A 51891-nucleotide genomic window follows, 5' to 3' on the forward strand; every position below is an offset into this window, starting at 1 on the left:
CAGAGTCTGAGACAGAGGAAGGTGCACCAGATCCGGCAGAAGAAGAAGAAGAGACGGTTCAGCTGACAGATGGCTCAGTAGACTCCTCGCCTTTCCTTGCCCCACTTGTCTACGAGAACCAGAAGGGGCTTGAAGCGGGAAGAGCAGTGGTGCCTTCCGTGCAGGAGGTCTCAGGTTATGGGTGCACAACCCCTCAGGGTCTCTCTGTTGCTGCAACTGCTCCGCACAGCCTAGACCTGTGGACAGCTGACCAGAGGCTGGAAGATATTAGAAGATAGCTACCAAATCTCCTCTCAGTCTCCTCTTATCCAGGCTAAACATACCTAACTTCCTCAGCCGTTCATCATACGGCTTGGTTTCCAGACCCTTGATCATCCTGATCCTCCTCGGCACACGTCCCAGCTTCCTTCTCAAATTGTGGCTCCCAGAACCGGACACAATAGTCCAGGTGGGGTCTGACCAAGGCAGAGGTACTATTACTCCAGGTGGGGTAATACTCCCTTGATCTAGACACTAGGGACCTGCTGATGCAACCTAGAATCACATGACCTTTTTTTTTTACTGCTGCATCCCACTGTAGATCCTTTCCCCATGTACTACTGGCAAGCCAGGTTTTCCCCATCTTATATTTGTGCAGCTGGTTCTTGCTGCCTAATTGCAGAACCTGACATTTGTCCCTATTGAAATTCATTTTCTTTGTTTGGGCCCAGTTCTCCAATCTGTTAAGGTCATCTTGACTCCCGATTCTGTCTTCGGTGTAACAGTTCCCATGGTGAGAAAGTTTCAGCCTCTCTTGTTGCGGAGCCTATTGTAAAAGAACAGAATCATAGAACTGTAGAGTTGGCATGGACCATGAGGGTCATCTACTCTCATCCTCTGCAGTGCAAGAATCTCAGTCTCCCATCCAATTGGAAACCATACTGGACCCTGCTTAAACTGTGCAAATGGGTCGCAGTTTTACTGCTGCACCACTAGGAGAACTCTTGCAATGATTGTTATTATGCTTTGTTGAGGTTTCGTTATATGGAGGAAGCTGAGGTTACCTGGGAGCTCCTTAGGGGCGTCTTACCCATAGAGGCTAGTGGCGCCAAGTTCTGGAGGGAGCCAGGGAAGAGGCGGAGGCTGGACGTGGCGCCTCCTGGCTCACCTCCCTCGCCCGCCTCCGCCATGCCGTGTTGAAGCGGCGTCGCGCCCAGAGCCTCCGTCTGCTGTGGCCACCGCGGCATGAAGCGGCCAGCTGAACCGGAAGGCACCAAGTCCAGCCTCCACCTCTTCCCCACCAGAGGAGCCGCTGCCGGCAGCGCCATCCTCCCTAAAAAAAGGTTGACAACTCTGGGAAACGGGGGGGTGGGGTGCCGGAGGGATGGCCCTGGAGCTCCTAACAGGTCCAGATGAATTGACCAGTCAGTTCAGCTTTCACTAGAGGAATATGTAGAAAACCTCTTGCTTGGGATAAAGCATCTCCAGCTTGATACGGAGGGGGGGGCATGTTTTTCTTCACCCTTCCGCCGGTCACCAGAGGGTCCGAGGTGATGACCTCAAGGGCACCCAGCCCCACATGGACCCCTCAGCCCCCACACCATTGCACAAGCACCACATTCTACCCCAAACCCCATAAATAAAGTGCCTTTCCCCTTTCCTACACCGCTATTACGGGCGAAATAAGCCCAAAATCTTATGCCTTCCATCCCGCTCTATCTTTACTATGGGTGGACCGTATGAAGTTATATTCCCTATTCTTTCAATGGGTGCGTTCTACCCAATCAGAACCATGCATTCGCCTTGCAGAGCTAGCTCAGCGAACTCCTGCACGCCTCATTTAACCTCTTGACAAGCTGCTGACGGCTCCCCACTGGGAGAACAATGGAATCGAATCTTGTGAACCCATAAAAGTGTCAAATCTTGCTACAATGTATCTATTTTGTTTCTGATCTCAATTATCAATATAAAATGGACTAAAATCTTTAGAAATTCGTATAAAATCAACCACAACTCCGATTTTCTTGCTCCTGGTGCCAATCGGCTCAGTTTCTCTAGGACTCCATGACGCCTCCCCTGCCTTCCATAATCCCTCAAGCGAGCTGTCACGTACTCAGGAAGACCCTAATCCTGTCAAATCACTCTGCCAAGCCTTTCCTCCGGGCAATGCCAGGTGGCAGACTATGCATACATGGACCATTGTCTTCTCATCACCGGTACTCAGGATGTGCTTATCTGCGCATATCTCCAGCTCTGCATATTCCCCCCTCCCTCCTCCATATGTTAATCCGGTGTAACCCAACCTCTTCCTAATGTATTCATGATGTAACTGTGATGTATCTTGCACTGTATTCTGGGACATGGAGGGAAGTTTTAAAAGTTCATGTCACCCCTTTCTCGCTGTTCAATCTTGCCTTGAACCTGTTGCGCAATAAACTTGGATCTTCTGCAGCTTGCTCCTGTCTCCGGCTGAGCTCATTTTTCCTCCGCAGGGACCCGCGGACTTAGTCCGACGAGCTGGGTGGCAGAGCAGCCTCGCACCCAGATTTTACCGTAACAAGCTGCATTTCTTATGGAAACAACCAGGGCTTTATCTTATAAAAGGTAAAGAATTCAAAAGCTTGCTTACAATTTTGTGACATTTTAGTTGGGCAAATAAAGGCCTTGCTTGCTCTAATGTGGATTTTGGAAATTTTCTTGTTGATTTTGCTTTTTGATAATAAATTTATCATTAGTGTTTAATGTGCCAGAGGAAAAGTAATTTTTGCTGCAAAATACTAACACGCTACCGCTCTGAAAGTTGTCACAAACTACCTTGTTATTTGGCTTGTTGAGAATGTCTTTTTCTTTTTAAGGAGAATTCCAAAACTATGTTTCCGCCCAGTTTATTTATATCAGCATACTTTGTAATGAAGGTTTGCATTCAATTTAAACATATTGGCAGACCGCCTTGCAAAAAGATGAGAATTAGGAAGAAAAGAATAACAACTGTTTAATAGCTGGAAGCAGTGCTTTTTTCTGGGGGGATGCAGGGGTACGCATACCCCAGTGCCGGATTTACATATAAGCTAAGCAAGCTATAGCTTAGGGCCCCCCAAAAAAATTAAAGGGGAAAAAACTGGATGTACATTTCCAAAATATAAGATAAAAAGCAAATAAAATAAAACCTACAAACAGCAACAGTGTTTTGTGTTGTGTAGGCTCCTATTTGTTATGTGCCAATGAATTTAGATACCTATTAGGTCCATAAATTACCATATGGCATATATTCAACACATGAAACAGCAGCAATTTGTTGTTGACAAAGGACAGCTGGACATATAAAGGGCCCCATTACCTTCAGTAGCTTAGGGCCTCATCAAACCTAAATCCGGCCCTGTGCATACTCCTAAACAGTTTGTGAATCATTGCACTTTTGTCCATTTACTGTATTTATTTTTCCTGATTTGAACTATAAAATGGTGATTTTCTTGAGTCAAAATGAGAGTACCCCTAAGCATTACAGTGGTATCTCGGGTTATGAACTTAATTCGTTCTGGAGGTCCATTCTTAGCCTGAAACTGTTCTTTACCTGAGGTGCGCTTTTGCTAATGGGGCCTCCTTCTGCCACCATGCCACCACCGCACGATTTCCGTTTTCATCCTGGGACAAAGTTCGCAACCCGGAGCAACTACTTCCAGGTACCTTGGGTTACAGTGGTACCTCGGGTTACAGACGCTTCAGGTTACAGACTCTGCTAACCCAGAAATAGTACCTCGGGTTAAGAACTTTGCTTCAGGATGAGAACGGAAATAGTGCAGCGGCAGCGGGAGGCCCCATTAGCTAAAGTGGTGCCTCAGGTTAAGAACAGTTTCAGGTTAAGAATGGACCTCCAGAGCGAATTAAGTTCGTAACCCGAGTTACCACTGTATTTTATTTTTTTTAGAAAAGAAAACACTGGCTGGAAGGGATTCCTTTCTCTCTGTTTCAGAGAGCCCTTGATTTGCTTTGCAAAATCTTCCCTCTGCAGTTTTTGACAAGGGTGGGACATGAGTACCCTCCTTGTGAGAAGCAGATTACAAAGACTGCGTAGCAGACCTAAATACAGACAATGTATTTAAGAACAGGAATGTCTGGTCACTATATCAAATTTGCAGGGTGCTGCAGAGATCTGCCCTGCTTCGGGTGCAGCCTTTTTATCTAAACCAATAGAAATGCAACTCATGCTCCTCTGCTCATTGGTCTTTACATGGGGGGGGGGGAGAGAAACAGAAAGGGAGAAAGGAGGAGGAGGAGGAGGAGGAGATATAAGAAAGTGACTTTTCTGCCAAGGATGAATGAAACAGAAGCAGCAGCTGTTGCTGCTTTTCAGAAACTTGCAGCGAGATGCCCTTTCCAAACAGCTCTTCCAGGACCCAGCGGCACAAACTGATATTGGCAGGGACCATGGTTGTTTTAGTTGTCTTAGTGAGCGCTGTGTTGCTTGCTGTGTTCATACCTGGAAGGAAAGGAACCCCTGGCTCAGAAGTATTGCAGTGGAAAGGCCAAGGGACCACTAAACAGCTGCAGGAAATCGTCTTGGGGAGATGTCACAACTACATTGCCATAGTGAATCCTGAGCTCAGGTGAGTGCTAAGAATACACTTTTGAAGAATAAAAGCAGCAGTGCGCAGTGTAGACAAAGAAGGAGCAGCAGGGAAACTGGACGGCAGCTATTCTAGAGAAAAATGTATAGGCTGAGATCTGAAGCTGTTCATTTCCTCCCCAAAGTGCTAAAAAGCTGGACTGAAATTGGAGTGCATTGGAATTGTTCAGGGCTTTTATATCTCTCTTATATGCATGATAATAAGGAGCTTGGCTTTCTCCAGCATGCAGTGATTTGGGAAAGTTCCACCTTTTGAATTCTGGCCTGTTACACAGCTGCTAAAAGTGTAAGAATTGCACAAGCAAAGATGGTATTTAGAAGTGGGTATTTTAAATGAAAGCAGGGGAGGGTTTCCTGTATGTATGAGTAAGTAGATTGGACGGGTCAGAAATGTATTTTTTTTTAGCAATACTTACAATGTTTACAGTTTTTGAAGTGCTTAATGTACATCAGCTCAGAAATCCATACAATGGCATTGTGAGGTAGGTTAATGTTATTGGAGATGGCATGTCTAAAGAATACTGACTTGATCAAAGCCATTTAGTGATGTTACGACAGAAATGACATTTTAACTTGGGGGCTTCTTGTTCCTGGTTTGAGGCTCCCAGTACAGTTCTACCCATATTTCTCCAGAACTTAATCCAACTCCATTTAGTTGAAATAGCTGCCAAGTAAGTATGAACCGAATTACGGCCTGGTAGTACGAGTCTATGTGTGGTTTACTCAGAAACAAGGGCTACTAAATTCAATGAAATCAGTACATTGGGTTTAGGGCTGCAGTCTTTGACTTTTAAATAAGAGCCAGGGGGGAAGTGTTGAAATCACCAAATACATGAGAAAAGATGTGGTTGATTGGGACTCAAATCACAATATTTTCATTATCTTACTAGTTTTGGTGCTCAGAGGCATGTTGTAAAAACTTGTCAACAGAAGAACTTATTGAACCTTATCAGTACAGTATCTTGTAATAGCATTTGTTGAACCTTATCACAATGTTGCAATGAGGAAATAATACTGTCTCTGACTAGAGGGAGAGGTTGGTGCGAAGCAGACTTTGGCCATATGAGGAACGTTTGGCATCTGCTACCGAAAGACCTGTTCGAGATATTCACCAGAAGGCTCACTTTTCATCTGCTCAGCCTTTATCTGGGTAAATGATGGGAGCCAGGCAGAGGGCCTTCTCGGTAGTGGCGCCCACCTTGTGGAACGCTCTCCCATCAGATGTCAAGAAAATAAGCAACTACCTGACTTTTAGAATACATCTGAAAGCAGCCCTGTTTAGGGAAGTTTTTAATGTTTGATCTTTTATCGTGTTTTTAATATTCTGTTGGGAGCTGCCCATAGTAGCTGGGGAAACCCAGCCAGATGGGCAGGGTAAAAACAATAAATTGTTGTTGTTGTTGTTGTTGTTGTTGTAGCGGCTTCAAATTTGATAAAATTCCTACATATAATATGTGCAGTGCACTTACATTTGTACATAAAATATAATGGTTGCTGCGTGTAAATTATGGATTACATTTACACATATACCTATATACATCAGAAAATTGCCCAAGACCATATGCAAAGTAGACTTGTATATTGTTGTTGTTTGAAGCAACCCATGTTCAAGTTGCATTCATGTGCATTCAGCCCATGATCATCCACATATAGGATGCACTCTTTCTACATGGAAATGGTTTGCAAAATGTGTCTCCCCTCCTCCTTTCCTGTGTGGCATCATGTAGACCTCCTTCTCCCCAATTTTAGTATATGTGCTGCCAAAGCGAGCACCCTTCTCCCCAATTTTGAAAAAAACAGCGATTAGCTTTTATTTGTTCAGAAACCAAAACTGCCTAGTCATCATAATTTAAGTTGAGTAGGTTGGCAAGCTGCCATCTCCTGTGGTATTTTGGCTTTAGCGGTAATTGGCTTCTGTGGTATTTTGACTTCTTTGACCTCTTTCGCGGATAGTCAGCTATCTGGGTTATGTACCTACTCACTGCTTCTGATATGTTGTGATCTGATCTGAACTGGTCCTTGAATAGGTTCTCTGTGGAGCTCTGTAAGCTTTGAGTAGAGCGTTACAGAAGACGTGTCCGCCTGCTCTTTGAGTGGGTAGTCATTTCTCAGAAAAGCATTGTGATACCTCAAAGCATTTCCTCTGATCCCGTAAACTCCCCTCTCTTCTTTTACCACAGGAAGTGGGTCAGATTATTTTAATACAGTTAATCTAGTCTCTGTAGAGATTATGTGTGAGGGTCACAAACAATCCCCTTGTCACTATCTTAAAGACACAAATCTTTAGTTGCCTTGTGATTTTAGGCTGCTACGAAACCTCTAATCCCTATTTTTTGAGTGGTGGGGAGAATGGGTCTAAAACATCTTACAAAATAACTCCCTTTTATCTTCCTTGGGAGCATACACTCCACTGAAGTGTGAGAAGGGCTGAGGAATTTATCCTGTAGGATTGAAAAGTGAAATCAAATGTACCGTATTTTTCACCCCATAGGGCGCACTGGCCTCTAGGGCGCACCTAGGGTTTTTTTGGGGGCGGGAATTATTATTTTTTCCCCTGGGGCGGGGGAAGCCCGAGCTTCCCCCGACCCCAGCCCCCAGAACAGGCTGCTATCCGCAAGCCTAGGGAGCCATGCGGGAACTCCTGTGGGCTCCCCAGGCTTGCGGATATCTGCCCAAAGCCCAGGGTGCGCTGCTTCAGCGCTCCCCTGGCTTCGGGCAGCAGGCTGCTATCCGCAAGCCTAGGGAGCCGTGCGGGAACTCCCGCGGGCTCCCCAGGCTTGCGGATAGCTTCCTGAAGCCTGGAGCGCGAGATTTCCCCTTCATTTTTGGAGGGGGGAAAGTGCGTCCTATGGGGCGAAAAATACGGTATTTAAGGAAATTGGAGTTTGCAGACAATTAAAGTGAAAGTTAATGAAAAGAAAGAAAGAAAATACAACCTATTATTCTGCTTTCTAACCAGGAGGGAGAAAAATGTAAAAAGAAAAATAGTTCCAAGTTCGTTCTGCTTTCTGGCAGGGAGGAAGTTTGTCTGTGACTTCCTGGGCACTGTAGTCCTTCAACCCCTCTAGCTCCACCTGAAGTTGTCTCTCTGGTGCATAGAGAAGAATTCTATGTCTTCATCACTTCTGTGACTTTATGTAATAACATTTCAATAGGATTTTTTCTTCTTTCTTGTCAAGTGAACCTTTTGTGATGTAGAGAGACCTCTACAGTATATTGTGCATTTCAAACATTCAACTGTACTAAGGTCAAGCAAGCTTATCTTATCTCGAGAGCTATCACATGGAAGATGGAGCAAGATTGTTTTTTCCTGCTCTGGAGACTAGGACCCGAACCAGTGGATTAAAATCACAAGTCAGGAGATTCCGACTAAGCATCGGGGAAAACTTTCTGACAGTGGAACGGTCTCAGGAGGTTGTGGACTCTCCTTTGCTGGAGGTTTTTAAGCAGAGATTGGGTGCATCTGTAACGGATTCTTTAGCTGAGATTCTGCATTGTAGGGGTTGGACTAGATGACCCTTGGGATCCCTTCTTACTCTACAATATGGTTCTAGGAAAGAAGTCTCCCTATTGTAGAGCCCTCCAGATGCTGTTGGATTCCAACTCCAGCAGCTCCCTCATCCATCACTACTGATTAGGCTGTCTGGGACAACAACACTGAAAGGGCTAAAGCTCTATCATCCTTTTCTGAAGGAAGATAATGATGAAAACCTGTCTGCCAGAAACGATAGTTTGCCATTTACCTCTTCTCTTCTCATCAAGGAACCTGATAAGCTTCCACAGCGCCACCCGCGTCTTCCAGGTATTACCTTACTCATATAGATAGGATTTGCACCCCACCTTGTATCTTGCACCCGAACCTCCCTTTTGCACTATGTCCCTCCCCCTTACCTTGTAAATTGACAAACCTGTGACAAATAAGACCCCCCACAACTGCGACTCTATAAAATTCTGAACTTACCTTTGGGCAGGGTTCCTCATACCTTTTGTCACCTTTGTGTAGGGAACCCGGTTGCAACTGAATAAAGGATTTGTGCTTTTAAAAAGCCACATGATGCTTTCTCTCCGTGATTGGACATCACCCGTCTTCTCCTCCAACCGTAGCGGAGCCCTTTGGGTCCCCAAACCCAAATTCTGAGTGTTTTACATCAGAATCAAGAACTAGGACTCTTGCCTCTGCTTTGAATTCAGTAGAGGAATTCTTAAGCTCGCCACCCATCACTGCCTCAGCCTTTTCATATGGTGTTGATGACAATGCTGACTTATTTCACAGGATTGTTTTCAAGGATTTAAAGAAGTGAATGCATGTGAATCGCTTTGAAAATTTGAAAATAAATGCTAAATTCTGCACACTAACAAGATGCCTATTTTTGGAAATTCTTCAATCTTGCATGATAACTCCTAAAAACTGTCCAGCTTATTCATGTTGGCAGGAAATGGTTTTCTCTAAAGAGCTCTGATCACAAAGTAGGTGCTTCTGAACATCAGTATCATGATTTTGTTCTATTTTTAATGTTTCATCTCGTGCAATCTTCTTCTTTGGTAATCACTCATAGCCAAGTAAGATTGTCTTCCATGAACACGGTCTTAACAGTGAGTCCGTAAGTCACGGTGGAGGCCAATTCTGGATCCACAAGTCCTTCCACAGTGGGGACAGATTTCTGGGCTGGAGTTGATCACGGTGAGGTTTTGCCAAATGTGCCTTCTTCTTAGCTCCTTTCTCCTTTTCGCCCTGAGTTTGTGCGTTCCTGACACCTTTGGTAATGGCTGTTCTCCAGCTGGAGCACTCGCAGGCCAGTGTTTCCCAGTTATCGGTGCTTATACTACATTTCTAAAGATTTGCCTTGAGAGTATCTTTTTTCTTTTCTTGAGAGTGTCTTTAAACCCCTTTTGTTGTCCATCGGTATTTCGCTTTCCATTCTTAAGTTCGGAATAGAGTAGTTGCTTTGGAAGATGATCATCAGGCATCCGCACAACATGACCAGTCCAACGAAGTTGACGTTGAAGAATCATTGCTTCCACACTGGTGATCTTTGCTTCTTCCAGTACACTGGCATTAGTTCGCTTATCTTCCTCATCCCCCAATCCATGGCCTTCATTTCTCATTTTAGGCCTATTATTAATACTTCTAGTCACCAACATTATTTCAGAAGGAATGTCACAGAGCCCATGGCATCTGTCTTGATCTTTCTTCCATTTGCTTGATAAGTTCCTGAGAAGGGCAATACCTCCTACCCCTTCAGTGTTCAAAGCCTGTGCTTGTGAAGGGGGAAAAAGACTTCTTTGTTCCAAGTTTCTGGCTTTGCTTCAACGACTAAACATTTTAGTGCCACAAATTCTTGCCCAGACTTCCTTTAGTCCTCCATCATGTCTGCATCACCGTTTAATTAAAAACCTTTCTGGGCACTGCAACTGACCCAGTTGTGCTGAAAAATCCTCTGGGAGGTGCTCATCTCCAAAGCTAAATTTATATGTTTGTCATTCTACTTATAATTATTTATTGCAAAATTCAGGTTAAAGAAGTGTAAGTGCACTTGAAAAATGCATGGTTCCTGCTAGAACCATGTGAATCACTTAGGGGCGTTTCAAGTAAGAGCCAGTTCATACAGAATCAGTTCATGAAACATATCCGCACAATACCATTTCAGACTGCAATTTAGCAGAGGGACTTGATGGCTCATGTTCATTTGGATCAATAGTGGTCACTAGCTTTCCTTCAAGCTAACTTGTGGCACAAGAGGCTGCTGTTTGGAGGTGGGGAGGCACTTTTCTCTATCTCCTCTCCAGCTATGACCATCCCCACTTCAAACACCCCAGCATGCAGCACTTAGGCACAAAAGAGGTCCCCCCACCCATAGTTGTTTTGTGTGCATAGGATGTTCCTAGGGAGGGTAAGAGTTAAATCTCTCCCCCTCCACTTCAATCTCTAGGAGTATCACATGTACCCTGCTGGTGCCTATGCATGAAAAAATCTATACATATAATTTCAGTTGCTGATAGAGGGTGGAAGTGCCCATGCCTACTTCTGTTTTTAATGTGTGTCACCACCAACAAGAACCTAGTCCTAGATTTGAAATATCATTTGCTTTCCCATTTTAAAATAAAGGAAAGGGAAAATGGAGAGTTACAGTGAAGTGTCTGAGTGCAAGGACCAGTGTTAGAAACTCCCATCGTTCCAGGCACATTTTGCGACAGGGAGTTTCATTAGTGCAAGCAGTTTGTGAGCTCTAGGCACAGTACACCCTTTTTAATAGACATTAATTTCTTGTTTACTATCTATTTTTATTTCCAGTTTCAAATTCTGTCATAGGTTCTATGTGTGGAATAACCAACCTCAAAAAAACAAAATGCTTAAGTTTAATCAATGCATGAAGGGGTTAATACCATAGAGTAAGCTGTCCTGCTAGGTTACTATGTCCACTTCCCCTCAGATTGGGAGGAACTAAGTAATCAAGCCTTTGTTCTCCTCCAGTCTACCTGAGAAGCTCAGTGAGTGAAGAGGTTGGAGCTGGTTCCTCCAGCTAAACTATATGGTTCTCATAAGCCACCCGAGTTCCGATACCAATAATTTAGGAACGATCACCACTTTGTAACTAAGCTAAATATTACTGCCCATGCAACTTTTCTGAAGGACCTGAGTTTTGTAAGTAAACCATTTTTAAAACTTCTCCAGGTGTGATCTTTTCCTCAGCTGGGGGAAGAGGAAAACTTTGGAAAGAAACAAGCAGACATTCTGGAACTCACTTGGAAGGACACATATTTTAAAAATCTAACAATCTAACCTATATTTCCACCCTTTACTTTGCTGCATATTTTGTGATTTTAAATCTCTCCTGGGGTTCTCTCATCAAAGAGCACTTTCATTCAGGAATTCTCCTTTCTTGCTCGTTCTCTATATTGCACCAACATTATGGGTCTGAAAACTTGCAAACTTAACTGCAGTGTTTTTATTACTTCTGAAAGTCGCTGAGTTTGGCATGAAAGAATGAAAGTTTTAGGTAATGTTTGCAGGGAGAACTATTTGCACACAGATTTGACATTCTTTGAATAAACATCCCCCACAAAAGAGTGAGCTAAATAGCATTTGGGTCGTCCCTTTCCCCCCTACTTCCTTATTTACACACATTCATATAGCCATTAAAAATACAGTGGTACCTCAGGTTAAGTACTTAATTCGTTCCGGAGGTCCGTACTTAACCTGAAACTGTTCTTAACCTGAAGCACCACTTTAGCTAATGTGGCCTCCTCCGGCGTCGCCGGAGCACGATTTCTGTTCTCATCCTGAAGCAAAGTTCTTAACCTGAGGTGGGTTAGCGGAGTCTGTAACCTGAAGCGTATGTAACCTGAGGTACCACTGTATAATAAATCATGAGTAGTTAGAATGCACTGTGGGGTCATAAAAGTCCTTAATTAGAACATTTAACCTAAGTTCCATTCAACTCATACATGCATTTTTAAATTTAAGAGAAGTATGATGATAGGACAATAGGGCAGATATGTCTCATTAAAATTCCACACTTAAAGCAAAAACTCAGAGTCTACTCAGGATTGATGGCTCGTATGTCCCAGTTTTCTTCTTGGTAACCCTGGAAACGCAGCATCTCTGCTCTGGACCAAGAACGGCTGCTTGGGCATTTGCCTGTAAGTTGCCATCTCATTCAGAATGTGGTCTTTAGAAATGTCTGGAAGTCAGTGCCCATTGACAGTTCTTTTGCACTTGGCAAACTGTAAAGAGGTAAAATCCTCAACCTTGGATTTCAAAAGGTGCTATTTAACAAAAATGCCAAAGTGAATATTCCCATTTTTAGATGATGCATACCTCCAGGAATACTGGGGTTCAAAAAGGTGGATCAAACTGAAAAAAAGACAAAATGTGAAAAGTAACTTCCCCTAATTACAACTTCTTGGTTGCTGAAGTTGATTCCATCTTTCCTACAACCATCTAATTGTATACAGCCGTACCTTGGTTTTTGAACAGCTTAGTTCTCGAATGTTTTGGCTCCCAAACGCTGCAGACCCAGAAGTGACTGTTCTGGTTTGCAAACTATTTTTGGAAGCTGAACGTCCAATGGGGCTTCTGCAGCTTCTGATTGACTGCAGGAGCTTCCTGCAGCCAATCAGAAGTTGCGCTTTGGTTTCCAAACATTTTGGAAGTCAAATGGACTTCTGGAACGGATTCCATTCAACTTCCAAGGTACAACTGTACATACCAAACATGTGAGTATGGGGTTTGTGAATGTACAGTGTACCAAAAACAATGAGTTCAAACTACCCATTTTATCTCTGGTAAGAGTGAGGTTTAGCTGTGAAGAATTCCCTTTGTCATCTTTCCTAGTTGCCTTGCTGAGCTCCTCTTGCTTGTGCAGAGATGGCGGGTCATTCAGAGGATAAAGGTAAAGGGACCCCTGACCATTAGGTCCAGTCGTTGGCCTATCCATTCAGAGGATAGCTACATATAATTTCAAGTACTTGTGATCACAGGGACGCAGGTGGCGCTGTGGGTTAAACCACAGAGGCTAGGACTTGCCGATCAGAAGGCTGGCAGTTTGAATCCCCACGACGGGGTGAGCTCCTGTTGCTCGGTCCCAGCTCCTGCCAACCTAGCAGTTCAAAAACACAAAGTGCAAGTAGATAAATAGGTACCGCTCGGGCAGGAAGGTAAACAGCGTTTCCATGCGCTGCTTTGGTTCGCCAGAAGCGGCTTAGTCATGCTGGCCACATGACCCAGAAGCTGTCTGATGACAAACGCCGGCTCCCTCGGCCAGTAAAGTGAGATGAGCGCTGCAACCCCAGAGTTGGCCACGACTGGACCTAACGGTCAGGGGTCCCTTTACCTACTTGTGATCACAGTAGGACATGCCCTCCCCTAATTCACAACAATAACATCATGGAGCAATGCTCTAGTAGGCCAAGTGTGTCCTTAACTATAGTCAATTTCCCTCTTAGTTTAAAGGTTAAAACTTGAACCAAAAGTTCTCAAAATTCAGACCCCTTGAGATAGTTAGCAGGGTTCAGGGTTCAATTTTATTGAGCAATTGTTCCAGGTGTTTGTGTAGCATGGAGTCTGCCCGTAAGTCTTCAGGCTTCAGTCACGTGCACACTGCTACTAATTGGGATCACTACTTCAAATGTCAGCATTTTAAAACAAATCTTTACAGCCCGGGATAACCCCTTACCTATATGCATTTATATTGCGACTGAAGCACATGTAAAAAAAATAATGTGAATTTGCTAGCTCTTTATCAGAGTGTGATATTGCCTGGGTGTGAGTTGGTGACCAGTTCTGCTTTATTTATGTCATGGACTTTGTATGCAGTAATAAACCAAAAGAAAACAAAGCTTACAAAGAGGCTTTGAAAAGCCATTTTTTTCAGAACCTCTGAAATTGGCAAGAACTTTCAGAGGCATGCAAGAAAACCTGAAAGAGCTCTTTTTTTCTGAATTCAGCAAGCATTCAGACTTCTATGACATTTAAAAGGAGAAAGCAGGGGGGGTGACTACTTTCCCCCAAAGCTTGGAAATGACCATTTATTTTCTTTCTCCAGCAAAAATGTGTATTACAGGTTGTCTTTGCTAGGAAGTCTTTCCACTTCTCTGAGACTGAGAAAATATGGCTCGAAAAGGGAAGAAGTCTCCCCTCTCTTCTACCACCAGTTTAGAGTTGTATTGATGGGATGGTACCCTTCTAAGTCCTATGCAGAGTAGACCCACTGAAATCAATGAACTTACTTGAGTCCATTGACTTCAGTTTTAAATAATGACTAATGTTGGACACCATCCTAGGTTTGTCTTGTTGCCTCCTTGTTTAGCTTACTTACAGTTGAAACAAATGTCCTGTGAACATGGAAGAAAGCAGTTTGGGGAAGCACCTGTGGAAACAGTAGCTATACAGTACACACACCCTGGGAATCCTAATATTTATCTTCAGAACTATTTGATTTTTTGCCTTCTTATTAAAAAGACAGATTTCCTTTTATCGGTAGCTAACTTGGGCTACAGTCTTACTTGCACTTAACACAGTGGGACTTACTTCTGAGCATTGCCTTGCCTTGGTAATGGACTGAAAGAGAGCCAGCAAACTGAAGCTCAATCCAGATAAGACCAAGGCACTGTTCGTGAGTGGTTCCTTAAACCAGATGGCTGGGAGGTGGCCTGCTCTTGATGGGGTTACGCTTCCTCTGAAGGAGCAGGTATGTAGCTTGGGGGTGCTCCTGGATCCTGGCCTCAGTGGTGGGGGGTGCTATCCATCAGCTGCGGCTGGCGGTCCAGCTGTGCCCCAGCTGGACAGAGATAGCCTAACCTTTGTCACCTATGCTCTGGTAACCTCTACTGAAGACGGTTTGGAAATTTCAACTGGTGTAGAATTCAGCAGCCAGAGCAAGACAGTTTGAGCATAGAACATCAATCCTGATCAGACTGCATTGGCTGCCAGTTGGTTTCTGGGCCCAGTTCAAAGCGCTGGGCTTTGCCCTATAAAGCCTTAAATGGCTCAGGACCACAATACCTCATGGACCTCCTTTCCCTGGCCCTGACCCTGCAATAATCATTTGTTGATTCCCCCCCCCCCCCAATTTAATCATGAATTAAGATGATGAAAAATGGCGCAGAATAGCTGATGGGAAAGTCTTTGGGAAGGCACACTTGGGAACTGCATTTTGAACACTATTGCACTTAAGCCTCCAGAGGGTGCGCTATGGGTCGATGCAGCCCCCAGCCCAAATCAGGTTAGCCACCCACCTTCTGAATCAAGAACAGAAGCTTCGCATTTCCGTCCCTCAAGTGCCCAAGGGAGGGGAGAGAGCGCAGAAGCCAAGACTCCTGCTGGTAACAGCTGGACCTTCCCTTTTCTCTTTCTGGCTGAAGATGGCTCTGTCAGGGAGAGGCAAACGGGAAAAGCACTTATAGAGAGCCTAAAGAGATCATTAGCAGCCTGTCGTCTGACAGCGAGTCTGACACAGGGAGGGAGGAGGATGAGCCTGGAACAAGTCATTCTGTACACAGAGGAAGGCAGGGGCTGGGTTTCCGCAGACTTGCATGCTGGGTAAAGAAAAGGAAAAAGTAGACGCGGCAACTGTGCCAAAAGAGACGGACGTAAAATGAAATGCTGGAGATGTACCTTTGAATTTTGTCAATAAATCAAATAGATTGGAACTGGCCTTGAGCCCGGAGTTTTATCTATGCCAGCTGGACAGCATAAAGCCTCTGACAGGCTCATTTGAAATTACAGTAATTTTGTGTAAACAAGCTCCATACATAGATAAGAGTCCAAACAGGCATAAATGGAAAACAAAGAGAAACATTACAAAAAACTACAGTATAAGGACCTTTCCCTCAAACATCTGTGATGTGAAAAACATATTGCCACAGGCACTTTAGTAAGAGCCTGGCTTAATGTTGTATCCATCTTTCCATATGAAAGGAAACAGACCCACAATTTTAAACCGAACAAATTTTAAACAAAACCTTTTTCTACCTGCTTTCCTGCATGCTCCTCTCCCAGTTAATCCTGCGTTAGGCTAGACAGAGAGGCTGTATACACAATACGGGTTTAAAATGCAGAGAGGTTGTCCCACCGCCCTCCACTACACTTCATGTCGTATTTGCATGTCGTCATGCACATTGGTGTGGTAAGATTTGTTTCCAAGTTGCCTACTATCTGCCCACACCAGAGGTCAGACAGCGGACATGGGCGTCTTCATTACAGTCTACCTTTTCAAATGGAATCAAGACCGGTTTGTGGGGGAATGCATCGAAACTCAGCATTTCTCAAGAAGCTACAGGACAGAGGGGGATTGTGGCTAGCATCATGTGTACATAGCTTGGTAGTGTGCTGGATGCAGAGTAAATGGGAATGTGTACACAACCATAGTGACTGGAGAAAAGTAACCCAGTTAACTTCCTGGCTGAGTTGGAATTTGAACCGAGTTCAACACTTTGACCACTGACTACATAAAATGCAAAGTAGGGACAGCGGATAAAATAATACAAAGAGGATCCTGACCTATAAATTCAAGCCTGAACAAGCAATAAGCCTACTGGTGCTGAATCAGGAAGCTCTTTAACCAGCAATGGATCTCCATCAGGGGGAAAGTCAGACGAATCTCATGGAGCAGGGAGTTCCACAGCCTCGCACAGCCAGTTGTGAGAATACATAAAAGGCTCTGCTCGCACATCCTGACCTTGGATGATGACTGGATTCAGTAGACTTGCACAGTTTGTACACCACCAGTTAGCTATGTTCAGTGGTGGACCTACATTTTGGGGGCCCTGAAGCTTGAACTGGTTATGGGGGCTGCTTTGCAACCAGCAACGAGGTCTGGGTAACCACTGTTACCTTTTTCAGTGGGGTTGTTCCATGAAGATAACCACACCTTCATTGTCAGGTGGCTGAGGAGGGGGGGTGTTTGTGTTTCCCAGCAAATATTTCTTCTGTATTTCCGCCTCTCTCTGGCTGCTTGCATTTCCTTATCCGGAAAAGCTTCATGGGAGAGAATAACTCATGATGTCTTTCCTGAAGGTTCAACTGAAATGTGGAAAGATGGAAGAAATTATTTTGTAAAATTAGTGCAAAGACATCCACAAATGCCCCTTGGCCACCTCAAAAGTAAGGTATTCACAGCAAAACCCCTACACCCCACCCCCCATGAGAATTTCACCAAAATGTTCTTTTCCTTTTGATAATGATCAAATGCAATTTCTGTTCTTATTAATTGATGGAGGATACTTTGCGGTGGGGGGAGAGAACACAGTGCTAGTTTTAACTTGTTGTTGTTGTTTAGTCGTGTCCGACTCTTCGTGACCCCATGGACCAGAGCACGCCAGGCACTTCTGTCTTCTACTGCCTCCCGCAGTTTGGTCAGGCTCATGTTTGTAGCTTTGAGAACACTATCCAACCATCTCGTCCTCTGTCGTCCCCTTCTCCTTGTGCCCTCCATCTTTCCCAACATCAGGGTCTTTTCCAGGGAGTCTTCTCTTCTCATGAGGTGGCCAAAGTATTGGAGCCTCAGCTTCAGGATCTGTCCTTCCAGTGAGCACTCAGGGCCGATTTCCTTAAGAATGGATAGGTCTTCTTGCAGTCCATGGGACTCTCAAGAGTCTCCTCCAGCACCATAATTCAAAAGCATCAATTCTTTGGCGATCAGCCTTCTTGATGGTCCGGCTCTCACTTCCATACATCACTACTGGGAAAACCATGGCTTTAACTATACGGACCTTTGTTGGCAAGGTGATGTCTCTGCTTTTTAACTATGCTGCTACAAATGTTGCTTTTGGTGTATCTCTCTCTCTCTCTTCCACATGGTGGCTGTATTTCACACTGATTTACACTTTCATAGGAAGATAAAGAGAGCTCAAGCTGCAAAATGTTTGGGGAGTTTTTACGGTTCTTACTTCTCTAACTACAGTGGTACCTCAGGTTAAGTACTTAATTCGTTCTGGAGGTCTGTTCTTAACCTGAAACTGTTCTTAACCTGAAGCACCACTTTAGCTAATGGCGCCTCCTGCTGCCGCCGCGCCGGAGGAGCACGATTTCTGTCCTCATCCTGAAGCAAAGTTCTTAACCTGAGGTAATATTTCTGGGTTAGCGGAGTCTGTAACCTGAAGCGTATGTAACCCGAGGTACCACTGTACACAGAAAAAACAAATAGTTGCCTTTTCCTGTTGCAGTTCCCCAACAATGCAAAAAGCAATAATTCAGCCCTCCCCCAGAAAGATTCTGCCTTGTCAGGCTGCATCTATTTTGGTGATGGTTTTTTATATATAAAAAACTAAACATAATCATCGTCATTAATCTGAATGGTTCTGGGGCAGTAGGAAAGTTTAAACTTCTCCACCCAGCCCAGTACCCTGATAAAGATGCAAATTGCCCTCTCCCTTGTCATCAGATTAACTATTTATCTCTTATCAAGATGCATTATGACCTGGAGTCAGGGTGGAGGAGATGTCCTTTTGGGCTGCTTTGTGCAGAATGGGATCAGCAGATTCCGGGAGGGCCTGTGTGTTGTATACAAGGGGGCAAAGCCTACTTTTGGCCAAACCCATCACTGGTATGGAGGGTTCGTCAAGGGTGAATATGAGCCTTGGGTCAAAATAGGTAAGCCTGTAACTTGCCTGGTTAGACACCCCCATCAAATATTATACAGGTGGTGTGGGATTCTCTACAGCAGAGGTTCTCAGACCATAAGGAAGTGCTCCTTCATTATGGAGTCTGCAGTGTACACTCCCCAGTATGTTTTCACAGAAGCCAGATCTAGTATTTTGAGGGCAAGAGCGTTTCTCATTGACCCCAAGGAGCATCTGTTGCTGCCCACCTTTTCCCAATGATGTCATGTCTCTGCTTGAAATGTTGCCCCACAGCAAGCAAATGTGCCCTATTCTCTCTCTGTTGGTACAGTGTATGTTTCTCACTGTTGCTCTGAATATCAGCCTCCAGATAAAAGTAAAGGGACCCCTGACCATTAGGTCAAGTCGTGGCCTATTTATCTACTTGCACTTTGACGTGCTTTTGAACTGCTAGGTTGGCAGGAGCAGGGACCGAGCAATGGGAGCTCACCCCGTCACAGGGATTCAAACCGCTGACCTTCTGATTGGCAATTCCTAGGCTCTTTGGTTTAACCCACAGCGCCACCTGCGTCCCAGCCTCCAGATAAAGCAGCATTAATTTCAATATAACTTCCACCTCCACAGTTGAAAGAGAAATTAATGAGACTCAAGCATGTTGGTTAGCCTACTGTTATACTCATAGTTTACTACGACTACTGCTTTTAGTTGAAGTAATCCTCTTAATCAGAAGTACATTTCTTGGGCTGTTCAGGAGAGGGAAAGGCAGGTTGTCAGACTTCCATTATGCTTAGGAATTAGGAGTGCTTTCTCATTATCCAAATACTATTTTGTACAATTCACATTTAATAGTGTCAGGCTGAACAGCAGCCATTCTCAAAGACCCCTGTGTTTGTTTGTTTGTTTGTTTGTTTGTTTGTTCTACAGAGACAAAGACTGTCTCAAAATTTGGGAGCTATTTCAAAATGCCTTTATGTACAAGCATCCATGCAGGGCGACAGAGGAAGATTTCCAGCCTCTGATGGACCTGGCCAGACAATCCATCCCATGTAACAAGGTAGTTATTTTGTGCTTGTTAATTTCTCAAGAAAATTATTAAAGAATATTTTGAATTAAATTGTAATCAAGATGTTGACTTAAAAACTGTTTGGGATGCAAGTAAGGCAGTTTTAAGAGGTTATTTTATTCAGAAATGTGCATACCAGAGGAAAGTAAGGGAATGTAAGAAATTGGAAATATCTGACAAATTAATAAAGAAAGAGAAATAATTGGTTACAGATGCAGGAAATAAAGAGAAACTTCAAAAAATTAATTTCTTACAGATACAATATTCAATGCTTGTAAACCAATAAATAGAAAGGAAAATTAAGTTTGTAAAACAAAGGGAGCGGGAGGCAGTGGAGGACAGGAGTGCCTGGCGTGCTCTGGTCCATGGGGTCACGAAGAGTTGGACATGACTAAATGACTAAACAACAACAAAAACAAAACAAAGGAATTTTGAATTTGCAAATAAACCAGGAAAGTTACTGGCATGGCAACTTTAAAAAGTGAGTAGACAAAGATTACCGTATTTTTCGCCCCATAGGAAGCACTTTTTCCCCTCCAAAAATGAAGGGGAAATGTGCGTCCGTCCTATGGGGTGAATGCAGGCATTCGCTGAAGCCTGGAGAGAAAGAGGGGTCGGTGCGCACCGACCCCTCTCGCTCTCCAGGCTTCACGCAGATCTCCGCAAGCCGTGGGAGCCTGCGCCGGGCTCGCGCGGCTTGCGGAGAGTTGCCTGCATGCCGAAGGCTGTGTGCGCTGCGCTCAGCACGCCCAGACTTCGCGCGGCTCTCCGCAAGGCGCAGGAGCCCAGCACTGGGCTCCCGCAGCTTGCGGAGAGTTGCTTGCATGCCGAAGGCTGTGCGCGCTGTGCTCAGTGCGCCCAGACTTTGCGCGGCTCTCCGCAAGGCGCGGGAGCCCACTGCTGGGCTCCCGCAGCTTGCGGAGAGTTGCCTGCATGCCGAAGGCTGGGCGCGCTGCGCTCAGCGTGCCCAGAATTCGCTCAGCTCTCCGCATGGCGTGGGAGCCCGGCGCCGGGCTCCCGCAGCTTGCGGAGAGTTGCCTGTTCTGGGGACTGGGGTCGGGGGAAGCTCGTGCTTCCCCCGCCCCAGCCCCGCACCTGGGGGGGAAATAAATTCCCCCCCTTTATTCCCCCCCCAAAAAACTAGGTGCGCCTTATGTGACGGTGCGTCCTATAGGGCGAAAAATACGGTAATTAATGAGCTGATGAAGGATGGAGTACACATAAACAATCCAAAAGAAATCAGACAGGAATTTGTGAGGTTTTACATAGATGTGTTGGGACGCAGGTGGCGCAAGCCTAGGACTTGCTGATCAGAAGGTTGGCGGTTCGAATCCCCACAACGGGGTGAGCTCCCGTTGCTCGGTCCCTGCTCCTTCCAACCTAGCAGTTCGAAAGCACGTCAAAGTGCAAGTAGATAAATAGGTACCGCTCCAGCGGGAAGGTAAACGGCGTTTCCGTGTGCTGCTCTGGTTCACCAGAAGCGGCTTAGTCATGCTGGCCACATGACCCGGAAGCTGTACGCCGGCTTCCTTGGCCAGTAAAGCAAGATGAGTGCCGCAACCCCAGAGTCGGCTACGACTGGACCTAATGGTCAGGGGTCCCTTTACCTTTTACATAGATGTGTATAAAAGAGAAAAAGAAGACTTCAAACTTATAGAGAATTATATAGAGCGAAGTAAATTAGGTAATATTTTTAGAGAAAGTGCAGAGCTATTAAATGCACCAATCTCCACGATGGAAGTATATCAGGTGATAAGCCAGGGAAAATCTGGGAAAAGCCCCAGGACCAGATGGGCTCCTGGTGGAGTACTACAAAAAGTTTCAGGATGAGTTAGGCCTATACCTAAAATATATTATAACAAAGTGTTAGAAATAGGACAAGCACCAGAAACTTGGAAGGAGGCTTATATCACTTTGATACCCAAACAAGATAAAGACAGGACAAATCCCAAAAACGTCTGCCCGATATAGCTATTAAACTGCAATTGTAAGTTATCTGCAACAATATTAGCAAATAGACTCAAAAAATTATTAGTGGCTTAATACGTGAGGACCAAGCAGGCTTTCTCCCCAGCAGACCATTAAAAGATAATGTTAGGAATATTATAAACATAATAGAATACCTAGAAGTGCATAACGAAAAACAGGCAGCATTGATATTTCTGGACACGGAGAAGGCATTCGACAGTGTGTCTTGGATATTTATGAAAAGAGTCCTGAAGAAAATGGATTTGGGGAAAATATTTTTAAAGGCTATAGAAGCAATATATACTGAACAACGAGCAAATATTATTGTAAATAAAACTATATCTGATGGGTGTACAGTTATGAAAGGAACCAGACAAGGCTGCCCATTGTCCCCATTATTGTTTATTTTGATTTCAGAAGTAACTGGCACAAAGATAAGAAAGAATGACAAAAGAAGAGGTATAAGAGTGGGTCAGCAAAATTCTAAGTTAAAAGCATATGCAGATAATATTATTTGACCTTAGAAAACCCACTAGAAAGTGTACCAGCAGTACTGGAAGATATAAGGGAATTTGGCAATCTAGCAGGCTTTAAACTGAATAAACAAAAAACAGCAATTTTAGTCAAAAATATGGATTGTCCCCTTACAAAACACTTAGAAAGAACTAGTGATATAAAGAGTGAAAAGAAAGTGAAATACCTGGGAATTTGGTGTGATGGGACGATGAGCTGCTTGTGCGTAAAATCCAAGTCCCTCAGAGTTTGGTCAAGTTTGCAAACCTCTGTCTGTAACGGAGCCCCTTAAACATGGCTCTGTCAGTCGCTTGCAGATTCCGACAGTGGTTGCTTTCGGAATCGCTTCCAACATAAAAGCTCCTTAACGGAAACACGTCTTCTGGACTCTCTGCGTGACAGTTTCCGGCGAGGAGTGGGTGTCCCTACAGGAGGTCCTGAAACCTCCCCACTGTTTTCGCTGGAAGTGTCTCGGAGCCATCCCTCCTGCTCACTTTCCCTCAGCTCAGCTCTTCTCCCCTTACTGGTTCCCTCTTCAGCTGCTGAGTCTCCCCCAACCTGTGTGAGCCCTTCCACCTCCCTTCCTTCCGATGGCAGTTCCCTGACATCCACCTCCCCTCCAGGGCCCCCTTCACCCCCTCCCGCCCCCTCCTCTATGGGCGGTGAGGAGGCAAAACCCCGGAAGGAACTTCCTTCACCTTCCGATGTCTCGAACACTTCTCTCCACCTGTTGCGGTTCCTGGTCTCGAAGTACTCCTCCTCCTCAGAGTCCATCTCCCCTTCCCCTTCCGAATCCGTGAATCCTTCCAACTCCTCCTCCTCATCGGTGGTCCCAAAGTATTCCCTCCGGAACCTCTCCACAGGCTGAGGTTTCCTTGGGAACCTTTGATGGAACGTTTCTATCAATACCTCGTCATTGATATCTTCTGCCATTACCCAAGTGTTTTCTGACTCCGGTTCTCCTTCCCACGCTACCAAATACTCCACCTGATCCCCCTTCCACCTGGCGTCGAGGATTTCTGCCACATGGCTGCTGCATTCCCTTTCTTCTATGATCGGTCCCCGAGTGGATATCCCTTCTCGTCCCCCCTCATACGGTGACAGTAACGACCTGTGAAATACTGGGTGCAGTTTCATGTGGTTGGGTAACCGGAGCCTGAAAGCCACTGGGTTGACTTGTTGAATGACCTCAAAGGGACCCAACCTCCTGGGTCTTAATTTCTTACAACCTCCTTTGAACGGCAACCCTTGGGTTGACAGCCACACCCGATCTCCCACCCTTATGGTTTCACCTTCCCTTCGGTTCTTGTCTGCCTGCCTCTTGTATTCTTCCTTCGCCCTTTCTAAGTTGAGTTGGAGCTGACGATGGATTGCTTCCATTTCTTCTACAAAATGCTCGGCTGCCGGGACGCTCCATCTCTCCCCTCCTCCCCCTGGGAATGCCCTGGGATGACACCCATAATTAGCCAAGAAGGGGCTCATCCCTGTGGACACATTCTCTGCACTGTTGTAGGCAAATTCCGCCAGCGCCAACTTCTCTACCCAGTCATTCTCTCTGTCATTGACATAACACCTCAGGTATTGCTGGAGGACACCGTTTGCTCTTTCCGCCTGCCCGTTGGTTTCAGGGTGCCAGGCAGTCGAAAAGTTGACCTCCACCTGCAGTAAGCTCATGAGCTTCCTCCAGAACCTGGAAGTAAATTGTTTTCCCCTGTCTGAGACCACCCTCAATGGCACCCCGTGCAACCTAAAAATGTGTTCTACAAATAACTTCGCTGTCTCTTCCGCCGTGACTGCATGCGAACAGGCTACAAAGTGGCACATCTTTGTTAGTAGGTCTACCACCACCATGATGGCTGTTTCCCCCTTGGACTTCGGCAGATCAGTCATAAAATATATCGACACTGCCTCCCAAGGTCGTTCTGGGGTTGGTAAGGGTTCTAATAGCCCCGCCGGCGCCCGCCTCTCCCCTTTGGCTCGCTGGCATTGCTCACACCCTCTTACATACTCCCGTACATCTTCCCTCACCTTAGGCCACCAAAATTCCCTGGTGACCAACCACATGGTTTTGTGTTGTCCAAAATGCCCCGCCGTGGGGCTGTCGTGCAACTGCTTGAGTACCCTCCCCCTTAAGTCTCCTTCGGGGATATACAGTGCCCCTTTGTAATACAACGCTCCATTTCTTTCCTCAAAACCCCCTGGTTCCTCTCCCTCACCCCTAAGACCTCTGAGCTTATTCTGGGCATATTCATCATTCTCTGTTTCCTCTACCAGTTCTCTTTGCCCCACCAATGCCGCCCCACACACCCAGCGGTCCTCTGGGATGACATGTCTCTCTTCGGGTGCCCCCTCCCCTTCCAAATATTCAGGTTTACGTGAGAGAGCGTCCGCCCTAACATTTTCTGGACCTGGCACATAACAAATTTCAAAGTGGAATTTGGAGAACTCCTGGGCCCATCGCACTTGCCGTTGGTTGAGCACTCGTGCCGTTCTCCAATACTCTAAGTTCTTGTGGTCCGTGCACACTTGCACCTTATGTTGTGCCCCAATTAATAAATGCCTCCATCTCCTGAACGCTTCATGAATGGCAAGTAGTTCTCGGTCATACACCGTGTAGTTCCTCTCAGATTTGTTCAGCTTTCGCAAAAAAAAGGCACACGGTCTCCACTCTGACTCCTCCTTCCCAGGCTGCAGAAGCACTGCCCCCACAGCCCGGTCTGATGCGTCCGTCTCCACTCGCATCGGTTTTTGTAAATCCACATGCAGGAGCTGTTCTTCCGAAGCGAACGCCCTTTTCAGTTCCTCAAAAGCTCGCTCCGCCTCCGCCGTCCAAACGAATTTCCTCTTACTGCTGAGACAGTCCGTAATGGGAGCTGTCAAGTGGGCAAAATTTCTGATGAACTTCCGATAGAAGTTTCCAAATCCAAGGAATCTTTGCACATCCTTCCTTGTTTTCGGTGTTTTCCATTCCAGTACCGCTTGGACCTTGCCAGGATCCATGGCCAATCCCTTGTCCGACAAGCGGTACCCCAGGAATTCCACCTCCTTGGCATGAAACTGACACTTCTCTAGCTTCACCCACAGCTGATTGGCTTGCAGTCTGCCCAACACTTCCCTGACGTCTTTTACATGCTGCTCCTCAGTCTCTGAATATACTAACACGTCATCTAAGAAGGCCACACAATTCTTGTAAAGCAAAGGCCCCAGGACGTGGTTCATAAACGATTGAAAGCACGCGGAGCCTGCTTGTAGGCCGAAGGGCATAACTAAATATTCAAATGCCCCCAAAGGGGTGAACATGGTGGTTTTTCATTCATCCCCCTTCCTTATTCGTATCAGGTTGTACGCCCCCCTCAGGTCCAGTTTAGTAAAAATCTTTCCCTTCCTGACCCTTGTCAAAATGTCATCAATTCTGGGCATCGGGAAAGTCACTGGTTCTGACACTGCATTTAAGGCCCTGAAGTCCACTACAAGCCTGGGTTTGTCCGTGTTTTTTTTGTCCACAAAAAACACTGGGCTGCCCCCCACCGCCCTGGACTCTCTGATGAACCCTCTCTTCAGGTTCTTGTCAATGAACTCCCTTAGCTCCTGCATCTCTCTGTCTGACATGGCGTACAGCTTGCCTACAGGGAGCTGTGCCCCAGGGAGTAAATTGATTTGACAGTCAAAGGGCCTATGTGGGGGTAGTTTGTCTGCCTCCCTCTCGCTGAAGACGTTGCTCAGGTCGGCGTATTGTTGGGGAACCTTCCCCTTCTCCGTTACTTCCGTCCCTGCTAGAGTGGCTCTGGCCCCTCCTTGAGCCTCCCGCTCTTTGCAGTGTTCTAGACAATGTGCTGACCCAAAGGAGACCACTCTCTGATGCCAGCCCACTAGCGGATCATGTAACGCTAGCCAGCTCATCCCCAAAATAATGGGAGCTCCTCCCAAGGTAGCCACATTAAACGCTATTAGCTCAGTGTGTCTTGCTACCCTCATTATCATTGGGACGGTCTGCTGGCTGACTTCTCCTCCCAGCAGCTCCCTTCCATCGATCGTGGTCACCTGCAAAGGGTTACTTAAAGGGATAGTCTGTATCTGGTGCTCAGCAGCAAACTCCTTACTCATGAAATTGCAGGAACTGCCTGAGTCCAATAGCGCCTTTATCTTTAGTGGGTGTCCGTTAGGCAGCTCTAGTAACACCTCTATCACTAGGGCGGGTTTAGGAGGTTCCGGCGTGGGCACTTTCACTGCTCTTTGGCCTGGCTGCTGTGCCCCGACGGTGGCAGCCAGGCGTTGGCTTTTACTTGCTCCGGTACCTTTTCCTCCCTCTCCCCAACAGCTCCCGCCATTCCTTGCCATTCCTTTCTTTGGGGGCAGACTCTGGCAAAATGACCTGGCTGTTGGCAGAGATAACATTTCTTGGCGCCCTTTCCCTCCTTCTTCCGCTCTTCACTGGGCTTTGAAACTGCGCGCGCACGCGCTGTTCCAATTTCCATCGGCTCTCCCGGCGGGAACGGTGGCTCTGGAATCTCTGGAATGCGAAGCTCCCTCCAACGTTCCCCCTTCCCTTCCCGCCTCTCCAAGGCTCTCGCCTCTTGGCGCGCTCCTATGGTCAGCGCTGATTTGGTCAGCTGGTCCATAGACTCCGCCCTGGGCGCCCGGGAAAGTTCATCCTTTACCGCCGAAGCAAGCCCTTCTTCAAAGAGCATTTGAATGGGTTCCACCGATAGATCCCACCCCAATTTATGGATCAACATGGTAAACTCAGTCCGGTACTCACGCACAGATCGGCTCCCCTGTTTGCACGCCATTAACTGTCTGCGTACCACTCCCTGCTCAATATCGCTGGAAAACATCAAATCCATTGCACGAAAAAACTTCCTCGCATCCTTCAGGATGTCATTGTTTGTTGCCATCAGGGGCCTCACCCAGTCTTTCGCCCCCTTTTCGAGATGCCCAATCACAAAAGCCACCCGCGATTCCTCGTCGGGAAAGTCATCAAACTGCAGATTAAGGGCATATTGCATCTCTGTCCTAAAGCCATGATAGTCCTTGGGCTCCCCCCCAAACTTCTGCACCAATCCTGGCAACTTTCTGGCGAGCGGGGTGGTTTTCCCCTTCTCTGCATCTTGAGCCCTCCTCTCCTCGAGCCTCGCCGTCTGCAGCGCTAGCTGGACCTCCAACGCCCGGTACCTTTCCTCCAGGCTTGGACCCGCTCCAGCTCCTGCTTCTCCGGTTCCGGCTGGGTTGCTCATGATGCCTTCTCCTGCACAAACTGCTCACAGAGACTGTCGGAATGCTGTGATGGGACGATGAGCTGCTTGTGCGTAAAATCCAAGTCCCTCAGAGTTTGGTCAAGTTTGCAAACCTCTGTCTGTAACGGAGCCCCTTAAACATGGCTCTGTCAGTCGCTTGCAGATTCCGACAGTGGTTGCTTTCGGAATCGCTTCCAACATAAAAGCTCCTTAACGGAAACACGTCTTCTGGACTCTCTGCGTGACAGTTTCCGGCGAGGAGTGGGTGTCCCTACAGGAGGTCCTGAAACCTCCCCACTGTTTTCGCTGGAAGTGTCTCGGAGCCATCCCTCCTGCTCACTTTCCCTCAGCTCAGCTCTTCTCCCCCTACTGGTTCCCTCTTCAGCTGCTGAGTCTCCCCCAACCTGTGTGAGCCCTTCCACCTCCCTTCCTTCCGATGGCAGTTCCCTGACATTTGGTTAATGGCGAATAATCACATCTTTAATGATAACTTCATAAAGGTTTGGAAAGAAATAAAAAAAGACCTGAAAATCTGGAGTAGATTGCAATTGTCTTTGCTGGACAAAATTTTGGCTATAAAAATGAACATAGTCCCAAAATACTAATCCTATTCCAGACAGTACCTATAGTTAATGACATTTGAAACTTCAAGGAATGACAGAAAGAGCTTTCTAAGTTTATTTGGCAGGAGAGAAAATCCAGGATAAAACATAAAATTATGATTGATACCAAAGAGCGAGGTGGTTTTGCTCTCCCTGACTTACAATTATGTTTATGTTGAAAGAATGGATTTTACTAAAAAATAGCCACTTATTAGATCTAGAAGAGCACAGGAAGGCCTGAAACTGGAAGGGGGAATTGGCAGAAATTAAGATACCCCCCTCTACATGTAAGCATAACTGTATAATGAGCAAAGGGGGGGAGGTCACAGGAGTTCGTGGAGCAAACATTGCACCAAAAACAAAACAGAACCTACCCATTCTTACTACCAAGACTTTTTGTTCTTATCTGTACAGATGCCCAAATATTTTCTGCCACTACTTCCGGGTCTCGTGCCCCGTAAGACAAAAAAACAAAAACAAAAAACCATCCAAAAGCTTTAAGCCCAAAGCTGAAAACTGTGGAGAGAAATGGAAAGAGGAGGAGTTATATTACTGTTATAGTTCAGGAAATGTGTCAGAGCTAGGAATTCAATATTGACACTTTACTTACAGTCGCTGTTTTGGAGCAAGACAAAAGACCTTGTACACCGTTACACAAAAACTAATCGTGATTTCCTCACATTGGAAGACACTTTACTAGGCTACATGGCAGATGGGCTCTCATGGTGTGGAGACCCCTCCAGCCCAGGTAAGAAGAGTGTCCTATTCTCTACAAAAAAAAGAGAGATTTAGGGTTCCCCCCTTCTGGTATGGGGGAGGGTAGGAATTGTATCCTTTAAGAAGATTTGAAGTAGAAAGGATATAATAATGTATTGTTAACCAGTGATTGAAAGATACAACTTCAGAATAAAAGAAAAGAAATCAAAGCAATGGAAATAATGTACAATAGATGCTCTATATGGTGTGTAGACATCAAATTCACCCTCACCCCTACTTTCCAGTTGTAGCGGAGGCATTGCACTGTTATAAGAAAAACCTGCTCCTTTTCCTTTATGGGGTCTCCAAGAGCCCGTAAAGAGTCCTTAAGTGGGTTTCCTGTCGGTAGGAGAAAATAGCAGAGGCCAACCAAGGAATATTGAGAAGCAAAGCAGCTAGTAAACTGTTTATTAAACTGTTGCAACAGGGTGCTCACTACCACATGCAGGAGGGAGGAGGAACCCAGAACAATGGTGTGCAAACTCTTCTATAGACTTTTGAAATTGCCCACCCTCTAGCCCAAGGTAAAGGTAAAGGGAGCCCTGACCATTAGGTCCAGTCGTGGCCGACTCTGGGGTTGCGGTGCTCATCTCGCTTTATTGGCCGAGGGAGCCGGCGTACAGCTTCCGGGTCATGTGGCCAGCATGACTAAGCCGCTTCTGGCGAACCAGAGCAGCACACAGAAACGCGTTTACCTTCCCGCCAAAGTGGTACCTATTTATCTACTTGCACTTTGACGTGCTTTCGAACTGCTAGGTTGGCAGGAGCAGGGACCAAGCAACGGGAGCTCACCCTGTCATGGGGATTCGAACCACCGACCTTCTGATCGGCAAGCCCTAGGCTCTGTGTTTTAACCCACAGCGCCCAAGACCAACCCCCAAAACATCAGACATGCTTCACAGGAGGCGGTCTCCAGCCGAAATCCTGTTTGCCAGGATATCTGTTAATGGTCACTGATTGCTTTACCTGGGCAGCCTGGCCACTCTTTTGTGATGGTAAATACTTTTAGTTCCTGAATCCAGGTCACAGGGTCACCCTATTCATACACAAATACGCCCTTAAGACAGGATTTGTAAGCAAAAAGACAAAGGGAAGGCTTTCCCCATTTCCTCCCTCCTTGGGGAGAAATATATTGAGGTCAATTTGGGAGAGTCAAAACTATTTCAGACACGTGGTTCATATACTTACGTACCGGTATGTGTTTGCCATGTACATTTATGAACGTTTATTTTCTACTTGAGACCCTAAAATTCTTACTTTCCAGTTGTAGCAGAGGCATTGCATTAAAACTTAGTTCTTCTTCCCTCCCCTCTCATAGGGCACAATATATCAGTCTTGTATTTATGCTCAAACTGTATTTATTATAGGAGTCAACTACGAATCTTGCCCCGAATGGACTGAGTGTGAGAATAACCCTAGTTCAATGTACTGGAAAATGTCGTCCAAGATGGTATGTTCTATGCAACCCAGGTTAGCGATACTGAAATATATATTATGCTTCACTAATACAAAATTGAATTAAAACCAATGGCTAATAAAACAAAATTGTATCCCTTAACCCAGGGATAGCCAAGTTGGTGCCGCCAAGATGCTGTTGAATCACAATTCTCTCGCCAGCCTCTGCCAGCACAGCAAATGGTCAGGGAAGATGGGAGTTGTAGTCCAACAAAATTTAGAAGGCACTCTATTGGCTCCTCCAATATGGTTGGGCATTTTGAAATTAAGACCACTTGTAGAACCTTTTCTTCACTCAGGCAAACTCATAAAATTGGTGACTGTTGAAAGGTCAAAACTGTAAGTGGGTACAAGGTATTGAGCAGGTTCTCTTGTTACATTAAACTATGTTTTCAAACATGTTTTAGTTTGCAGAAGCAGCCTGTGGTATAACTCAAGTGATGCTTAATGGGTCCATAGAAGCTGGAGCATTCAGAAACAACAGGTATTTTTGCACTTGACTGTAATGCCTGCCTATCCATGCCCAGGTCATTGTGATATGCCGCCCAAGGCCTGTGCATATCTTCCTGATGTTCCCAAAGTGAATTGATAGACAGGGTATTCTTGTGGATTAAGAAGGCAGCCATACTGCTTCCAGGTAGGTTGTTCTTACTCTTGATTGATGGAGAGGTAAATAAAGACTCATAATAAACAATCTAGCTTTACTGCTGTCAGTAAGAGTCAACTTAACATAGCTCATTGGCCTTATCCTGGCCTTTGAAAATTTAGACATGTATTTTAAGGACTCGCCCTATGCTTGTGATTTTAAACTGTTTTTAACATTGTACTTTAAATTGTTGTGATCCACCCTAACACCTCAGAGTGAAGGATGGGTAATTAATCAAAATCATACATACATACATACATACATATTTATCTTCTGAAATTACTAGGCAATGGCAATGAATAACATCTATAAAGATGTTTACCTGATATGTTTTGTTGAGGCTGGTAAACATCTGAGCTCTTTTCTTATGCTCCTGCTCTTTCAGCATTTTTGGCAGTGTTGAAGTTGTTAACTTAAATCCGAATAAAGTCTCCAAGATGCAGATTTGGCTTATGCAGGACATTGATGGACCACAAAGGTATGTTTTGATAATGCAGAATATAATAACTCTCTCTATATAGGGTTCAGTTAGAAACAGACTACCACAACATGGCATATCCTTATCCAACAGACATGCTGTTTTTCCAAGAATAATTCCTTCTTTGTTAGCAGTACTGTTCTGCATTCTCAGAAAAAGCTCAGTTTAGGCAGTCATTTTAAAGGGTTTTTTTTGGGGGGGCTGCTGTTGTTAAATTAAGCACTTTTAAAAATTATTTATCTGGTACTTTGATATGTAATCTATCCCACATATTAAGTGCATTAAAAAAAACCATGCATATTTTCTTTTCTCACAATTTTTGGCACAGCCTTTGTCTTTTGGCTGGAGACAAATTTGATACTGAAAACTTCTATCAGTTTAATGTTATGAATTTCCATGAAGAACGCAGTGTGAAATGGGTGTTGTGTGACATCCTTAGGCTTCCTCACTCCCAGACCTACAATTTGAAGTGTTACCTGGAGAGACAGAAAGAGTACCTGTTCAAGTCTGCGGTGCACATCTACCCAAAGAGTTGAAAGGGGCCCTGTGGGGTCTTCAATGAACTGAGGACAATGCTCATCTCTGTTCACAGTTTTGTCTGGTCTTTCAAAAACCCATCTCTTTTTTTCTGGGGGGGACGCAGAGGTACACATACCCCTAAACATTTTGTGAATCTAAATTTGGTCTCAGTGAGGGGCAGTATTTCAATATGAGTAGTAAAATGAGAATACCCCTAAACCTTTTTTTAAAGGAAAAAAAGCACTACAAAAGCCTGTTCAGTAAGAGATGAACACGCACAAAAGAAGAGAAAGTTGGCTATCAGGAGAAATTACGCCTCTCTTGTCTCTCTAGAACTATCGTCTCTCTCTAATGTTTGCCTGTCTATCATGTACTGTACATACTCCGGAGAAGTTAATGGATTTGGTTGCAGTGCTGCCTCTTGCCAGTAGAGGACATCTGCATCACACAAATGGATTTTGTTTTTATACTTGAGGGAGGTGGATGAGTTTCTAAGGGTAGATAAAAAGTGTGTGTATCAGTGGCCTACATTATTATTATTATTATTATTATTATTATTATTATTAGTTGTTGTTGTTATTGTTGTTGTTTAGTTGTTTAGTCGTGTCTGACTCTTCGTGACCCCATGGACCAGAGCACACCAGGCACTCCTGTCTTCCACTGCCTCCCTCATGCTGGTAGCTTCGAGAACACTGTCCAACCATCTTGTCCTCTGTTGTCCCCTTCACCTTGTGCCCTCCATCTTTCCCAACATCAGGGTCTTTTCCAGGGAGTCTTCTTTTCTCATGAGGTGGCCAAAGTATTGGAGCCTCAGCTTCAGGATCTGTCCTTCCAGTGAGCATTCAGGGCTGATTTCCTTCAGAATGGAGAGGTTTCATCTTCTTGCAGTCCATGGGACTCTCAAGAGTCTCCTCCAGCACCAGAGTTCAAAAGTATCAATTCTTCGGCAATCAGCCTTCTTTACGGTCCAACTTTTCACTTCCCAGTAGTGATGACTACTGGGAAAACCATAGCTTTAACTATAAGGACCTTTGTTGGCAAGGTGATGACTCTGCTTTTTAAGATGCTGTCTAGGTTTGTCTTTGCCAGTGTGGTGTAGTGGTTAAGAGCGGTAGACTCATAATCTGGGGAACCGGGTTCACGTCTCCGCTCCTCCACATGCAGCTGTATGAAGTCTCTCAGTCCCACTCACCTCACAGAGTGTTTGTTTGTTGTGGGGGAGGAAGGGAAAGGAGAATGTTAGCCGCTTTGAGACTCCTTCGGGTAGTGATAAAGCGGGATATCAAATCCAAACTCTTCTTCTTCTTCTTCTTCTTCTTCTTCTTCTTCTTCTTCTTCTTCTTTTCTCCCAAGAAGCAGGTGTCTTTTAATTTCGTGACTGCTATCATCATCTGCAGTGATCATGGAGCCCAAGAAAGTAAAATCTCTCACTGCCTCCATTTCTTCCCCTTCTATTATTATAAATATATCGCTCATCTGACTGGGTTCTCCCAGCCACTCTGGGTGATATCAAACATTTAAAAGTTCCCTGAACAGGGCTGCCTTCAGATGTCTTCTAAAAGTCAGATAGTTGTTTATTTCCTTGACATCTGACAGGAGGGTGTTTCACAGGGTGGGTGCAACTACCGAGAATGAAGAGGAAGAGGAATGAAAGAAAATTTTGAGACTGAGGGAAAAAAGAGAAAGAAAGGGACAGCTGAAAAGAGAAAATGCTAGAGGGCAATAGTTGAAAGAGAAAGGAGCAGATAGCAACAGTGTCTCAGTTTAATAATAATTTGAGATTTTTCATACAAGATAATATTGTACTGTTTCAGTAATATTTCATTTAGAGAGCTTTGCAGAGCTCTGCAGGCAATGCTTAGAAATGTTTTGCAAGTGTAGCTCTTACCGTTTGCCCTGCGCTTTTCTGGTCTGTTTCTGAGCTCATTTCTTCTTCCCTGGAGCTTCCCCCTGGAAAACCTGATCTTTACCACTCAATCAAATTGCAAATAGCAATTTGGGTTTCCCCTGGAATGCTGTTTGCTCCGATTCAGCTGTCAATAGTGGGATTTTGCCGGGCAAAAGAGAAGTGTGTTTGTAGTAGCTGTTAGTGCTTACTGTCAACTATCCTTCAGTGTATAGTAGGAATAGTTATTCAAGAATGTCGGGAGATTAAATTATTCTACTCCCTTCAGAGCAGCAGTTCCTTACAATTCCCAAACTCACTACTTTCCTATGCCTTTTTAAATGGTTCAGCACTTTTGAAATAAACAGTTATTCTCGAATCTGGATATTATGTCATACTGAGGGAAGGGATTTCGATTTCTATATCCCCTTAGCCCCCTCCCCCGTTGAAGTGTTTCTTGTGATTAACAACCGCAGGAGGGAGGAGAGCTGGGCTACGCTATCTGGCTGCACCTGCTGCCGGTATCTCCTGCTTGCCTCATTCCTTAGCTGTCCACACACTGGTGGAATATCTGCCGTGGGGAAGACTTCTAAGTGCCCTCAGGCTCTCCTTCTTGTCTAGAAACTTGTACAGTCAGGATCCAGATCACCCAGAGAGTCTATGCAAGTTGAGCAGGCTTCCTTGTTGCAGACATTCCCCCAGCATGTAGCCCCCAGGGACATGGCAGCTAGCCTGAACCTACCCATTCATGTGATTTCTATTTGTATGAGGAAGAACATGTCAGAGGAAATGAAGACTCTGGAGCTCTCAAGAACTTTTATGGGTCATGCAGCAAGGACAGATGCACTTGCCTTCTCTTAAAATGCTTTTACTAGTTCCTGCAGACAGTTATTTTGTAAACATTACAGGACCAACGGACATACAAATTTCATTCTGAATGGAAATGTGATTGCTTTTATTTCCAGTGAAACATGCACAGGCCAATCCATTTTAAAGCTGAAAGCTATCCTGGAAAGCCGAAAGATAAATGTCTCTTGTGAAGATAATTACAGGTAATTTTGTGTACCGGGTTATCAACATGTTTTTAAACAGCGAAGGCAAAATTAGATGTATGGAGGGGCATAAATCACACATACCCATTCACTTGGATATAAGGGGAGGGTGGGGAGTCTACCCAAAAAATTGGAGTTGTGAGCCTTTCTGCCCTTTACCCTAGTTGTTCGGGGGGGGGTGAGGTTTTTTCATCCTTTGAAATTCAAAGTATGGCCTTTGTGCAAATAAGAATCTAGAGATGGAATAGTGTCATAACTGCTTAATTTCTTAAAGGAGACGTTTCAGTAGGGCGTTTCAGTTCAGAAAAGCTTTGATTCCTCTGTAAAAGCTGAGTGTTAGCTCTTGGTGCTTCTGCAGCCCAACCTGTTTTTTGCTGCAGTAGCAGCACCAAAGTGACCTCCCCAGAGTGCAAGCCGGGGCAGTGTTGATGGAGGTTCTGAGCTGCCGTGAGGACCAGACCTCCCTCTCATCCTTGCTGATGTGGCCCAAAGGAAAGCAGAGCAGCACGTTTGGCCCAACCTGTGCAGATAGTTAACTTTCCAGCCTTATAGGGCAATGAAAGCTTTCTGAAACTGTGGTTCACAGTTTATTCCAGGGGTCGGCAAAGCTGCAAAGCCTTGGGCCGGTAAACTGCCCCCGAAACCTTGGGGCAGGCCGGAGTAGGTGCATGGGTGCGGGCAGGCGCACATGCGCACATCCCGGTTTCCTTGCTGCCAGAGGTGGCGGTGGAGGAGGTGTCCGCAGCTTCCTATTGGCTGCAGGAGCTTCCTGCAGCCAATAGGAAGCCGTGGCTGTGCCACACTGCGCCAGTTTAGCTCCATGCGGGGACTGGCTGAGTGGGAAGGCCTAGTTAAATGACCACCCCCGGGCCAGATGTGGCCCAGGAGCCATAGTTTGCCAACCCCTGGTTTATTCTGTTATATGACACATTGGAATAGCCCTCATGTTGTGAAGACAGAAAGACAGGGATATCTGAGATTATTTAAGTAATTATTTTATTAAATGGCACTAAATGCAAATGAAGTTGCAAGTGTATTTCTTATGTCTTGTAACAGGCCAGTTCGGTTGCTTCAGTGTACCAGTAATCCTGGCCACGCCAGCTGCGATGTCTGTTCCTGAAAACATGGTAGGTACCCTATGCTGCTTATATTGTTGTTCAACTTTGTATAGTATGGAATGGCGTTTCTAGAGGAAGTCAGATATAAAAGCTCAACTAGCTATCATTGTGAAAGACCTGTGTAGTTTAAACCCAGGCCTGCTACAAACTAGATCCAGACTAATTTAAATTCCACTTTCAAAGGGTCTACTTTAAGCATGAAAATCTTTGGGTCCAGTTCATAGAGAGAAGGGGCTGGAAGGGAAGAATGGAAAACTCTTCTCCTACTGTTTGTCATCCAAGATAATGGAAAGATTTGATAGGCTGTTTTTATTTATTTAGTGCATTTATCTTCTGCCCTTCTTCCAAAGATCTCCAAGTGACAAATGTGTTCTTCCCCCTGCCATTTACTTTCACACAAAAACTGTGAGGTAAAGCTTAGACTGAGAGATACCTACTGGCCCAATATTGCCTAGGGAGCTAAGTGGGGATTTGAACATGAGTCTAGATCAACACTCCAACCTCTGCAACAAAAGTGGGGAACCTCCATCCTGTGGGTCAGATTTGGTAAGATAGAACTCTCCATTTTAACTGCAAGGCTGTATTCTCCAAACCACACCCACCTACCCCACATCTGACATAATATGTGGTGTTAGGTGTAGGGGTAGATGCCATGCCCGGGGCTGGAAAGAAGTCCCTATGCATCAGTTCCTTGCTTCACCCACTTGTCAGTCACCTGGCATCATTATGGAGAGATCAAGATTTGGCCTGCCAGGCCAAAACTGTTGCCCAATCCTGCACTACACCACATTAGCTCTTGTTTCAGCTACTGATGAGGATAAACAAAGGGCCCATTACAGCCCCTGTAGTTAATGCTAAGCTTTCCTTTGTGCTCACTACTGCAGAGGACCTCAGCATCAGAGGAAGACAAAGAAGAAAAAATCCACACACTTGAAGCAAGACCCAAAAATGTCACAGCAAATGATTTCTAGACAAAAAGGAGCAAGAAGTTCTCTACAACTACAAGACTCTCCTGAAGCTGGCGTCACTTGGTCAATCTTCCAAGTACAAACTCTTCAGGACAAGTTCAAGAGGGGTTTTAATTGAAGTTGCAATGGGATATGGCATCACGCCTTGAAGGACTGTTTTGAAGGAACAAAATGCTATTGCACTGAATAGGAGGTTTTATTCCTTTACATATGGGAAACCGTTGGGGTTATTTAATAAAGGCAAAATCCAAATGCAGTACACATCAGATTAGTCTACCTGCTCTTGAAGGGTTTGATTTTATCCTTTCTTTACATTTGATACGTTTCATAATTTTTGCAAGAAGCGGGCACACTAGGACCTTGCTAAGTACCGTATTTTTCGCTCCATAGGGCGCACCGGACCATAGGGCGCACCTAGTTTTCAGGGGGGGGGGAATAAAGAAAAAAAATTATCCCCCCCCAGCCCCAAAGAGCAAAGAAGCCAAGACAGTGAGCGGGATCCATCCCGCTGGCTGTCTTGGCTTCCTCTTTAGCCACGCGCAACCTCTCCAGCTGGGAGAGGCTGTGCGCGGCTTTGGCAGAAGCCAAGACAGCGAGCGGGATGGATCCCGCTTGCTGTCTTGGCTTTGTTTTTAGCCGCGGGGCTGGGGCGGGGGAAGCCCGAGCCTCCCCCGACCCCAGCCCCCAGAACAGGTCCAGGAGCAGCGGCAAGATTGTGCGCAACCTCGCCGACGCTCCCGGAGCTTGTGGGGCTGGGGAAGCCCAAGCTTCCCGCGACCCCAGCCCCCAGAACAGGCTGCTATCCGCAAGCCTTCGGAGCCCAAAGGCTTGTGGATAGTGCCTGAAGCCCGGGGAGCGCAGCGGGAGTTGGCGCTGCGCTCCCTGGGCTTCAGGCTGCAGCTCCGAATCCCTATAGGAAAAACCCCAGAGGAAGTCACATGGGTGTAGGAAATTTTAATGTTTTGTATGTTTAAGTAGGTTGTTCTTCAACGTTTCTATTATTTTTTCTTGGTATGTAGCTATTATTTTTTCTTGGTATGCAACTTCTTAAGCTGTGGGTGCCAAAAGGCGGGCTACCAGGGAGGGAAAGGAGGGCCCTTGGGCGAGTGGAAAAGATGGGGCTGAAGTCCTTGCAGCCAGATGCAGATTGGAAGACAGGAAGCCCCCCTATGGCGGAGCCAGACCATATCGTTCTCTTTCCTCTCTCTACCTGGGGATGCTGGGGACATGCAGAACATGCCACAGAAAAGCAGCCCTCCCCTTGAAAATAAGATTTCAGTCCAATTCCTTCTGAATAAAGGGCTGAGATAAGCAGGGAGCTCAGAAGCGGCTTTACACCAAATCAGACATTTGGGTTAGCTAGCTCTGTATTGTTAAACGAGTGGTTTGGCTTGGCATAAGGCGGCTTCCAATCTAAGAAACTCTGGTTAAGTGCCTTTTGGCAGTTTGGTCCCTCTGGGAAAAGATCGCACAGCAAGTGGGAGATGAACCCAGCCCCAACCACTGGCCACAGAAGGAGCAACTGGGGGTGTTGCAAACCAGAAAATGGCTTATCTCCTGAGTTTACGGCAATAAAACTCAGACGAGGGGAGTTAGGACTCCATCATTGTTTATTGCAAAGCAATAGGTTTCAGTTGGATCGTTCCGCAAAGGTTTTAACCCAGCCTGGGGTCCAGGCACGGGTATTTATAAGTTTTAAAGAAAGCATTTCAATTTCCAGCAATCATATACATCATTACCTCATTTCATGTTTAATACACATGTGCAATAAGCGTTAGCAATTTCTGCTGATTCAGTTCTGCTTCCCACCGCTGTCTGTTAAAGTTTTGATTTCTCTTACATTGTGTTAGTATGCATTTTGGGGACCTGTTTTACGCGTAGTCATTTGTGTTAAGTTGTGGGCAAACATATCAGACGACACAGTGATTCTTCAAACAGCTCTTGTTTATTCAAAGGCCAGAACAGAACTGAACTGAAGAGCTCAGTCAGCCTGCTTATATAGAGCTCCAGAACCACGTAACTGTAGCAACTTTCTAAAACTATCCAATCACTGAACATCACTTTCGATCCTTCATTTGCATAACTATCTACAGTATTCCCCTGCTGACCCAGGGTGAGAACTTCAGTACATAACACTCCTCCCCACTGAGATAAGGCGTTAGTTACAATCGTAATGGTTTCCTTATATACAGCACTACACGTAATGGTTCAATAAGGCACAAAAGCATATCAGTTACATTTCACATACTTAGACCAACAGTGATACATGTCCAACAACATAGTCCTTTAAATAAGTTGGGCACTTGGAAATTCTGCCAGACCGCCGGGGACTGGTAGCCAAGTCCAGGGGGCCACCCAATTCTTGCTGAGGCTGTGCTGCGACCCTAGGTGGCATTGAAACCAAGTCCCCTGGATCTGCTGCTGTGGGTGCAACCTCCGCAAATGGAGTTGGCAGAATGTCAGGCATGGCAGTGGTCTGAGTCTGTGGTAAGTCTGGCAGACCCTCTGAAGCGGCTTGGTTTGGCTCCACGCCAGCAGTTTGCGAGAGAGGTGTAGGTGGAGCCTCACCATCTGTAAGTGTCTGTTCTGGAGCCACGAGCGCAGCTGGGGGCACCACAGTAGTGTCCAAGTCCCCAACCCTGCGCCTAAGCTGGTCTATGTGCCAGCGCCACAAGCGTCCATCTTCGAGTGCCACCTGTTACGAGCGAGGTCCAGTGACGCCCACTACTGTGGCTGGCACCCAAGGAATGTCCCCCACAAAGTTCCGGGCAAAGACCTGGTTTCCTGGAACAAATGACCGTGGCGCATTGGCACAGCCTGGGGGTTCGGCCACGGCAAAGTCTGGGTGCAGCCGGTTGAGCAGGGACCTCAGGCGGCGGCCCATAGGCAGTTCGGCAGGACTCCACCCTGTGGCTGCATGAGGGGTGATGTGTTATACGAACAAGTATTCGGCGACCCACTCATGCCAGTCTCCCCGGTACAGGTGCACCTGTGCCTCTTTTGCCGAGCACACCATTCTCTCTGCTTGCCCGTTGCTAGATGGATGAAATGGTGCCGTTAGGGCATGGCAGATGCCCAATCCCAAAAGATACAGCTCAAAAGTGCCTGACGTGAACTGTGGTCCGTTGTCGGAGACAAGGACATCAGGACACCTGTGTGTCGCAAAGAGGCCTTGCAGCACCCGGATGACGGCCTCGGTAGTGGTGGAGGGCATCAGGGCCACCTCCAGCCATTTGGAATAGGCGTCCACCACTACCATAAAGGTCCGGCCATGAAAGGGGCCGGCCAGATCGATGTGCACCCTCGACCAGGGTGTCTTGGGTGTCTCCCAGGTGTGTCCCTTAGCTGCCGGTGGTGCAGGCCTTGATTCTTGGCACGCTTGACAGGCGGAAACCCAGGCAGTGATGGCATCGTCCATGTTAGGCCACCAGACGTAACACCGAGCCAATGCCTTCATTTTGACGATTCCCGGGTGGCCAACGTGCAGAGCCTCCAGGACACATTGATGGAGTCTTTGGGGAATCACAACGCGGTCTCCCCACAGCAGACAGCTGCAATGAGCCTAGAGTTCGTGTTGTCTGGTTGCGAAGGGCTGGAACTCTGATGCAAAAGGCCCTTGTGGCCACCCCCTCCACACCCAGTTGAGCACACGACTGATGGTGCGATCCTGGGCAGATGCGGAGGCCACAGTGGCAGCCGATACAGGCGTTGCCAGAAGATCCTCAATCAGGAGGAGCGATGAAGCAGGAGCCGGGTCTTCCACAAACGTTGGAAGAGGGCAACGGCTGAGGGTGTCAGCATGGCCCATCGATTTCCCCGGGCGATGGACAAGCCGGTAGTGGTAGGCAGCCAGGAAAACAGTCCATCACAGCATGCGCGGCGAGAGGACCAGTGGAGTTGGTCAGTCACTGGCGAGGAGGCCCAGGAGCGGCTTGTGGTTGGCAATAAGGTCGAAAGTCCTGCCGTAGAGGTATTCATGGAACCTCTTCACTCCAGCCACACGTGCCAGTGCCTCCTTGTCGAGCTGGCTGTAATTCAGTTCCGTTGGAGATAGCGTCCTGGAAAAGTAGGCGAGCGGTGCTTCTCTTCTCTGGAAAACGGTGACTAAGGACAGCGCCAATGTCAAAAGGTGAGGCGTCGCGGACAAGGACCAGCGGCCTGGCTTTACTGTACTGTACCAGCACACTGTCCGATGAAAGGAGAGTCTTGACCGCATTGAAGGCGGCCGTCTCCCAATGACCCCAGGACCAAGGTGTCTTCGTGCTGAGGAGTCGGTGAAGAGGCTCAGCCACCATGGCTTTGTGGGACAGGAACATGTTATAAAAGTTCAGCAGTCCCAGGAATGCCTGCAACTCCATCTTGTTCTTTGGGATGGGGGCCTGCTGGATAGCGCAGATCTTGGATGTGGTCGGGTGAAGGCCGGAGGCGTCAATAAGATAGCCCAGGAACTCCACCTGCGGAATGGCGATCTGGCACTTCTCCCTCTTACCTTGAGCCCAGCCTCCTGGAACCTGGTCAGCACGGCGCGGAGGCGCTCGAACAACTGCTGGTGTGAGTCTGAGGACACCAAGACGTCATCAAAATACGGTACTACGCCCGGAAGCCCTTGCAGGAGACGCTCCATAAGGCTTTGGAAGATGCCAGGAGCCACACTCACCCCGAACTGCAAACGGCAGCAACGGAATGCCCCTCGGTGGGTGACGATCGTCTGGGCTTCAGCAGTGGCATCATCGACGGGCAGTTGTTGATAGGCTTGGGAAAGGTCCAGCTTAACAAAGACCTTACCCTCACCCAAGGAATGCAGCAGGTGTTGAACAACAGGAACCGGGTAAGCGTGCTGCTGAAGTGCCTTGTTGATCGTGCACTTGTAGTCAGTGCAGATTCTCGCCGACCCGTCTGGCTTGACAGGCATGACGATGGGGGTTTCCCACTTGGCGTGGTCAATCGGCTCCAAAACTCCTTGGGCAATCAGCTTGTCCAGTTGTTCGTCCACCTTAACCTTGAGAGCAAAGGGAACCCGGCGTGGCTTTAGCTTGATGGGGGCGACTTGTGGATCAAGGCTAAAGGAGATGGGCGTACCTGTATATTGCCCCAAAGTGCCGTCAAAAACCTCGGCAAAGTCTTTGACCAGACCCTCAGTTCTCTGCGTTAGAGATGCAGTTGATGCCGGTGACTTCCAGGCCGAGGGCATCAAACCAGTCTAGCCCTAAGAGGCTTGGCCACTGACCTTCGACCACCACCAGTCGGAGCAGGCCCGAAAAATCCTTGAAGGCGATCCGGAACCGGCCAACGCCTACCACGGGAATGTCGTTTCCCTGGTAGTCTCTCAGGTGTATGCGGTGTGAGTCGAGTTGCCTTTTGGACACTCTGGGTACCAGTCTTTTGATGGTGCTCCAAGACACGATAGACAGGGCAGACCCGGACTTCCGGGGACAGCGCCAGCGGCTAATGGCGGAGTTCCTCTAAGCGGAGGAACTAGCTCCGCGAAAACTGGGTCGCCCGCCACGGCGAAGGCGGGGACCCGTCAGAAATCTCAGGTGGAAGAAGCCTGGGAACGTGGGGGTTCGGCAGGGCACCTGGAGCACCCCCCTACTCGTGGGGAATCCTTTTTAAGGGCTCCGGAGCGAAGTGGGGTGAGCGGCGCGGTGCTGCAAACTGAATGCTACTTTCACAGAGTGAAGCCGCACAGCCATTGCCGGGGAGCGCTGACCTTTTTCCTGTGGACATTTGGATCTAAAGTAACTACCTGTGAGTAAAGTGAAGGAATTGGACTTTTAACAAGCTGAATTTGGTTACGAACGGGAGAGGTGTAAAACAGGAAGTCCGCCTTCCTTTCTTTGTAAACAGTGGGAAGCAAGGAGTTTTAAACTAAAGCCTGAAAGATTGCTTTTGACATCTAAATCTTCAGTATAAAACTAGCGAACCCCCCCCCTTGGCTGCAGGGGAAAAGGGGGGGGATTTCTGGACATTATTTCCCTGCAGAAAAAGAGGGTAAAAGTTAACGTTTCACCGCTCGGAACCTGGGAACGGCAGCCATTAAAATTGTTGCATTGTGGAGCTCCGCATTGACTGTGAATAGACTATCTAACTGTCAGATGAGTGAAACATTGTTTCAATTATTTTCTCTTGGCTTAAAAGTTTCAACTATGTTTCTGAACTAAAGTTTGATATTAAACATACTGGCATAAGTTGTTAGAGTAACTTTAAAGAGAAAAAGAAAAAGAAAAGGATACTTTGGACTAAGATAAGATAAACAATAACTACTTCCCTCTAGAGGAGGACTTTGAAACTGTTATAAGGAGTGGAATTTTCCAGTTTTAAAGACAAAACCCTGGGAATTGTACCTGACCTTGAGAGCCTTGAGTGTTATGGCAGATGGGAAGGAAAAAATAGACTCATTACAGGAGAAGACAACTAGATCCGGCAGGACTTTTCGGAGAGCCTCTACATCTGGCCCCCCTGTTCCCTCTGCAGCTGTGTCAATGTATACCAAATCAAAAGGAGGAATGCCCTCGGAAGAAGATTGGGCTCTTGTCTTAAGCAAAATTAACAATTCTTTGGAACAAATGAATAAAAAATTGGACCAAAATTCACAAAAATTGGACCAAAATACACAAAGTATAAAAAGTTTGGAACAAAAAGTTAATTCTAATACAGAAGCTATTGAGACACTAGTTAAGGAATCTAATTCAACTAGGCAGACTGCAGAGGAAGCTAAGGAAAAGATTGCTACGGTGGAAGCGAAAGTAGCACAATTGGAAACAGAGGTCCCGGATGCGTGGAAACAAGTACATGACCAGAAGCAGATGCTTTCTATGTTCGAGCTCAAGGAGAAACAGACAAATCTGAGAATTCGGGGAGTACCTGAACTAGAAAAAGACTCCTTGATAGACTTTCTCACAGAGGAATTTGCAGCCTTTTGGAATCGGGACCTACAAAAAGAGGAGTTTAAAATTGTGAGACCCTTCAGACTGGGAAGAGGAGGGAAGAAGGAGAAGAACAGAATAAGAGACTGTTTGATTACACTCAGATCTAAGGAAGAGAGGGATAAAATTTTGAGTTGGCATTACGAGGAGGCCTTGACAATACACAAATTTAGAGTGGAGATATTTAAAGATATTCCCAAATATCTTTTAGATTTGAGATTTAATTTTAGAGATTTGGTTGAACTGCTGAGAAGGAACAGAATCAACTTTCGGTGGGAATTTCCTCAAGGCCTATCTTTTAGCTTTAAAGGAAGAAAAATAAAGATAAGATCATTAGAGGATAAAACAAAGTTCTTGCACAACCACGAAGAAGACCTACAGAAGGGAATCGGAAAAGAGCCAACATCACCGGAAAGAGGGTCACCAGACAGAGGATTGGAGCAAAGAGTACGGAAGAGAGCATCATCAAAAAAAGATACTTTGGATATCTTGGACATTTCATCATTGTCTTTTGGATTGGACCCCCCCGATAAGGAGCTAACGTTACCACCAACAGAAGAGGAACAAGATCTGGGGGCAGTTGGGGGAGTACCAAAGTAGCCACAGGATGACGCTGCAGGCCCTGAGTTGGAATGTCCATGGCCTCAACATTTCGGAGAAAAGGCGATGAGTGTTTCATTTATTGAAAAAAGAGCAATTGGACTTAATTTGCTTACAAGAAACGCATGTGACAAGATTACACAGGAAATTATTAAGCAACAAGAAATTAGGTCAAGAATTTATTTCATCAGATAAAGTTAAAAAAAGAGGAGTGGTTCTCTATGCAAAGGAGAACCTATCACCGAAATTTATCTTCAAAGATGAACAAGGAAGACTGGTAGCAATTGAAATCCAATTACAAGGAGATAGGTATTTGGTGATAGGTATCTATGCACCAAATGAAGGGAAATCGGAATTCTTCAGAAAGTTACATGAAATCTTGATGGACTATATGGATTACAATATGATTTTGATGGGAGACATGAATGGTGTCGTATCTACGAATATGGATAAGGCGCAAAGACAAACAATCAGCAAGGATGGAAGACTACCAAAAACATTTTTTGACATGACTGATAATTTGGACTTAATTGACGTTTGGAGAATGAAGAACCCTCTGAGAAGAGAGGGAACTTTCTTCTCGGAGGCAAAAATGACATGGACAAGAATCGACCAAATCTGGGTAACTAGAGGACTGGCTCCAAAGATCAGCAAGGCTGAAATTTGCCCAAAGACCAGCTCTGACCATAATGCGGTGAAGATGGAAATGAAATTAATGCCAACTGGATCCTTCAGATGGAGGATGAATGACTCTTTGTTCAGGAATGATGAATTCATTAAAAAGGCCCAAAAAACTTTGAAAGATTATTTCGAGATATATATGAACACTTCAGTGGAAAAAAGAGTAATCTGGGACGCAAGTAAAGCCGTAATGAGAGGTTTTTTGATACAACAGAATGTAATTAGGAAGAAAAGGCAAAATGAGAAAAAAGATAAAATTTTGGAAAAAATAAAGGAAGGAGAGAAGAAATTGAGAGCGAAACCAAAGTCCCAGGAGATCTTAAAAGAAATAAAGCTTTACCAAGTACAATATATGAAATTGATGAACCAGGAAATAGAATGGAAGATTAAACAGATGAGACAAAAGACATTTGAATCGGCAAATAAGTGTGGGAAACTGCTGGCTTGGCAATTGAAAAAAAGACAAAAACTAAATACTATTACGAATCTGGAAGTGGAAGGAAAGAATATACAGAATCCAGTTGAAATTAGAAGGTGCTTCCAGAGGTATTTCAAACAATTATATACACAAGAAAAACAGAATGAAATGGACATTGATAAATTCCTGGAAATAAATGGACTACAAAAAATTTCTCAAGAAAATAAATTAATGCTTGATTACAAAATAACGGATCAGGAAGTAGAAGGGGCCATTCAGAATATGCAATTAGGTAAATCTCCAGGACCGGATGGACTGACTTCTAGATACTACAGAACTTTGAAAGAATGGTTAATACAACCATTAAAGGAAGTCTGTAATGAAATATTGGAAGGGAAAAGGGCACCTGAGTCGTGGAAAGAAGCATATATTACACTTATACCAAAATCAGAGTCCGAAAAGACGCAACTCAAAAACTACCGTCCCATATCACTGCTTAATGTGGATTACAAAATTTTTGCAGATATTTTGGCTAAAAGACTAAAAAAGGTGTTAGCAGAAGAAATCCATAAAGACCAAGCGGGCTTTCTCCCGGGCAGGCATTTGTCTGATAATACGAGGAACATAATTAATATTTTAGAAAAGTTACAAGTGAAGATTAATACAAAAGCAGTTTTGATTTTTGTGGACGTGGAGAAAGCCTTTGACAATATTTCTTGGAGTTTTATGAAGAAGAATTTATCGGGGATGGGGGTTGGCAAAAGTTTTGGAAATGGTATAGGTGCAATTTATTCAGAACAAAGGGCCAAATTAATTGTGAATAACGTAGTGACGGAAGAATTTAAGATTGAGAAAGGAACACGACAGGGTTGCCCAATCTCTCCATTGCTTTTTATTTCGGTCCTGGAGGTTCTGTTAAATATGATTAGAAGGGACCAATTGGTTAAAGGTATACAAGTGGGAGCTAAACAGTACAAACTGAAAGCATTTGCAGATGACTTAGTACTGACTTTACAGGAGCCAGAATCAAGCATGAAAAGAGTACTAGAATTGATTCAAGAATATGGCCAGGTAGCAGGTTTTAAGTTGAATAAGATGAAAACTAAAGTCCTGGAGAAAAATCTGAACGTGATTGAGAGAGAGAAGTTTCAGAGAGAGACAGGTCTGACATTGGTTAAGAAAGTGAAATATTTAGGGGTTAATATGACTGCTAAGAATGTGAATTTATTTAAGGATAACTATGAAAAATGTTGGACTGAAGTGAAAAAAGATTTAGAAATATGGTCAAATTTGAAGTTATCGTTGCTAGGCCGAATTGCTGTGATTAAAATGAATGTATTGCCAAGAATGTTATTTCTGTTCCAATCATTGCAAATTTTGGACAAAATGAACTGTTTCAAGAAGTGGCAGAGAGATATTTCCAGATTTGTCTGGCAGGGCAAGAAGCCCCGTATAAAATTTAAGATTTTAACTGATGCTAAAGAAAGAGGTGGATTTGCCCTGCCAGACCTAAAACTTTACTATGAATCAGCCGCTATTTGCTGGCTGAGAGAATGGATGCTTCTTGAAAATACGGATGTTTTGGATTTGGAAGGTTTCAATAATGTATTTGGTTGGCATGCATATTTGTGGTATGATAAGGTCAAAGCACACAAAGCGTTCAAAAACCATATTGTAAGAAAAGCACTGTTTAATGTTTGGATAAGATATAAGGATTTGTTAGAGAATAAAACCCCAAGATGGCTGTCACCTATGGAGGCAAAGGCCCAGAAAAAACTCAATATGGAGGCCAAATGGCCGAAGTATTGGGAAATCTTGGAACAAGAGGGTGACAGATTAAAATTACAGAGCTTTGAAAAATTAAAAAACAGAGTGCGAGATTGGCTCCATTATTATCAAATAATGGAGGCATATAATCAGGACAAAAAATTAGGTTTTCAAGTGGAAAAATCAAAGCTGGGACAGAATTGTTAGACCCTAAAGTTAAGAATTTGTCAAGAATGTATAACTTGCTATTGAAATGGAATACTCAGGATGAAATGGTGAAATCTGCTATGATTAAATGGGCACAGGATGTTGGACATAATATTATGATAGCTGACTGGGAACAGTTATGGACCACTGGTATGAAGTTTACGGCATGCAATGCCTTAAAAGAGAATTTAATGAAAATGATTTACAGGTGGTACATAACACCAGTCAAGCTTGCAAAAATTTATCATTTGCCTGATAATAAATGTTGGAAATGCAATGAAACTGAAGGTACTTTCTTTCACCTCTGGTGGACATGCCCAAAGATTAAGGCATTCTGGGAGATGATCTATAATGAAATGAAAAAGGTATTTAAATATACCTTCTTAAAGAAACCAGAGGCCTTTCTCCTGGGCATGGTCGGTCAATTGGTGCCAAAGAAGGACAGAGTTTTTTTCATGTATGCTACAACAGCAGCAAGAATACTCATTGCAAAGCACTGGAAGACACAAGACCTACCTACCAGGGAAGAATGGCAGATGAAACTGATGGACTACATGGAATTGGCGGAAATGACTGGCAGAATCCGAGACCAGGGAGAAGAGTTGGTGGAAGAAGATTGGAAAAAATTCAAAGCTTATTTACAGAAATATTCTAAAATTAATGAATGTTAGAAAGATGCTGGAAAGAAGTTATATGACTTTAGTAGAAATATTATAAAGAATTAAGTATGAATAGATTGATATTGAGTAAAGAGGTAAATTTAAGTCTAAAATTGTGTTAAGTTAAATCATGGAACTAAATTTGTGAAAGAGGGAAAGGACTTGCTGGAATATTTAATTGAACTAGAATACAAAAAAAAGGAGGTGTGAGGAAGTCGAGGAAATAAGCAAATGAAAGATAAGGAAATGAAAACATGTGGTTCTTTTGTATGTTTGTTTGTTCTCTTTTGGGTTTTTCTTTTTTTAAAAAATGCTTTTGTTTTCTTTTCTTTTTCTTTTTGTATTGTTGATGTTTTGTAGTACTGTATCTATTTTTGTTTTTGAGGCTTTTTAATTGTTTATTGCTTATATTCTTCTTTTGTTTTTCTTCTGTTTTTTTTTGCAATGTCTATACTTCAATAAATACTTTATAAAAAAAAAAAAGATAGACAGGGCAGACCCGGTGTCGATCTCCATGTCACATGGAGCTCCTTCAATGAGTACCGTGACGTTCAGCTTGCATCGCATAGGCGAGTCGGTTTGGCCAATCGTGGTTCCAGACGGGCAGCAGCAGTTGGTGAGAGCGAAACAGCTTTCCTTGGCGGACTGTAGTGAAGACTTTGACTTGCGAGTCGGTGAAGGGGGGGTGTCGGACGGAGCCGATCGGCAGACCTTAGTGATGTGGCCCCTTTTGGATCACGTCCGACAGATGGCATCTCTGAATCGACACTTGGCACGGGAATGGTTGCCTCCGCAGCCGGCACATTCCAATTGGCCCTTGGACTTCTGTTGGAACTTCCTGCGCTCCCGCTTTGTCTGGTGCACGTCATCATCTTCACTGGAGGATGCCTCATCCCTGCTGGCCTCTTCGTGATGCACTGGAACTGGCTTCCTAGCAAGATGCAGGCTGCTGGCCTTGCGGATCTCCTGGGTGGAGTGTTCAGCAGCTTCCGAGGCCACAGCCTCCTCAATGGCTTTCTGCAGCGTGATGTCTGGCTTGGCGAGGAGACGCCGTTGCAGATGGATGTCCTGGACCCCGCAGACGATTCGATCCATCAGAGCATTGTCTAAGTCTCAGAACTCGCAGTGCATTGCAGCCTGTCGGAGGGCGGTGGTGTAGTTGTTAATTGACTCCCCCTATGTCTGGTTCCGGTGGTAGAATGCATGGCAGGCAGCAATCTTGGACGGCTTTGGCGCGTAGTGGTTGCGGAGCTTCTCTTGAATCGTGTCCCATGGTGTTGCCTGGACTGTTTCAGGCGCAACCAATGCTCGGGCCGTCTCAAACACCTCAGGCCCACAGAGGCTGAGGAGTAGGCCCCGCTTATGCTCCTGTGATACTTCCGTCAGCTCGTTGGCTTGGAGGTAGAAGTCGAACCGAGCGAGGTAGGAGTCCCATGATTCAGAGGCTGGTGCAAATGGCGGTAGAGGCACAAGTGAAGCCATGGTTCTGATGCCGATGTGGGGCGATGGATGGCACACAGTGCTCTAGCCAGGACAGTCAGCTCTGAATTGGTTCTGTTCAGTGATTTCTCTCGGTGTTTCAGCTCAGTGATTCAGCTCTGCTCAGAGGGTGGCTGTATCTGGCTGTGCTCTGTTGTCCATCCATCCCATCCTCGTCGTCAGTGTTAAGTTGTGGGTGAACATATCAGACGACACAGCGATTCTTCAAACAGCTCTTGTTTATTCACAGGCCAGAACAGAACTGAACTGAAGGGTTCAGACAGCCTGCTTTATAGAGCTCCCGTACAACGTTACTGTAACAACTTTCTAAAACTATCCAATCTCTGAACGTCACTTTCGATCCCTTATTTGCATAACTATCTACAGTATCCCCCTGCTGGCCCAGGGTGAGAACTTCAGTACATAACAGTGGGCATCCGGTGGAAGGAGGCTGGCATTGGAAAGGGTGCAGGGAGAGTGGGCGGGGGAGACACGAGCCCAGAGGTTTGGGCCGGAAGATAAAAATAAAACTCCATGAGCCCTTGGGGAAAAGCAAAGCAGCCAAACCACCAAGGTGCCCAAACCCTGACTTCTGCCAGTCCAGGACACTCAGTACCAATGTCTTTTGCAGTCAAAAGCAAGGGAGGGGGAGATGCCACCCTCAGGAAATCCAGCTTCTGCAGTCTTTAGCAGGTTGTAGCATCTGGAAGTCAGCAGAGACCAACTCTGGGGCAAAAAGGGGCCCCCAGACACTGGAAACTGGCAGACAAATCTCCAGGGAGGGTCTGTCTGAGAGGGTTCAGCGTCCTGAGGAAAGAGAGGCACAGCCCCAAACCCAGACAGGGGCAGCCTCCCCACCATGGCAGCTGCTGCTGCAGATGAATGGAGGGCATTTGCCCTGACGCCACTTGGAACAGGCAAGTGCATCTCGGGGCCGGACCAAGTTTCCAGTGCTGCAGGGGTGCCCAAGCCTGCAGGTGGCTTGTTTGTTTAACCCACAGCGCCACCCGCGTCCCTCTGATCCAATACTAGCCCTACTCAAAACAGACCCATTGAAATGAGTGGACATGAATAACTTGGGCCCATTAATTTCAATGGATCTACTCTAAGTAGGGCCAGTATAATGCTTTCTTGCTAGTGAGTCACATGATACACAGAATCACTGCTGTTCTGTCACCAAAATGTGGAGAAGAAAAAATCCAGAAGCGAGTAACTGTAGTACAGTGGTACCTCAGGTTAAGTACTTAATTCGTTCCGGAGGTCTGTACTTAACCTGAAACTGTTCTTAACCTGAAGCACCACTTTAGCTAATGGGGCCTCCTGCTGCTGCAGCGCCACCGGAGCACGATTCCTGTTCTCATCCTGAAGCAAAGTACTTAACCCGAGGTTATATTTCTGGGTTAGCAGAGTCTGTAACCTGAAGCGTATGTAACCTGAGGTACCACTGTACCGGCAGTGAATAAGGTTAAGAGAAGTAGCCTTCTATTCTGCCTTGGGGAGACCACCTGCTCAAGAGGAGCTGGGGGGCAACTAATAAGCAACAGTCTCCTGCAAGGCAGCGAAGTATAGCAAGAATCATGACGAGGAGGTTCATTGGTGCTTCAGGCACAGCAGAAACAAGCAGTTGCAGCAACGGGCAACGAGACATTGGGAACATATTTGAAGATCTTGTTTACACTGTGGTGGCAGACACCCGACCGTCGTATGTTTCTGCATACAGCCGCAGAACTTGCTGTTGTCTCGCCGTCGCCATTTCCAGCCACCTTGTATCGATCTTCTCGACGGCGATGCCTTATTCTTTATCACACGCGGGCCTTTGCAAATGTGTACTTCCACCCCGTGCCTTTCTTTCTCTGCATCGTTTTTCTATTTTGTATCGAACGGCGTCTCCTACTCCGCAGCGCGTTTGGACCGATCTGGATGAAAAGTTGCTCGGCACGGAAACCCCGCCACGCACTGCAAGTTGGGACTGTGTGGAGGCCGCGTTCTTGTCACGGGAAGCGGGGCCGGGGCTCGTTTCTCAGAAGAGACGACGGCGCTCAGGCTTGCGAGGGCGGGGAGGGGCGAGTCCTGTTCCGACAGCAGGCGACCCTTGCAGCGCTGGCCGCCCCTTTCTGAGCCTCCAGCTGGCGCTGCGCTCCTTGGCAAGCGGCTAGCGGGGAAGAGCCGCCTCGGTGTCCCCACGTAGCCTCGAGGGCGTCCTTTCACCACCTCCGCGGCTCGCTCCGCGCCT

General features: G+C 45.8%; 1 protein-coding gene across 2 annotated transcripts; it reads left to right on the forward strand.

The window, feature by feature from the left end:
• Positions 1-1299: 1299 nt before the first annotated feature.
• Positions 1300-37187, forward strand: LOC308485677 (ADP-ribosyl cyclase/cyclic ADP-ribose hydrolase 1-like). Of its 2 annotated transcripts, none has more exons than XM_081021608.1 (10): positions 1300-1322; positions 4331-4583; positions 19589-19718; positions 28657-28792; positions 30168-30250; positions 30663-30739; positions 31287-31379; positions 34749-34835; positions 35892-35962; positions 36838-37187. In XM_081021608.1, exons 2-9 carry the CDS (start codon positions 4345-4347, stop codon positions 35953-35955), a joined length of 909 nt encoding a protein of 302 aa, XP_080877734.1. In that variant the 5' UTR covers positions 1300-1322; positions 4331-4344; the 3' UTR covers positions 35956-35962; positions 36838-37187. The 2 variants fall into 2 exon arrangements, with proteins under 2 accessions (XP_080877734.1, XP_080877735.1); XM_081021609.1 differs by lacking the exon at positions 1300-1322 and adding an exon at positions 2552-2583.
• Positions 37188-51891: the final 14704 nt, after the last annotated feature.

The sequence above is a fragment of the Podarcis pityusensis genome (assembly GCF_964106645.2).
Source record: "Podarcis pityusensis genome assembly, chromosome: 9".
In the NCBI taxonomy this organism is placed as follows: domain Eukaryota; kingdom Metazoa; phylum Chordata; class Lepidosauria; order Squamata; family Lacertidae; genus Podarcis; species Podarcis pityusensis.

Bases quoted from the DNA above. Each gene is read 5' to 3' on its own strand.
- LOC308485677 (XM_081021608.1), top strand. From the start codon at position 4,345: ATGCCCTTTCCAAACAGCTCTTCCAGGACCCAGCGGCACAAACTGATA. The intron at 19,719-28,656 runs GTAGTTATTTTG...CTTTACTTACAG, and splicing joins AATCCATCCCATGTAACAAG to TCGCTGTTTTGGAGCAAGAC. The intron at 31,380-34,748 runs GTATGTTTTGAT...TTTTATTTCCAG, and splicing joins GACATTGATGGACCACAAAG to TGAAACATGCACAGGCCAAT.